The 72,089-nt window shown below is 36.9% G+C and overlaps 2 protein-coding genes and 1 pseudogene across 3 annotated transcripts; 1 reads left to right on the top strand and 2 right to left on the bottom strand.

Annotated features, from left to right (window-relative positions):
• Positions 1-25,279: 25,279 nt before the first annotated feature.
• LOC107832381 (zinc finger protein GIS-like) lies at positions 25,280-25,894 on the bottom strand. The gene has a single exon (XM_016660222.1). The coding sequence runs from the start codon at positions 25,892-25,894 to the stop codon at positions 25,280-25,282; it is 615 nt and encodes a 204-aa protein (XP_016515708.1).
• A 2,449-nt stretch (positions 25,895-28,343) lies between these two features.
• On the bottom strand, positions 28,344-39,581 carry LOC107832382 (sterol 3-beta-glucosyltransferase UGT80A2). 2 transcript variants are annotated; one of them, XM_075242959.1, is made up of 14 exons: positions 39,021-39,581; positions 38,330-38,547; positions 36,891-37,088; positions 35,830-35,941; positions 34,736-34,906; positions 33,499-33,562; positions 33,300-33,357; positions 32,963-33,140; positions 32,677-32,807; positions 30,681-30,783; positions 30,448-30,524; positions 29,349-29,396; positions 29,117-29,266; positions 28,344-28,782 (listed from the first exon to the last, which is right to left on the bottom strand). In XM_075242959.1, the coding sequence occupies exons 2-14, from the start codon at positions 38,348-38,350 to the stop codon at positions 28,615-28,617; spliced, it is 1,479 nt and encodes a 492-aa protein (XP_075099060.1). In that variant the 5' UTR covers positions 38,351-38,547; positions 39,021-39,581; the 3' UTR covers positions 28,344-28,614. The 2 variants fall into 2 exon arrangements, with proteins under 2 accessions (XP_075099060.1, XP_075099059.1); XM_075242958.1 differs by having other exon boundaries at positions 38,360-38,547; positions 39,021-39,559.
• Positions 39,582-44,256: 4,675 nt separating this feature from the next.
• LOC107832383 (aquaporin PIP1-1-like) lies at positions 44,257-45,122 on the top strand (annotated as a pseudogene).
• Positions 45,123-72,089: the final 26,967 nt, after the last annotated feature.

The following is a 72,089-nucleotide window of genomic DNA, read 5'->3' on the forward strand; positions in this document are numbered from 1 at the left end:
AATATATCAAAATACATTATTCAATATAAATTAAAAATTTACTCTTAGTAATAGGAGATAGAGAATAAAAATATGATTAAAACAAAAAAGAGAAGAAAGGTATAGTAGAAATAAAAAGGAAAAGGAAAATATTAAATTAATGAGGAATAATTTAAAAAATATAAATTTATTGTAAGATTACTTTTGTCTCGAACAAACAAATTTTCTGCTTCTACTTTTTGGAAGAAACTAGAATTTATAGTTTCTCCCCAAAAACAGAAAAATTGCTTCTGCTACTATTCAAAAGAACTTTTTCATCTTGGCCAAACACTTCAAATTTTTCAAAAAGTAATTATACTTTGGTCTCCCAAAAGCTTGGCCAAACAGGCTCCAAGTCTAACGTAAAAGTGGTATAAAGGTCCATTTGTTATATTACTTTCATATTCATATAAACTAGAAAGAGAACCCTCACTACTTCCATGAACCGTCCGCGGCTTTAAACGATTTCTCTAATATTATCGTTTTTTAAGACGAATAGGACCTTATTAGTTAACCTTCTACTAATGAAGAAATCTATGTTAAAGTTTAATAATTTAATCTGAACAATGAATGCATTCATTCAAAGCTAATATGCAACATTAAGGACACCAGCGAACACATTATTTATTTTTTAACGAAAGTTAATAATTTGCTATCATCACTTTTCTTAAATATGGGAAAACCAATTGGAGAAAAATGTGAACGAATAATACTACCAGTATTTTTGCTATTATTATTTATTCTTCCGTGTTAATTTAGAGTCATCTGCACAAATATGCTAATTTCAGTAAAAATAGCACGGTATAACCAGTTTTTGGACTGGTCATTCAAAAATAGCCACCGTTTACGAAGTCAATGAAAAATAACCACTATTTTGCTGCAACAAAGACCGGTCCAGCATAATATACTGGAGTTCAGTGCACCTGTGTATGAACTCCAGCATATTATGCTGGACCGGTATACTTTGCTGATTCCAGTATAATATACTGGAGACTGGGAGCACCGACGCTCCAAACTCCAGTATATTATACTGGACAATTATACTTGATGGAACTCCAGTATAATATACTGGCGTATTTTTCGGATTTTCAAGAACAATACTTCCTTAATGGGTGTGTCCAAAACAAATTGGTCGCTTATTGTGGACGTACAAATTATGATGTAACTTTAGAACAAATTGTTCACAAGTTCTAATGAATCATCACAAGTTTTGATGGATGAGCAAGATTTGTCTTGCCACAAGTCCTCATGGATTGTCAGGACTTCAACAAAAGTTGCTATTATAACTTTAATATAAATTGTTCAAACTTTCGACGGATCATTAGAACTTACCTTTGTAGAAATTTCACCAACATATTTTATTTTAAGATTGATTCCTATTGGTCCAAATCAACTATAAATGACTCTAAATTTGATATACAGTGTTTTAATAATAATCTCAACCATTTTCAATGTTTAGCTAGGCTCAACCAAACCTTCAAAAATTAGTAGACTTACTTTGTCCCAACAAATGGCGTTTTCAATTTTTTCAACCAAACTAATCCAAATATTCGGAATATTCAACGTAAGCTCCATTTAATATTACCTGCTCAGTTCAAATCACAAATTAAGTAAGACTTCAATTTTCACATCACATATGAAGAAGATGGAGAAGTTCTGACGGTATATTAATATTTGAGTATTTTAAAAAACAGGAACAAAGTTAAATGAGTAGAAGTGGAAAGACTCCCTATGAAATTTCATAGTTAATCTATTGGATGGTAATCAAAACTTCAAATTTATTGCATCAAAGTGAAAAAAATAAATATATTTTGTAATAGAAAAGATAAGTCGACTGTGTCTATATATCACAAGAAAATAAAATGTACAAATACTAAATTCATGTGGCACCACTTGTCGATGCGCTGCATACTTGTGTTTTTTGATGCCGAATTTAGCGTGTTTGATGTAAATAACTGAAATTCAATGATCATCCATGAAATTCTCCATACTTCCTCATTTGAATATCTCAAACTATGGGTCGAGAAGATAATTGCAGTCCGTTTTCGTTGCAGAAGGGTTGGGTTCGAAATGGGCTTTGGGCAACTTTAAAACTAGACCTTAATTTGTTAAAATAGCACGGGCTAGCCAGTTTTCGGACTGGTCATTAAAACATAGCCACTATTTTGCTGCAACATGGAAAGTTCCAGCATAATATACTGGTGATCGATGCACCTGTGTATGAATTTCAAGCATATTATGCTGGAACTCCAACACGCGAAAAGTTTCAGCATAATATACTGGAGATTGAAGCACTTGTGTATGAACTTATGCTGGAACTCTAGTATATTATACTGGAGTATTTTCCGAATTTTTAACAGTGTTTTCGTTCACATTTATTTTTACATGAAAAATTGGTAAATTTTGATTACTTTTAAAACTGTGGCTATTTTTGAACGACCACTTATAAATCTGACTATTTTTGAATTTCTCCCTAGTTTAATAGCTTAAATAGCCCAAAGAAACTTTTGTTTTGATCAAGATCTCACATGAAAGTTTAAACAAAGAAACTTGCGTCCAGCATTTAACATGATTTTTAATTTAAATTAATTTTTTTAGAAGAATATATATTTTTAGCTGCTCTAAAAAATAACTGTCAAAAATATATATATTTATGTATATATTTGTATTTTATATAAAAATATATAGATTTTGTATGTTTTTTAACTAACGAATGCATTAGTTTCGACTGACCGATCAGTTTGTATTTTTCCCAAAAATTTAACAAGAAATTGTCAAGGATGAGTTTATATGAGTAACTTAACAATTAGTAATAACTTATGCAAACTACTAAAAGTTCATAACTTGGATGAACAAAAATTCTGTCGCATTTTGTTATTAACTGCTCTCATATTAGTACTCACTTTTTTCCTTCACCCCAACTTAACTGCTTTAAGTTGTTCTTGAATGCCAAAATTATGAAGTTCCACCCTCAATTATTAATAGTAAACTTACTTTTCTAATTTATTTTCTTGAAAATTATTTACTAATAACCTACCATTGTTTTCAAAACTTAAAAATGACTTACACTCTGTTTGAATTATTGTTCCCTATCGTTTCATAATGTATTGTATTATATCGTATTGTATTGTATCGTTTTATGAAAACAATGTTTGGATAGATTGTATTATTGCTAAATAATATTTTGTTGTTTGGTTTGACTGTATCGTACTGTACTGTAATTGATAAGTTTATTAAAATACCCTCAATTATTTAAATATTAAATTTATCAAAAATTATGTATAAAAATAATTTAAAACACAAGAAGTCAAAACACCTTAAGAAAGTAGAACAAAGGAGCGAGACAGAAGAAGGCAAAACAAAGGAGCACATCTAGTTAGAATTGAGTTAAAAGCAAATTAGGAGAAAAAATAAAACAGAAGGCGGCAAAACACCTTTCACTTTGGCGGCAGAAGTTCTGGAAAAAAATAAAGTAGGTTATAGGTTGGAGATTTGGAGTTAAAATAGAAAAAAAGGTAAAGGATAAAATAGAATTTTGGAGTAATAAGTTAGGACATAATTGGAAAGAAAAATAGGAAACAATCTCACCACACCAAATCGGTTGTTCCAAAAAAGGGGACTTTTCATTGTTTCGGAACAACAGATTTAACAATACAATACAATCAATTTTAATGAAATAATCAAAACAAACATTGTTTTGGAATAACAATACAATACGATATAACGAGGAACAACCATCCAAACAAGTTGTTAAGTATAAAAAAGATTTAAGTGAACTATCATGCGAAGATAGGAAGATGTGAAATATATGGCGTTGCTCCAGTTGACTGAGAACTTGACCATAGATAAGAATGTGTGGAGGTTGAGAATAAAGGTAGATGGTTAGGTAGCCGAGTGTTGTCCTTGTTTGTCACAATAGCTTTAATACATAACAAATGGTCAAAAATTAGGTGCTCACAAGAGCAAATAAAGTAAGTATATGAATATGAATTTATAATAAAGCTCGACATGGCGAAATATCCCTTCATGCCAAAATAACAAGTCATAACCCTAGCAATGCTCCTAAATCACGAATATAAATTATCACATAGTCATAGAATCAAATTGAACATGAATAGCAACTTCACATAATCCAATAAAGCACAATTCAATTCAATAAATACCGAATATGGTTAAAAGTTAGCTACGCATATACGCTCGTCACCTTGCATATACATGACTCATAATTCATGAATCAAATTGCAAATATATCGCATATGGGGAGAATTCTCTCTTATAAGGATAGAAAAAAAATCAAGCAACAATTGCTGTCCAAATACAACTTCAAATTACCCAAATCTAATAAAAAAAATAACTTAATAACATCAAATAAATCCATAAGAAACAACCCCAAACAATAAAATTTCGGTCTTTAATCAAATCTCCAAAAGTCAATAAACGTCAATCCGGGCTTACACGGTTAAAATTCGAGTCAAGGGGTAGAGCCCGACTACTCATAACCCCAAGAGTCATATATATGATTCGATTCCAAAACTGAGTCCAAATCGACCTTTAAATCTCCAAAGTACACCCTCTTAAGTTGTAGATAAAAATTCCAAATTTTTCTTTAAAACTCTATATTTTAGGTGTAGAAATCAATATAGAATTAAGATATTAAGTCAAATACAAGTAGAAAATAGTTACCCTCAAAGTGGTGATGAAAATCTTCTCAAAATCGCCTATAGCCGAGCTCCAAAACTCAAAATAATAAAAAAGACCAAACCCTCGAAATATAGGAGTTCTGCCAGTGATTTTGCATCTACGGATAAAATTCTCACATATGCAAGCTCGTAGGTACGGTCTAGATGCACGCATCTGCAACCTCTTCTCGATTGGCTAAACCTCATAGGTGTGGAACCCCTTCGCAAATACGGTGTCCCCATCTGCGGACCTCCCTTAAAGAAGCATGCCCCGCAGAAGCGACCCAGCTACGCAAAATAGGCCACTGCCCAACCAGCCTCCTCTTCGCATCTACGAACTCCCATCTCACATATGTGATTTCGCACCTATGAACACCATCTTCACAAGTGCGATGCATCAGCATTAGATTTGTCAACCAATACTAAAATGGTCTAGAATCCATCTGAAATATACCTGAACCCCTCGGGACCCCGTCCAATCATACCAACAAGTCTTAATACTTTCTCCAAACCTATCCAAAGACTCACAACACGGTAAATAACATTAAAATTGAGAATCAATGATCAAAACTCAAGTTAAGCTTCTCTTAAGTTCGTCAAATTCCACTTCCAACCATGTGTCCGATTCAAACCTAACCAATTTAGATTTCATCCAAGCTTTGCACACAAGTCTCAAATTAGAAAATGAACCTATTCCAACTTCCGAAATAACTATCTAAATTCGATAATATGAAAGTAAACCCCTGGTCAAACTAAGAACTCTCCAAATCTCCAAATTGTCAACCTTCGGTAAATAGAGTCAAAATATCCTAGGAACCTCCGAATTCAAATTCGAACATACGTGCAAGTCCAAAATTACCAACTGAGCCTATTGGAACCCTCAAATCATCAAACCTTGGTCAATCCTTACAACTTAAGCTTTCAAAATGAGATCTAAGTGTCTCAATTCCCTCTCTAACCTTCCCGAAATTAAACCAAACATCCCCGAAAGACACAAGACAACAAACAAACATATGAGAAGCATAAAATAGAGGAATGTGGCTCAAATATACAAAATGACTCATCGGGTCGTTACACGTACTTGCATAGAACTTTGCAGAACTCTCGAAGTATTTTTATTATTTAAAACATGATGAATCAAGAAAACGTGAAAGATGGCCTGGATAGAAATCTATTCCACTATTCTATAGTATCGTAAAATAGATTAAGCAAAGACAAGGAGATATAAATCACTAGAGTAAAAAGATATTAATCAAGCAGGGACTCAAGAATAAAGTCTTTTAGTAGATTAATTATCCAACAAGAGAAATTTAAATTATACAAGAGGAAAAATATCCAATATCTTATTGTTTGCTACTCAAAATTGTTGGAATACCTCGTGGCTTGCTACTCAAGATGCTATAACTAATTTAATCTCAATAGGAATAGCAAAATAAATTTGGAAGTTGGGACTTGGATGTAAATTATCTCGTAGCCGTTTTTATAATCCCACGGCCTTAGGGAAAAAATTAATGCTTTATTATTTTTAAACTTAATATATAAAATATTTTTTTATATATACATATTGGTACAATTCGGTACTTTTTTGGTTCATTTTTATCTAAAAACCTATGCTATTATTTGGTACAGTTACAAATTTGTATAAAACCTATACGATTTTATTAACAGAAACCTAATAATCAGTTTGGTATGATTTGGTTTGATTTAGTCAATTGAGTTAGTTTTTAAAGATCCATTGACACCCATAGCTATGAGTGCTGATAGTTTTTATGGGTGTTAGACTAAAAAGAGGTGGAAGAATATAGTTTCATAGAGTGGAGTAATGGTAGGAAGGTAATTTCATGATGGTGCTGTGGTGGAGATAGATGGTTATAGCGCTGGCTTTACATGGTAAAAAGAGGTGGTGGTGACAGATTAATTTTTTGTGAGTTCAAAATTACCCTTGAATTATACGAAATAGAACACTTTTGCTCCTTTTCGTAAGAATTATTGAATTTTTTTATTTTTTTTTAAAGATTTTGTCTGCTGGATTGAAAATAAGGGTAAATGTGTGCCGCTTTTATAATGGCGATAGAGGTGTCAATGGTTCGGTTCAGCTAGTTATTTTATAAAATTTGTACAATACCAATTTTTGGTTATTCTATTATGTATAACCAAAATTTGACTTTTCGAAACCGTCCCAATCATATCGGTATCTCTTCGGTATCGGTACGGTTCGGTTAATTTTTGGTATTGTTTTATATATCATGTAAAATTCACTAGTAGAATTAGAATGCAATAACATATGTTCTTTTATAGGACGTAGCAAAACTCTCAAGACATTTTTACTATTTAAAAGGTGATGAATTAAAAAACAATAAAAGATGGCTAAAGTATAGATCCATCAACTATTCTACAACAGCATAAAAGAGACCAAGCAAAGGTAAAGAAAATATAAATCATACGAGTGGAAAGATATTAACCAAGTTAGGACTCAAGAATAAATTCACTACTAAAAATCCGGTAATTAGCGACCGAAAAAAGCGACCAACTTTGGTCGGTTTAGGCAAATTACCGACCAAAACTCGTCCAAACACGCTTGGTCGCTATTTTGGTGGTCGTTTTAGTATACCGACCAAGGTTGGTCGTTAATTACCGACCAAAGTTGGTCGCAAAGGTAAAAGGACCAACCGTGCAATTTAAAGCACAACCGACCAACTTTGATCGGTAATAATATTTTAATAATTTAAATTTACCAACCAAAGTTGGTCGGTATATTTAAATTACATTATGTTATTAATTATTAAAATTTAAAATTACCGACCAAAGTTGGTCGATAAAGTAAAATATATATATTTTTTAGAAATTTAAAATTTAACCATATCGACCAAAGTTGATCGGTAAAGTTAAAATCTGGGTAATCCTTGTTCAATAACCGACCAACTTTGTTCGGTAATTTTTAATTTATTATTTTTTAAAACTTAATCAGTAGAATTGTTTTTTTAAATTAGGAACCGACCAACCTTGGTCGGTTTTCTAGGTTTTAATTTTGGCATAAAATGCCTGTTTTGGCAGCTACACCACCTGCCAGCGTACCAAAATCCCTAAACAACAATAACAATAACAACAACAACACAACAACAACAACAACAACAACACTACCAACAACACAATTCAATAAATACATTAAAACTAACAAATTAAAGTCCAATAGAACTAAAAGAATCCAAACCAAGTTAAAACTTATTACAGCTAGTTCAAAACCGGTTCTATTTGTCTAGTTCAAAGTATATAAAAGTCAAGGAGTATTTTGTACAACATCATCATCACCGTCTGATGAACTTTCATCTAAAAGACGGTGTCGAGAAGGGTCTTGTGGAGGACGGAAAGAACGACCACGGGGAGGACGGGATAAACGATCACGGGGAGGACGGGAGAACGATCACGGGGAGGATGGAAGGAACGCTCACGTTCAAGTCGAGCCTCTGGAGATGACTCATGAGACTGGGGCAACGGAAAAGCTCCAGTAGATAGGAGAGTTCTGATCTAAGCTTGCATGCCAAGGAATTGAGCATCTATAACCCTTTCTCTTTCCTTGGACGCTTCTAGCTCGGATGCGAGCTTTGTCACAGTTTCCCTCATAGCGGAGAGGCTCTCCCCATCAAGTTGCTCGCTTTACGAGTCCTATTCCTTGCATTCCACACTTATAGTGATGAAATTTCTTAGTAGGAAGCCTGTATACCTTCCCTCATTTTGAACTGCCAGCAGACTCTATCCATATTCTTTCAGCATCCTCATCCGAAGGTTGGGTTGGCTTGCCCAATTCACCAGCTGGCTGAGTGCGGATGAATTCTTCCACGTTAGTTTAGTATCGACCCTATACGAAATTTAAATTGAATTAGTATTTCAAAATTTATATAAAAGTAAATTAAAATACTTAAAGAAAAGTGAAAGCTTACATATACTGTCGAGGCTCGGTCCTCGACCCACCTTTCTTGATCCGTCTCTTTCTTCTTCTTTACAATGTGTGTGTCCTTGAATAGCGCATCATGGTTTATTGGACGCCCCAACTTCTTTTCCTGAAAATAAATTAATTTAGTTAATAAACAGAATAGATATAGTTTGAAAATTAAAATAATTTAAGCAATTACGTACTAATCTTCTTTTATTGTCCCTAGGCTGATCGCACCTCCAGTGTGCAAGGAGCCTCCCTTCTCAGATGCACGAGCTTTCTTTCCTTTTTCGCTCTTCTCTAAGAACTTTGCGGTAAGTCATTGTCTTTTCAAATCATCCCATTAATTTTGAAGTAACCAGTCAGGCTTCTTGTTCTTCTTTCTAGCTTCGAAGAAAGTATACGACAATCGCTTGCGAGCTTTGTGATGGAAATTTGCATCCACTTCCGCGCTATAGCGGTGTTTCCATATACACTTGCACTGTATTTCAAAAGTTAAATACTATATGAAAATATCATATATATAAATTATTAAACTACTTAAAAGAACATTTATACCTTAAATTGATTGGAAATTTGCTCCTTCAGCGAGAATGAAAAATCAGTCAAAGTCGCATAAGGGTCATCATAAAACTTTCTGATGGCTTTGGTGATTATTCTCGTAGTCTTATTACTCAGGATGAACCTGCAATTTAACAATAAAAATACATTAATATCTTAGTAAAAACTTTACAAAACAATAAACACAAAAATAACAAATAACTCTTACTCATCACCCTCAGGGACTATGATGATCCTGCCATATCGATCATAATACACCTCCTCGTCATCATCAGCATCATCGTCTAAAGCATGTATATCAGTGGCATATGTGGACGGTGTAGGGGGTCAGAGCTACTACCTCGCAGGCGAAGACCTGAAATAGATGGAGTCGATGATGAAGATGGCTACGATACCTGTGGCATAGCTGGATGGACCCCAAGTGGCTATGATACTGATGGCTGTGACCCGAGTGGTTGTGATCTATGTGGTTGTGATATGGATGGATGCGATCCATGCGATGTAGATGGCTGTGATCCACGTGGTTGTGAGGTAGCTGGACTGTATGTCGGACGTATAGGACTATGGCCCTGTGATGAAAGACCTGGTGTCTGCATGAAGGTGTAGGGCTCGTGATGCTGTGGCAGCTCAGTATAGCCGTCGGGTGGAGGATAAGACATAGGCATAGGCATAGGTATCTCTGAAGAGGGTGGAGCAGATGGAGTATTATTTTCTACCCTCCTCTTTCCCTTCCTAGCCTTTTCTCGACCCCGAGAACCAGTAGGGTCATTGTTACCTTGTCTCTTGCCAGCCATCTGCATAATATAATATATATTTAGATTGAAACATATAAGAAACTAGCTACAAAATAAGAGTTATTTAAAAAACCAACTTTTTAAAGCTCATCGCCGTATTGTTCGTCGTCCGAGAATTCTTTGTCCTCACTTGTTTGAGATTTATCAGTTGATTCTTCGTCATCATTTTCTATAATTCTTACTTCATTTATATCAAATTCTTCCAATATGTGTTCAGGATGTTCCAAATCATTTTCTAGTTGATCGTCCACTATTTAGTGAACACTGGAGATATCGTTTTGATATGCAACATCTAACACATTCTCGACTTCCACCCTACCTACAAGCTTAGTTTTTATTACAACCCACCAATCAGACTTATTCCGCTGCAATGGAATTAAGGAGCATAATACACTTGCCTAACATTATGTGCAATTATGAAATGATCATAGCGATCATACTTCCTCGTATGATTAACCTCAATTATGTTATATTGGTTGTGTACTCTTGTACCTCTTGTTGGATTTGGGTCAAACCACTTGCATCTAAAGAGTATCAATTTCTTATATGGCCAACCTGTATATTCTAGTTCTATTATTTCTTTGAGCACACCATAATAATCAATATCTCCAACTTGGTTGCCATCACCACCTTGAACCCACACCCCGTTGTTGTTGCTATTTTTATTTTTAGAGCAATCCTCTGTATGGAATATATAACCATTCACTACGTACTTAGACATTGTTGTGACCTGAAGCCCATGTCCCCAAGATATATCTATCAAAAGTTGATTTACACCATTATTTGAATCATTTACCTACATAGTGTAAAAAAATTCATAAGTTAACAGAACTTACAAAAATTATTTACGTACATAGTGTTAGAACATTATCAGGATAAACTTACAAATTGTTTGAACCACGTATCAAATCTCATATATACAACATCATGGCCAAATTGACCCACAAAGCGACTGTGCCACAATAAATCCACTCTCCTGCCCCGAAAAGTCTGCGTAAGCAACTCTCCCCCCCAACTCGACTTGGGTTCTTTTAGGGATTGATAGACTTGTGAAGATCCTAATTAGTATATATAATTTATCATCAAATATATCTATTTGGAAATTGATTCATCGACTTATAACTTACTCAGATGCATCGTTGAATATTAAAAACAAAACGTCTGACCTATATCTATATCTATATAGATAAAGGTGGATTTTAGGTCCACACTTCATTGTACTACTTTAACTACATATATAGCATGTTATAGTATATGTTAGTGTATTCATCCCTTGTATTACAAAAGTGTTAACGGATTACATTTATATTATTTAGATAGTAAATATAAAAGTGATTTTTAATTTTGATCAATGTTGACCTAATATCCGACCAACTTTGGTCGGTTATTTTCCAGAAATTAAAGTATAGCGACCAAAGTTGGTCGGTAAATGCTTCCCTTATATTAACCGACCAACTTTGACCTGTAATTTTAAATAGGATTTCTTTATATATTTTATAAAATATTTTAAATAATAATATAATTATTAAAAAAATTTAACTGGGTCCCACATTACCGACCAAAATAAAATTTTCTTTGACTAAACAAGTCTGACCAGCTCGGTCAACTTGTTGACCACTTTACCGACCAACTTTAGTCCGTAATTTATTTAAAATAAATATAAAATATTTTTCTCTCCTTTACCGATCAACTTTGGTCGCTTTTTTGGACCGTCCAATTTTGGTCGCTAATTCCGAATTTCTAGTAGTAAAATTCTACAGAAGATTAAATATTCAAAAAGATAAATCTAAATTATATGAAAGGAAACATATTTAATACATTGTAATTTGCTACTCATCATCGCTAGAATACTTTGTGTCTTGCTAAGATACTTGAAATAACTTAGTTTAAGTAGAAGTATCATAATAGATTTTAGAAATTAGTATTTTGTGTTTAATTACTTGTTGGCATGTAAAAGTTTTCATAATTCCAAGGCTCAAAGAAAAATTTAATGCATTATTAATTTTAAACTTACTATATAAATATATTTGCACATGTAAAATTTATTCGCTACGGTTCGGTATTTTTCAGTTTATTTTTATAAAATAAAAAATCTATCATAATTATCGGTGTGGTTATAGATTTATATAAAACCTATAATTTCTTTAAAAGAAACCTAAAAATCGGTTTGGTGCGGTACGGTTCAATCGGTTTAGTCGGTTTTCGAATATCCATTGACACCCCCTAATGGCAAGGACATAGATGATCTTAACTATTAACGGAGAGCAAAAATACCCCATAATGTATAGTGCAAAGGTAATTCTGATTGTTTTCCACTAAATAGTAAACTGTTATCAATTACAAATTGTTAAAAATATTTAAATAAATTGTGCGAGTAGTATATTTTGCACTTCGCTCTGAAAATATTCTTATCTACCATTTGAGGATATAACAAAAAAATCTGGAATTTCTCATGGAATCCTTGGCAAAGTCAAATGTAACAATCCCACTGGCCGTTTTGCTTTTTAGAATCCTGTCCCCCTAAATAAATTTCCCGCACTTACTTTAACTAATTTATGACCTGCGAGGATGGTTGGTTCGGAATTTGGAAGAGTTTGAGTTGAAATAGGATTATTTCATTCCTTAAGATTTTCTTAAAAGGCCAAGTTTGACTTTGGTCAACATTTTTAGCAAATGGACCCGGATTTGTATTTTAACGGTCTCGGAGGGTCCGTAAGAAAATACGGGACCTGGGCGTGTACCCGAAATCGAATTCCGAGGTCCCTAGCCCGAGTAATAAATTTTTATTAGAAATTATCAAACTGAATTTCTAAGGATTTAAAGAAATTAACTAATGATTGATCATGTTGGTATCGGGCCCGTATGTTGGTTTCGGAGCCCAGTACAGGTCCAATATAGCATTTAAGACTTGCCCGCAAACTTTGGTGTCAATCCGAGTAGTATTAGTACGTTTCGACACGTTAGAAGTGAATTGAAGAACTTGAAGTTCATAAGTTTGATTCAATTGGTTTTAGGGGGCGATTCTTTGATTTAGCGTTGTTTCAAGCATTTCGAAGATTTAGCGGATCTGTTTCATGATTTCAAACTTATCAGTATGTTCGGGCGGGGCCCGGGAGCCCCAAGCGTCAATCGGACGAGGCTCGAGTGAAGTTGGAAAATTTGGGATGATCTAAAGCTTCAGATTGTTGTCATGACCGCACCTGCGGTTGGTCAGCCGCAGGTGCGAGACCGCAAAAGCGGTCGTCCTCTCATAGATGCGGCCAAGGAAGGCCAAGCCAAAGCCGCAGAAGCGGCAGTGCAGAAGCAGCTTCAAGACTGCAGAAGCGATCCCAGCTCGCTTGGCCAATTCCGTAGATGCGACATTCCTCTCGCAAAAGCGGGACCGTAAATGCGGAAATCACTGAAGCAGTAAGCTTCATTTAATACGGGCTCTAAGTCATTTTGGCCATTTTTCACTCACCTATTGGATGATTTTAGAGCTCTTGAGAGAGGACTTTCATCTAGCATCTTGAGTTAAGTTTATCCTACCTATATCTAGTTTAATACTTGAGTCTTGGGTAGATTAGCACACAAAGATTAAGGTAAAATCATGAGGTTAGAGCAAAACCTAGGGTTTTGATAAAAGTTAGATTTAATCACAAATTTTGTTATGAAATGAATTAGAAATCATATATTATTGATCCTTAGGTCATAAAGAACAACTTTCTTTGAAAAATTTCAGAATCCGAAACGTGGGCCCGGGGTCGGATTTTAGGAAAATTGTGTTTAAGGTTGGAAAATTGCTTTAATAGTTAGAATGCGATCTTGTGAGCTTGTATTGACTAGTTCCTACCTCGTTTAATTAGTTTTGGATCGTTCGACTCCAAATTGAGAGTTTGAGCACGTTCTTGGTATTGGAAGTACACTTTGGAGCGAGGTAAGCCTCCTTTCTAACCTTGTAAGAGGAAATTATCCCCATTGGTGTAATAGTTGAATAATTTGCCACTAAATGCGGGGGCTACGTACGTACTAGGTGACGAGAGTTCGTGCATAGCTACTATAATGTTAATTCTCCGATTAGTTTAGGACCCGTATCATGCCATATTTGCAAATGTTTATATATTTTCTTGCTAAGGTGATCACTTAGGATATGCTAGAGACTTGGAAATGAACATAAGTGAACGTATGTACTTGTTGAACACTTGTATGAATTTATTTGAATATAAATGCGCCTTCACGTGTTTTCCTGATGATAATTGATATTTGTGGATCGGGCCGATCTCCTCGGTAGAAATAGATGCATCTATGGTTCGTGCCATTCGACCCTCTGGTAGTGCACAATGTCTTTTCTATTGGATCGGGCTGCCGACCTCTGCATAATGTGTGCATAATATCTATGTGAAATTTTATTCATGACTTGCTGTGTTAAATATTTAGAAAAGTAAATGGCTAACTGTGATATTATTAAGGACATGACTTATTACTCCTGGCTACAAACTATTAATTACTTGTGACTTCCATGCTTAGCATAACACATTATTATATTATTTGACCCTAGTAAGTATCAAATCGACCTCTCGTCTCTACTTCTTCGAGATTAGACAGGATACTTACTGGGTACATATTATTTATGTACTCATACTACGCTTCTGTACTTAATATTACAGTATCTAAGGCAGGTACATATGGCTATCAATCTGGTGCGCATCCCTGGTCATATTATGAGACTTCCACGGTTAGTTGTTCCCTTCCCGCACCGTTCTGCAGCTTGATGGAGTCTCTCTTTATTTTTGGGCTGTCTATTCTATTTCAGACAGTAGGATAGATTTATTCTTTTGTATATTCTACTAGTTGCCCATAAGTTGTGACACCAGGTCTTGGCACTCACATTAGTAGACTATTCTTTTGGGAACTGTATAATTATTTTGGGTACATTAGTGATTATCGCTTATTTTAGCTTCCTGTTTTAGAAATTGTAGTACCTGTTTTTGGTAAAGTAAAGTGAACACTTATTTATATTTCCGCGCTGGCTTGCCTGACAATACTGTCACGACCCATTTCCATTATAGGCAATGGTGTTGGGCACCATCATGACCTATAATGGAAATGGGTCGTGACAGTATGGTATCAGAGCACTAGGTTCACGTAGGTTTCACAAGTCATGGGCAAATCTAATAGTGTCTTGCGGATCAGTACGAAGACATCTGTATTTATCTTCGAGAGGCTATAGGGTGTTAGGAAAATTACTCTTTATTCATTTCCTATCATGCAGTGGTTGGTATACTAAATTTCCCTCTTCTCTTCTCTCACTGATGGTGAGGACACGCACGACTGAAGTTCCAGACCCAGGAGGAGCTGCTCCCCTAAACGCTAGAGGCCGAGGCAAAGGCCGGGGGAGGGAACTAGGCTGAGATAGGGGATGAGGGCATCCTAGAGCTGTCCTAGTAGCGCCACCAGCAGATCCTGCAGGAGATCCTATCATTGAGGAGCAGGGCGAGGTGCCCGCAACTGAGCTTACCCCGGTGGACTTTATGACATCACCGGGTTTCAAGGAGGTCATGGGCCGTATGCTGCGGTTCATGGACATCATAACTCAGGCTGGTTTATTTCCAGCAGATCCAGCTACATCACAAGCAGGAGGGGGAGCACAGACCCCTACTGCTCAAGCTCCTGGTTATACAGCTACAGTGTACCAAAATCTGGGTACACTACCCGCAGATGGGGCTCAGCCAGTTACTGTAGTGGTGCCCGAGCCCAGACCAGCTACGGATGATGACCCGCAAAAGTTATTGGATAGATGGACTAGACTTCACCCTCCTGTCTTCGGGGGTGAGCATCATGAGGATGCCCAGGATTTAACTGATAGGTGTAGGGATAGACTGCACAACATGAGGATATTGGAGTCGCATGGGGTTGACTTCACTACTTTTCAGCTAGAGGGCAGGGCCCGTAGATGGTGGAAGTCCTATGTTCTTGGCATGCCAGCAGGTTCTCTTCCCATCACTTGGGTTCAGTTCACATATTTATTCTTGGACAGGTATATTCCACCCTCTGAGAGGGAAGAGCTGCTGTATCAGTTTGAGCAGCTAGAGCAGGGTCAGATGTTCGTGACCGACTATGAGGCGAGGTTTTCTAAGTTATCCCGCTATACATTGATGATACTTCCTACTGACGCAGAGAGGGTGCGGAGGTTCGTTGCAGGGTTGCATTCTGGAATTAGGGCCAACATGGCCCGAGAGGTGGAAATTAGGACTCCTTATCAGCTAGTAGTGGAGATTGCTCGGAGGATTGAGGGATATTGTCTGAGGGGTAGAGAGCAGATGCAATAGGATAAGAGGACTAGATTCTCCAGAGAGTTCAGAGGTGCCGCAGCTAGGTGTAGAGGCCAGTTTGGGAGGGGTCAGCCCAACAGACCCCCATATTCAGCACCACCACCTGCTCGGGGTGCTCCAGCGCGCCCCTATTTCAGTACCATTCCAGAGAGTTCCTATCGCCCGCCAACTATTCAGGGTTCCTCCAGTGGGTATTTAGGTCCCCAGGGTTCTTCTGGTTCCTATTTCAGTGCTATACCGGAGAGTTCATACAGTCCACCGGCTATCCAAGCTTCTTCTAGTGGATCTACAAGCCATTAGGGTCAGCCATCAAGGGCAGCAGGTCGCCGCACCGCGGGGTTGTTTTGAGTGCCGAGAACTTGGTCATATGAAGAGATACTGCCCCAGGCTTTGGGGTAAGGCAGTACAACAGGGTCAGCAGCCCATGATTTTAGCATCGGTTGCCCAACCGTCTAGAGGTGGGGGGCAGGGTGGTAGAGGCCGTCTTAGAGGTGAAGGCCAGACAGGGAGAGGTCAGCCAGCTACTGCGCAGTCAAGTGGAGGCCTACCAGCCGGCGCTCCAGCCAGATTCTATGCCTTTTCGGCTAGGCTACATGCATTGGCCTCAGATGCCGTCATCATAGGTATTATTTCCATCTGCGGTAGAGATGCTTTGGTATTATTTGATCCAGGGTCTACCTATTCATATGTATCATCTCTGTTTGCTCGTTTCCTGGTTACTTCTCTTGAGCCTTTGGGCACTCTTGTTCATGTGTCCACTCCTGTGGGCGATTCTGTGGTTATGGATTAGATCTACCGGTCCTGTATGGTCACATTATGTGATTTTGAGACTAGAGAGGATCTCCTGTTGCTTGATATGATCGACTTTGAGATCATCTTGGGTATGGATTGGTTATCTCCATATTACGCCGTCCTAGATTGTCATGCCAAGACTGCTACGTTAGCAATTCCAGGGTTGCCAAGGTTGGAGTGGAAGGGTTCCACAGTTGATACATCTAGTCGGGTTATCTTTTTCCTGAAGGCTCGGTATATGGTCGAGAAGGGGTGTTTGGCTTATCTAGCTTATGTTCGGGATACCACCGCAGAGTCTCCGACAATCAATTCAGTTCCAGTAGTTCGGGAGTTCGCCGATGTGTTTCCTTCTGATCTTCCTGGCATGCCACTAGATCGTGATATTGAATTTCTGTATTGATTTGGCTCTAGGCACCCAGCCTATATATATCCCACCGTACCATATGGCTCCAAAATAATTGAATGAGTTGAAGGAGCAGCTAGAGGAGTTGTTAGAAAAGGGGTTTGTTAGACTAGTGTATCACTTTGGGATGCACCGGTGCTATTTGTGAAGAAGAAGGATGGGACTATGCGGATGTGCATTGATTACCGCCAGTTGAACAAAGTCACCATCAAGAACAAGTATCGGTTGCCTCATATCGATGATTTGTTTGACCAATTGCAGGGTGCTAGGGTGTTCTCTAAGATCGACTTGAGGTCGAGGTATTATCAACTGAAGATTCGGGCCTCGGATATTCCGAAGACTACATTCCGGACTAGATATGGCCATTATGAGTTTTTGGTGATGTCCTTTGGCTTGACTAATGTCTCATCAGCATTTATGTACTTGATGAACAGGGTGTTCAGACCTTATATTGATTCCTTTGTCATCGTCTTCATTGACGACATTTTGATATACTCGCGTATCTTGGGGGAGCACAAGCAACATTTGAGATTAGTGCTTCAGACCATTGCGAGAGTAGAAGCTATATGCTAAGTTCTCCAAGTGTGAGTTTTGGCTAGAGTCAGTGGCATTCTTGGGGCATGTTGTGTCAGGAGAGGGTATTAAGGTGGATCCCAAGAAGATTGAGGCAGTTCAGAGTTGGCCACGTCCTACTTCAGTGACCGTGATCAGGAGTTTCCTAGGGTTAGCAAGCTATTACAGACGATTCGTGCAGGGCTTTTCATCTATTGCATCACCTATGACTAGATTGACCCAGAAGGGTGCTCCTTTCCATTGGTTCGATGATTGTGAGGCGAGCTTTCAGAAGCTCAAGACAGCTTTAACTATAGCACCAGTTCTTGTGTTGCCTTCTGGTTCAGGGATGTATACGGTATATTGTCACGCGTTGGATTGGGATGTGTATTGATGTAGGAGGGGCGAGTTATTGCATATGCATTGCGTCAGGTGAAGATTCATGAGAAGAATTATCCTGTGCATGATTTGGAGTTGGCCGAGATTGTTCATGCTCTTAAGATATGAAGGCATTATCTGTATGGGGTGTCATGTGAGGTTTATACTGATCATCGCAGCTTACAACATTTGTTCAAGCAGAGGGATCTCAATTTGAGGCAGCGTAGATGGCTTGAGTTACTGAAGGATTATGATATCACCATTCTTTATCATTCGGGTAAGGCAAATGTGGTCGTAGATGCCTTAAGCAGGAAAGCAGAGAGTATGGGTAGCTTGGAATTCATTCCAGCAGAGAAGAGGCCGTTAGCTTTGGACATTCAGTCCTTGGCTAACAGACTTGTGAGGTTGATATTTCAGAGCCCAGCTGAGTTCTTGCGTGTGTTGTTGCTCAGTCTTCATTATTGGGGCAGATCAAGGTTCGGTAGTTCGATGATCCACGTTTGGTGGATCTCAGAAAGACAGTGCTTCAAGGTAGTGCCAAGGAGGTTTCTATTAGCGAGGATGGTGTTTTGCGACTCTAGGGTCGCTTATGTGTTTCTAATGTTGATGGTCTGAGGGAGAGAATATTAGAGGAGGTGCACAGTTTGCGGTATTCCATTCATCTGGATGCAACGAAGATGTATCGTGATTTGAGGCAGCATTATTGGTGGCGGAGGATGAAGAAAGACATAGTAGAGTATGTGGCTAGGTGCTTGAATTGCCAGCAGGTTAAATATGAGCACCAGAGGCCGGGTGGACTACTTTAGCAGATGCCTATACTAGAGTGGAAGTGGGAGCGCATTATTATGGACTTCGTAGTTGGGTTGCCCAGGACTTTGCGAATGTTTGATGCAATGTGGGTCATTGTTGACAGGTTGACCAAGTCGGCACACTTTATTCCAGTTGTGACTACTTACCCTTCAGAGAGATTGGTTCAGACTTACATTCGAGAGATAGTTTGGTTGCGCGGTGTGCCTGTGTCCATCTTATCAGATAGAGGCCCTCAGTTCACTTCCCATTTCTGAAGAGCCGTTCAGAGTGAGTTAGGGACCGGGTAGAGCTTAGCACAACATTCCATCCTTACACTGACGGGCAATCAGAGCGAACAGTTCAGATTTTGGAGGACATGCCTGGAGCATGTGTGATTGACTTTGGAGGAAAATGGGATCAGTTCTTGCCTTTGGCAGAGTTTGCTTACAACAACAGCTACCAGTCCAGTATCGAGATGGCTCCATTTGAGGCTTTATATGGGCGGTGATGTCATTCTCCTATCAGCTGGTTTGAGCCTGGTGAGGCTAAGTTGTACGACACAGACTTGGCGAAAGATGTCTTGGTTAAGGTGAAGTTGATTCAAGAAAGGCTTCGCACAACTCAGTCCAGATAGAAGAGTTACGCGGATTAGAAAGCGCGTGATGTAGCATTCATGGTTGGCAAGAAGGTCCTCTTGAAAGTCTCAATAATTAAAGGTATTATGAGGTTCAGGAAGAAGGGAAAGTTGAGCCCAAGATTCATTGGCCCATTTGAGGTGTTGAGGCGGGATGAGAGGTCGCTTACGAGCTTGCTTTACCCCCAGCTTATCGGGAGTTCATCCAGTATTTCATGTGTCTATGCTTCGGAGGTATCATGCCGACTTGTCCTATATGTTATACTTCAGTACTATTCAGCTGGATGAGAATTTGGGTTATAAGGAGGAGCCAGTTGCCATTGTTGATAGACAAGATCGCCAACTAAGATCCAAGAGGATTTCAATGGTGAAGGCCCAGTGGAGGGTCCAACCAGTCGAGAAGGCAACCTGGGAGTCCAAGGAGGACATGCGGAGCAGATATCTACATTTATTCGGCACCTCAGGTACTTTTCTATGTCCGTTCGAGGACGAACGTTTATTTAAGAAGTGGAGAATGTAACGGCCTAACTGGTCATTTTGCTTTTTAGAACCCCGTCCTCCTAAATAAAACTTCCCACGCTTGCTTTAACTAATTTACGACCTATGGGGATGGTTGGTTCGGGATTTGAAAGAGTTTGGGTTGAAATAGGCTCATTTGATTCCTTAAGATTTTCTTAAAAGGCTAAGTTTGACTTTGGTCAACGTTTTTAGCAAACGGACCCGAATTTGTGCTTTGACGGTCCCGAAGGATTCATAGAAAAATACGGGACCTGGGCGTGTGCCCGAAATCGAATTCCGAGGTCCCTAGACCGAGTAATGAATTTTTATTAGAAATTATTAAACTGAAATTCTAAGGATTTAAAGAAATTAACTAATGATTGATCATGTTGGTATCAGGCCCGTATGTTGGTTTGGAGCCCGGTACAGGTCCAATATAGCATTTAAGGCTTGCCCGCAAAATTTAGTGTCAATCCGAGTAGTATTAGTACGTTTCTGCACGTTAGAAATGAATTGAAGAGCTTGAAGTTCATAAGTTTCAATCAATTGGTTTTAGGGGGTGATTCTTAGATTTAGCATTGTTTCAGGCATTCCGAAGGTTTGAGCGGGTTTGTTTCATAATTTCAAACTTGTCGGTATGTTCGGGCGGGATCCGGGAACCCCGAGCATCAATCTGACGAGGCTCGAGTGAAGTTGGATTATTTGGGATGAGCTGAAGCTTTAGGTTCCTGTCATAACCGCACCTGTGGTGGGTCAGCTGCATGTGCGAGACCGTAGAAGCGATCATCCTGCAGATGCGGTTTAGGCTAGGGGTAGACGTTCGGTATTTCGGTACGGTATTTATAAATTACAGTTCGATATTTCGGTATTCGGTATATCAATTGTGCATACCAAATTCGATATGGTTCGGTATTTTCTTATTTGGTTCGGTACGATTCAGTACAGTTTCGGTATCGCACCATCCCTGGTAATGGTGCAGTTATAAATTATAACAATTAACACTCCCACAGTCCTATTAGATGTAGAGAACACTTAATTTGTACATAACAATGAAGAACTTCCACTGAAATAAGCATGAAATTTAACAGATAGTTAAACAATAAGGATATTTCTCACTTCTTTGTTTCTGAAGCAATGCAGAAACTACAGAACTACTATATTCATCAGTCAATCTACTATCATTAAATTCAAGGATGCAATTGATCAATCCTTGTCGCCAACCTCCAATAAAAGTACTTCAATGCACACCATTCTTGAAACTACTATATTCATCAGTCAATCTACATACCTTCTAACATGCTAAAAATAGCACAAGACCAACTAAAATAAAAAATAGTACTATTGGATATCAATCTACAGCCCCTCCAGCGGCAAACCTGCTAAAAATAGAACAAGACTAATTAAAAACAAAACTTAGTACTACTAAGTAACAAAGTTGGTTGAAAGTACTATTGAGAAGAACAAAAAGACAGAACACTTAACCCAATTAGTTTTACCATATCATCGTTATAGAGTAACTTTTACCCCATTGAGTAACCAAACTGTCAAAATAATAAGTCTATTGAGTACAAAAGAGAAGGAATTTTCAGTTCACTTATGAATATGTTCTAGAAAATAGGATTTCGTTTAGGCAGTGAACGAGCTTCCGAATAAATATATAGTGAATTCGTACATATTTTCATAAAAGGAAAAGTGATAAAAACAAGTATCTTTACCCACCCAACCAGTCGGTGAAGGCGTGAGGTGAAAAATGGCAAAAGAATTAGTTGAATACTAACATAAAACCACAAGATTGAAGAATGGAGAATGAAGAAGTTATGAACCTGTTGAAGACTTGAAGATTGTAGAATGAAGGTCAACAATGAGCAAGCAAGTAGTCACCGAGGAGAGGAGTTGTCGTCGCCGCTCGCCGAGGTTGTGAAGTCGTAGTTGCCCTCTACTATTGGGTTAGAAAATAGAGAAAGGAAATGGGTAAGTGGAAGAAGCTAACGTAAGTCTGCTGTGCTATCTCAAAGCCTAAGGGAATAGGGAATTAGGAGCTTAAGGTGTTGGGCTTAGGCTTATTTGGCTGGAAATTGGGAGAAATTCAAAAATAGCCAGATTTACAACTGGTCGTTCAAAAATAACCCAGTTTCAAAAGTAATCGAAATTTAGCCACTTTTCATGTAAAGATAAATCTGAGCGAAAACACTGTTCAAAACCCGGAAAATACGCCAGTATATTATACTGGAGTTCCAGCATAAGTATGCTTGAACTCTAGCATATTATACTGGAGTTCCAGGATAAGTATGCTGGAACTCCAGCATAATATGATGGAGTTCCAGCATAAGTACATTAGAACTCCAGCATAATATACTGGAGTTCCAGCAAGTATAATTGTCCAGTATAATATACTGGAGTTTGGAGCACCAGTGCTCCAGTCTCCAGTATATTATACTGGAGTTAGCAAGTATACTGGTCCAGCATAATATGCTGGAGTTCATATACAGTGCACCGAACTCCAGTATATTATGCTGGACCGGTCTCTGTTGCAGCAAAATAGTGGCTATTTTTCATTGACTTCATAAACACTGACTATTTTTGAATGACTAGTCCGAAAACTGGCTATACCGTGCTATTTTTACCTAGAAATTAGAAATAGAGTTGGGCTTGGACTTAAATATTTCGGTATTTTGGTATACCGAAATATCAAAAACTCAACACCGAATACCGTACCGAAATACCATAATTTCTATACCGAAATATACTAAAATACCAAAAAAACTGAAACCAAAATACCAAATTAATTCGGTTCGGTTCAGAATTCGATTTTTCGGATTTTATGCCCATCCCTAGCCAAGGCAGGCCAAGCCAAAGACGTAGAAGTGGCAGTGCAGAAGCGGCTTCAAGACCGTCGAAGCGGTCCCAACTCTCTTGGCCAATTCCGCAGATGCGACCTTCCTCTCGCAGATGCGGTCTCTTGACTGCAGATGCGGTCTCCTGACCGCAGATGCGGAAATCACTGAAGCAGTGAGCTTCATTTAATACGGGCTCTAAGTCATTTTGGCCATATTTCACTCACCCATTGAGCGATTTTGGAGCTTTTGAGAGAGGACTTTCACCTAGCATCTTGAGGTAAGTTTATCCTACCTATTTCTAGTTTAATACTTGAGTCTTGGGTAGATTAACACACAAAGATTAAGGTAAAATCATGGGGTTAGAGCAAAACCTAGGGTTTTGATAAAAGTTAGATTTAACCACGAAATTTGTTATGAAATGAATTAGAAATCATATATTATTGATCCTTAGATTATAAAGAACAACTTTCTTTGAAAAATTTCGGAATCCAGGCACGTGGGCCTGGGGTTGGATTTTAGGAAACTTATGTTTAAGGTTGGGAAATTGCTTCAAGCTTGTGAGCTTGTATTGACTAATTCCTACCTTGTTTAATAGTTTTGGATCATTCGGCTCCAAATTGAGAGTTTGAGCACGTTCTTGGTATTGGAAGTACACTTTGGAGCGAGGTAAGTCTCCTTTCTAACATTGTAAGAGGGAATTGTCCCCAATGGTGTAATAATTGAATAATTTGCCACTAAATGCGGGGGCTACGTACGCACTAGGTGACGAGAGTCCATGCGTAGCTACTATTATGTTAATTGTCCGGATAGTTTATGACCCGTATCATGCCATATTTGCAAATATTTATATATTTTCTTGCTAAGGTGATCACTTAGGATATGCTAGAGACTTGAAAATGAATATAAGTGAACGTATGTACTTGTCGAACACTTGTATGAATTTATTTGAATATAAATGCGCCTTCACGTGTTTCCCTGATGATAATCGATACTTGTGGATCAGGCCGATCACCTCGGTAGAAATAGATGCATCTATGGTTCGTGTCATTCGATCTTCTAGCAGTGCACAGTTTCTTTTCTGTTGGATCGGGTCATCGACCTCGGCATAACGTGCGCATGATATCTATGTGAAATCTTATTCATGACTTGCTGTGTTAGATGTTTAAAAATGTAAATGGCTAACTGTGATATTATTAAGGACATGACTTATTACTCCTCGCTACAAACTGTTAATTACTTGTGACTTTCATGCTTAGCATAATACATTATTATATTATTTGACCCTAGTAAGTATCAAGTGGACCTCTCGTCTCTACTTCTTCGAGATTAGACGGGATACTTACTAGGTACATGCTATTTATGTACTTATACTACGCTTCTGTACTTAATTGTACAGGATTTGAGGCAGGTACATCAGGCTATCAGTCTGGTGCGCATCCCTGATCATAGTTCGAGACTTCCATGGTGAGCTGCTCCTTTCCCGCGTCGTTCTGCAGCTTGATTGAGTCTCTCTTTATTTTTGGGCTGTCTATTCTATTTCGGACAGTAGGATGGATTTATTCTTTTGTATATTCTACTAGTGCCCACAACTTGTGATACCAGGTCTTGACACACACATTAGTAGACTATTCTTTTGGGAAATATATAATTATTTTGGGTACATTACTGATTATCGCTTGTTTTAACTTCCAGTTTTAGAAATTGCAGTACTTGTTTTTGGTAAAGTAAAGTGAACACTTATTTATATTTCCGCGTTGGCTTGCCTGACAATGGTGTTGGGCGCCATCATGACCTATAATGGAAATGAGTCGTGACACCAAATTTACTATAAAACCCCAACAAGTTTATCCCTCTTAAAGGGGAGATTCATAATAGGCATAAGTAGGAATTGTTGTACGTTACATAAATCAAATGCATTGGTTTTAAAAGATAGAATGTTGCGAGTAGACCAATGCGGTGCGCTTTAGAAGAAGCGTCAATTTGATTAGGCATCAGAATGCACTATGATATCATTAAGACTACAAAAAGTAGAGAAGTGATGGGCATTCTAAATAAAAACCCAAAAATCCCAAAATTTTAAAAAAAAATAAAGCGAAAGAAAACTATAAATGGAGTGACAAATCAAGCTTCTGATCTCTATCCCTTTCATGGTCCTTAACAAAAGTTGGTACGTTCAGATCATCTTCACATTCTTGAAAGAAATCATTATTGTTGCATCTTTGACTAATAATACTACTCTTTTGCCATTTTGGGAAACCTTGTTCATCCCCTTCATGAACATACGGATTACTATTACTCAAATAATTCCCATTTCGATACACCATTGCATTATTCTCAAATCTTGGTGCACCATTTGATCCAAATCTACTAGTAGAAAATTGCTGCTGCTGCCCAGCTGGAAATTGACAAAAGTTGGCTGCATGAGCAGTTATGTAAAGAGAAGGATGATTTATAAGGCCAATTGGATGGTTAGGTGCAAAAACAAGTGGTCCTTGTGGAAGTACTGAAGAAAAGTTAGCAGCATAATGATCATGATGAGATGACATAATTCTCTTGTTTTTTCTTGCTGCTGTCCTTTCTTTCTTGTGAGCATTTTGATGGCCTCCTAAAGCTTGTGAACTATGAAACTTTCTTGAACAATATAAGCATGGAAATGACCTTGTGTTGTTGTCTTCTGAATTATTTGGTTGGACATGGCTTACTTTCTCACTCTCCATATCTGTAAAGTAAATGTCACAATAAAACCTAGTTAGGGATATAAATGAAGAACTTTGAATAACTAGGTTATGGAATAATGAAAGAAACAACAACTACTTCTGCACTACAATCCCTAATCATGAGTTGAACTCAACATATTTAAAAAAAAAAATTAGTAGAATTTTTTGTTATCTTCAAACTGGGATATAAATCTTGAATAGGACTAAAAGGTTCCTATAAAACATAGGATTAGTAATCTCGGAGGGAGAAATTTAAGATATGAATCTATGTCAAGAAGAATTCAACAATTTTTATATACACAAAAAGATTATTTTATCCTATATTGACAGTATAATTTTCCGGCAAGGGATTTAATTAAACTCCTTCACTTCAGGTAGCTTTGCCGTTGCATATGATTTTTGAAGTAAACATACTAGCTTGACTAAAAATATACTTCCAAATAAAAGTGGAATAATGAAATACGGTTATGGTGAACTACATACAAACCTTGAGAAAAATGAAGAAGACTTAGCTTTGAGTTGGAGGAGAAGAGCAGAGAGGAACAAGTTAAGGGGGAACAGAAAGAAACAAGAATAGAGACTTTTGAACTTGAGGGTTATGAGTTGTGACTACCTTATGAAGTGATCAAAGAAAGAGGTGGGAAGAGATACAGTTTAAGTTCAGAAAGTGAGGTTGGGAAATGTGAAGACAGAAATAATGAAGCGGAGTATTAAAAAGTGTGCAAATGGACAGGCACAAGAGGGGTGTATGGGCTTGGGGAAGTGAATACTGAGAAGAGATATAAGAGAGAGAATTTGAGGAGTAGTAGTAGTAAAAGAAGAGGATAAGTGGGGAGAAAGCTAAGTGTCGTCCAATATGATGATTCTGCATGCTGAGGCAATGGAAGAGATTGGTTAGATCAGAACTCAGCAGACTTGTGTTGTATGGATTGGGTAATTGAATCTTGCCTCCCACCCCTTCTGACAACTTCTTAGGCACTTGCTGTTTCCTACAATTAGCTTCACTTCTTTGTCTTTTATCTCAATTAAAAAAAAACTCTCCCCTAAATTTTGCAAGTATCTATGCTTTCTATTCAATGAAATTAGTACAAAGCTTAGTTTTAAAGAAAAACCAATCTTATGTCATAGAATTGCTCAAGTGATGCTCAATATGGCAAAATAAGCGCATAAAGCTTGCTTGTGTAAAGTAGTTTCTTGATAAAGAATTGACGTTTTTGGTTGCAAGTACAACTTGCGTTAGCCTGGTACATTACAGATTCTTTTCGTATCCAAAAGCAGTGGCAAATCTGAGTTCTGCTCTTTATATATGTGCTAATTTTGTACATGTATATACAAAATTACAAAGTTTGAATAAGACGCTATGAGTTCAGTCAGAATCTATTGTGTTTAGTATAGATCCGCTTCGGTCCGAGAGTAATTAAAATCTACTATTGCGCGCAAAACCTAGTGCTGCTTGTTCTCTCCAATGGTTTCCTAGCTGACAAAAGGCTAAACACACTAGAGGATTGGGTCAGTATTCTAGTTTCCTTACTTATTTTTTATTTATCACCTCTCTTGTTTTAGCAAATGGCCTACACTGCTCTATAACTGCTTTTTTCAATAAATAGTTATGGGGGGAAAAGAGCAACTAGTTCTTCTCCCCTCCCCTTTTCCTTCCCTGCATCACTGTCTGACATCCACCGCCAATGGCTATATATGCAACTTGTCTTCCTTCCATCCATTGGCTGCATGTCTTGGGATTTCACGTATATGTCATCACCCACACAAACAATAACAGCAGCGTGGTCCATGTGTTCACGGACGTGGCGACTCTCAAAGGTTTTTTCGGCCAACAAATTAAAGTCATATAGTTATTGCAAGAGCGTTGACAGTTCTCCACCTTCGCACCGGTGCCGAAATGATAAAATTATACTACTATATAGTAAATAAGAAGGGGGGAAAATGCAAAGATACTTTTAAAATTTGTTAAAATTATTCCAGTATATGACATTCATGCAATCTTTTTAAAATCCTTTTGTTAGATTTTCTAATTTTATAACACGCAATCCGAATGCTGTCCCCTGAATTTATCTATCTACTCCAGCATGTATTACTAGCAGTGTTTTCTTTCTTTAAGCATCAAAACAGTCCACCAGTGAAGGTCAAGTTGTAGAAAGCCAATGAACAAGTGCAACTCTCTCTATTAAATGCTGCAACAAGCCAACAACTGAAAGCTATTTCGCAGAGCTTTGGGAATAACAAATACAGGATAGTTACGGAACCCCTCCTTGTTCTCATCGTTACTTTTCTGGAAATTGTACTTTCTCGAATGGCATGCTGCTAAAATAATTTTACAACAAACTATGACCACCTGAGCAAATTCAGAAAATTAACGAACCCACCACTGTTTTCCAGATTCAGATCAGGAGGGAAAAAACAATAACATACTCTAATTGTGGTAAACACATTCTTTTTAAATGCAAGGAGATAAGAAGTCTTAAAACATAACAAGGACAATTTAAAACTGTCACTTACAACATTGATTCATCTTATGATGAATATGAAATTGGCTTGTTATTTTGCAGCGGTATCCAACTATATATAGAACAAAGTAATAATCAAGGTTACAGGTTCTGGCTGGGAGAGACCAATTGGGTGTATATAAATATATTCTATAATTACAGGAACAAGGTATAGTAAATAGTGACAGAGAGATTTCATATCTTTATCCATTTTCAAATCTAGGAACAACCGAAGCATCTTCTTATAGAAAACAAACTTGGTGCTGCAGGTATTTGATCAGGCTCAGGCTTTTTGCGTGGAAGATGCTTAAAGAAGGCTTTTACTGCTCCAGTGACCCCATCTTCATTCTCCATCGCCTTAGCCAGCTCAACTGCACGCTCCTTTACCTGGCATTATCTCACTAGTTCATTTCGAGAGACAATTCCACCTTCTCAAGTTTTCAAAACATCCAAAATTCTTCAAAATTAAAAAATAAATGAACAAATTTTCAATTTGGCAAACGACAAGGAATATCCATTTGAATTGATAACCTCACCATCACTCTCAAGTTTCTAGTAATCTAGAGGATGTTGCAGTAAGAAACTAAGACCCAAAAGGCCCTCTGAACATAACTTTGGCAAATTAAACTCCAGGATATGGACTAACTTCATAGTAAAATACTTTTGCTCTTCAATAACTTCAGCAAGCAATTCAGTACATGGGAAATAAATAGCAAAGTACCTTAGGATCGAGCATGAAATTAATTGCATCAACCAGCTTAGGAAGTGAAAATTCATCAATAGGTATAGGTGGAGGGCCTACACCTCTAGCATGCACCCTTCCCCCCCAAAATGGCTGGTCACCAAAGAAGGGGACAACAGTTGTTGGACACTGTAATCCGAAAATAATGCTAACATACGGTTAGCCAAATAAACACAAGGAAACAAGAGTAAACAAGTAGCAGTAACATCACCGCAGCTTTAAGACCAGCAGCCGTTGTTCCAGCACCCCCATGGTGCACCTGGAAAGAAAGAGAAAACCGGCCATGTCATTTATCATACACATGCTAAGCTTGGATAATTCAAATACAAAGCACATAAAAGGAAGTTTGTTAAAGCTTTCAATTAAGTGAGGACTAGTGAGAGTGGCCCTTATGAAGCAATAGAGTGTATTTGGCAGTGGCAAAAAAGTACCAAGCGACCAATTTCCCACCCAACTGCAACTCCAAGCAGCATAAAATCAGTCACTTGACCTGACCTTACATAGAAGTAACCCATCTTTTTAAAATAGACAGGACACTGGAAAAGAGGCAGCACTTCAATCACGGATCTTGACAAGAGTAAAATAGTTGTTATGAGAGAAACAGTTAATCAAATAGTTTAGCACAAACATCATAAACAAAATTACTTAGTCTAACACAGCCACTAGGCTTACTAAACATTCTAATGACTAATCCAAACAATTGTTGTTACATTAACGTTGCATGTTGGCACCACTTGGTCCTGGATCTAACCAATATTTTCCAGCTGATGGCTGGAACAACCCAGTGTGGGATTATGTTAGGTCAATAAACCCACGAAACCGTCACATATTCACACATCTATAAGTATACAAAAACTGAGGGCAAGAGTAAAACATATGAAACATAATCAGAGAACTACACGTGGTCAAAAGCTCTAGACACTATGAAAAAGTGGCCAAGGACATGCACACAAGCCCAAAGTCATGTCACAGCATCTTACGTCTCAAGCCCAGGCCATGCCACTCTAGTAGTCAAGAATTCATGACCCATACAGTATTAACTAATTAATAACATCATACTATGGGTAATCGATGAATAAAACGAAGGTCCATATTGATAATCCCACATAAAAACTATGGATAACCAATGAATAAAACTAAGTCAATATTGAAAATCACAAGTCATTCCTCCGTTTTGCAGTCCACCTCAACCCTTACCCTCTGCCCCAAGTTTTGTCCTTTGGCCTTATTCTATATTCCTTGAGCTTCGTATCCTTATTGGTGCAGAGCTAAAAGTAACAGGAAAGATGTAAACGTAGCAAAAGGCTCACCACTGCAGAACATTGTAAGAAAAGCCAATCATGGGGACAATTATCGAGCAAGTACACAGAATCCTTTGGTTCAGCCACTGGTTACAGAACGAAAATAAAGTATTAGCTGAGTTCCACCCACAAAATTACATGAGTTACATACACAAAAATAAATAAAAAGATAAATAAATAAACTGCCTATTCTTGCACTAGAATAATAAGCAGAATTCCCAACTCCAGAAAAGAGAACTTACAATTGCCAAGGCCACCCCAGCCTTTGTTGATGATCCCCCTTTGTCCAGTGAGTTCTAATGCTTCAACAATTACTTGGGTCATTTTCTCTGGCCCTTGAACAGGCTGAGATTGTACAAATAAGTTAAAGTTGAAGATGGATACTAAAGAAATCTAAAGCTTGGATTCTGGGATATCAAAACATTAAGGGTATGTTTGGTAGGAAGGAAAAAATGTTTTCCAATTTTTCCATGTTTGGTTGGCTTAAATGTTTTGGAAAAAATTTTCCTCGTCAAGTCATTTCCTCCAAATTGGAGGAAAATGTTTTCCCTATCAAAAGTAGGGAAAATTTCAAAACTCTTTTTCAACCTTCTCCACCTTATTCCGCATGTCCACCAACCCACCGTCACCTACCCCACCCCCAAACCACCCCAACGCCCAACCCCCTATCCCCACCAACACACCCCTACCCACCCACCCCAACCTCGCCCACCACCCACCCTAAATAGAACTATTATTAAGAGTACTTTCTTTTCATGTTGTAGATAGAGTACTTTTTTTATTTTAACAAAATGAGTATATTCTTTTCATGATGTAGTAAAAGTATTTTCTTTCATTTCAACAAAATAAGTACTTTCTTTTCATAATGTAGAGAAAAGTATTTTTTTTTCATTTTTAACAAACTAAGTACTTACTTTTCTTGGAATAGAAAAAGTATTTTTATTTTTAAAATGAGTACTTTCTTTTCATGATGTAGAAAAAATAGTTTCTTCCATTTCAACAAAACGAATACTTTCTTTTTATGATGTAGAAAAAGTAGTTTCTTTCATTTCAACAAACTAAGTATTTTCTTTTTCTGAAATAGAAAAAGTATTTTTTTTTCCAACAAAGTGAGTACTTTTTTTTCATGACGTAAAAAAAGTATTTTCTTTTATTTCAACAAAAAAAGTACTTTCTTTTCATGCCGTTAAAAAAGTATTTTCTTTCATTTCAACAAACTAAATATTTTCTTCCTGATGTAGAAAAAATATTTTCTTTCATTTTAACAAAATGAATACTTTCTTTTCATGATGTAGAAAAAATATTTCTTTTCATTCAATAAAATGAGTAATTTTCTTTCATGTTGTAGAAAAGATACTTTCTTTTTCAACAGAATAAAGTATATTCTTTTTAGTTATCAAGCTCAAATTTTAATATTGTTCTTGTGTGAAAAAGTTAAATTTTCACATTAGTTCCTTTGGGTTTGTGTGAATTTTAAAAAGAATAATTAAATTCTTGAAGAAAATAGAGTCCGGGGCCATACACTAGAAAGAATTATTTTTCTAAAAATATTTTATACTCTCTAACCAAACACTAGAAAATATTTTCCGGAAAAAGTTTTCCACTCAACAACCAAACAAGGGAAAATAAGTGATAAAACCACCCATTTTCTGGAAATTTTCTAGGAAAATATTTTCCATGGAAAACATTTTTCTTCATACCAAACGCACCCTAAGTATATGAAATGTAGCATTACTATAGTTTGACCAATATTTAGCATTTTCTAAATTATATCTGAAGACAATGAATGTAGTTTGTATGTACATATTAACACAGATCCCTTCCTAGAGAATTTGCAATTGTTTTAAATAGCTTTTGATATAACACTTGTTAGGATAACATCTGACAGGAATTTGATGTTTCCGACAAAAAATGAGTTCAAAGAGTAGAGCATAGAATAGGACATTCTACATATAACTATTTTAGCAGTCACAAGTACTAAATTTGCTTCACAGTTCAAATTTGACAATGATAACTAATCACAAGGTGCAAAATGCAAGGGTACAAGAAACAAGGAGACACCATTCCGCTTTTTCTCAAAATTCTCAGGGACAAGCAAAGAAGGAATCTATGGTTACATGGAGAGAAACTATTAGTTTCTTTATTTTACTTCTCTTCTGAAGCGAAGGTGGGGGAAAAGAGAAGAAGATGAATGAGTAGAAAGCAAATATGTTAAACAATGAGGATCCGGTAACTCACAAGACTCCCAAACCCAATGTAAATAGGTTTCTGACCAGCTTTCAGCCAATTTACTAGTGATTCTGGAGGTTCATAACCCGATGCAAGATCGAGGAAGCAAAATCCCACCACATCAACCTTAGATCCCCAATCTGCAAAAGTGGAACTATATAAAGAAAAGGTTGCGACTTTTTAAAACAAGAATGCATCTGATAAGACTTATGGAATACAAATTTTCTTCTAAGTTAGTGCCGGGAAGCTAAAGGACTTCCTCTATCAGATTAACAGACATCAGAAGAATAATTACCTTTTGGTTTAGGTACAAGGTGAGGACTCCAAATATATCCATGCGGGATATCCAACTCAGAGCCTTGGGAACCGCTTAAATATGTGACTGGTCTTAGTTTCAGCTTTCTTTTCCTGGTATCATTTATCATATCACGTATTCCTAGCCAAATCAAGGAGTCAACAATCTGATACGACAGCTGCACAATTCAAAAAAGAGCAAATGTAAACAAAAACCAGCCCCCATTTTTTTTTTTATCTTTTTAGTCGGGTGGGGTGGGAAAGGGGAGGGAGCAAGGCAATGTCAAAGGAAAAGGCAACAGTAGCTGCAAAAGTGCAGATGTTAGAATCCAACTCACCCTATATCCAGCAGGTTGTTTAACGCGGGACAATGGATGAGGAAATTCGCTAGTTGGCCTGGTACAAAAAGATAACAGTGTTTACTTACTAAATAACCTATAGTCCAGATCTAACATTTCAATAGGACCTGTAAATTGAAATGAATAGAATGAATAACGAAATAGCTTCGTAATTCTCCATTACCCAAGCAAGACTTACGTCCATGGCATTGTAAAGAAAATATGAATTGGGATTTTCAGTGCTTCTGCAACATGTGTATGCCCTGAAATTGAGATTTCCAGGTTAGCAAGAGAAACTATTGTTCCACCATTCCCACAAGCACGTACATCCAACGTATTTGATTAGCATAAAAGCTTTGAGAAGAACCTCCATCAAAGTCCGAAATGAGCTTGACAAGCCATTACTAACAGAAATTTGACCGGAGTTGAGTCCTCCAGGACAAGTTGAAATGGTATTTTATGAGGCAAGAAAACTAAGCCAAGCATACAGAAAACATTTAGCACACCCTAGTAAAATTGGAAACTGTTTCCTTTTCACTTGTAAGATCATGCCCGACAAGCATGAACATCGAATATCAAACTAGAATCAACTCTATTCGCCAAAAACCAACACAACCACCCTCAAGATCCATTCCAAAACCTTTAGTGAGCAGGCTAAAATTCATGCAGGTCAATTGTGAAAGTGGTCATTCAACAACTACGCTTCAAACAAAATGACACAGAGTCGACAGCTTTTCTCATCCTTAAATAGAATTGCTATATTTATGGATCTGAAAGTAAAATATATTATATATGCTTAAATAAAGAAAAATTTCCAAGTATAAATGAATTTGCACATATCTAACTACACTTCATGGTCATCAAAGTTACTAATCGATTTTCAGTATATATGATATAGTGCAAGAAATAACTCAATTCATTGAGATAGTAAGTTACAGTAAAAGATTTCCCAACAAAGTAGGAGGCAGTCTCTTCTCCACTGACTACAGTATACAAATAAGAAATACTCTCTGAAACTTTTTCCCACACATGGCAAAGTAAAAGGCAGACCACAAGCTTGACTAACAGGAGCAGAGCTCACTAATACGTGAGGTAATATAATTAGGATTCTCTCTGAGAATTATCTTATTTCTCCTTACCAAAGTTGAGAGGAGCACAGTGTTTTCTGAGACTATGTAGCTGAAAATATTAGTCTAACCTGTGATGTGCTGGAGAAAAATCTTCCATTTCATTCTGGGTTTCGTTTCATTTATGGGTTATAAAGACTCGGATTTTCTAAAGACATCATCACGCAAATCACTTAACAAAACAATCAGCAAAAAGGTAAAATTAGCTATAATGAGGATAGGAATGATTAATGAAAAGCATCTAATATGCATATTAACAAGGAAATGACTAAGTAAAATGGTACAGAATGAACAAATTACTAATCTTACCATATGCTGGAGGATTAGCAATAATAGCATCTGCTTTGAAGGGTACCCCAGTATCCTTATCAGATTCTATGCAAGGTGAGAGTAAAGAATTTATAATATCCTTCAACTGGTTTCTCTGAACAGGAATTTCTGAGGGTCCAGAAGGTAAGAACCCCTTGTTTTTAACCATATCTACAACCAAGAGAAAGAAAATTGAGCCAAATCTGCAAAGAACTTTTGAACTTAAAGACTATTACGAATAAATGCTCCCATTGTTATTGATGAAATTTGAAGCGTTCAGTAATTAGTGAAATTCAAGTATCTAAAAACATTCTTTGCAACAGCTTAGAGAGAAACCAAATATTCTCATGTATCTACAAACCCCGAGAACAAAGCACTTCAGCTGATGTGCAAGATGCATGGAAACAAGTCTTATATTCCTCTATAATACTAATTCTCAATGTATGCCCCTATAGAATCCACAAACAAGATTCTTACAGGCAAAGTAATCTAAGTGCAAGTATGAAGTCTTTCAATCTCCAGTTGTACAAGGAAAAAGTGATTATCCAATAGAGCAAATGACTTTTTAGCAAGTATAAGAAAGAATTAACGATGGACTTCTTCTTTCAGATTGTTTCTTCTTCTTCTTTTTTTCTTTCTTTTTCCTGTTTTGGTTTCAGATTGGAGATTTAAAACCCTTTGCAGCAGGTAGCCAAGTTTAACATATGATCCTTAAAAATGCAAAAGGAATCACACTAGTTAACCCCATCATTATTAATTGTCAACAAGATTTGAAGCGCTTCCAAGCAATTCAGATGCAGTCTCTCGACACTAACTAATGAATGCATATATGTAATGAATTTTCCCTTATGACAATTAAACGTCAAAGTTTTCCACAACTATGTGAACCAATCACAAGTTGGTTATCCCGCACTTATTTCAGGTTGAACTGAGTTACAAAGATAATGATGACTGTATAACACACAATGTTTTGCGAACATTTAAAAGAGTAAACATCCATCTAGAAATGGAGAGCACCAGATAAAGTACAATCAAGACATTGAACCCACATGAGATTGTTCAGTTTCAGAACAAACAGGAACTTAGGAACATACATCCAGCCAAAACTTTTGGATCACCCCCAAGAGGATAGAACTCCAACCCAGCGGTTAGGACAAACTCTTTGAAATTTGCATGGGTTGCCAGCCTCACTCGATGACCAAAATCCTGCATCAGCAGTTCTGTCAAATAACTAGCATAGACCAAAAGATACTTTTTTTAGCTATGACAATGAACAATCACAGACAAGTACAAAGCAAGAGATAAATCATCATAAGATACGGCTTCTTAGACAAGATTAGCATCTTATAACAAGCATAGGGTTTGCAACTGCAAAGGAAACAACTGTTTTTCTAATCCATTGACCACCAAAAGATGGAACACCATTAATTCAAGACCTATCAAGGAGAAAGGGTTCTCAAGAGAAAATCAAAATAACCACCCTAATACACGTCAGAGGGAACACTGGCATTACAGGTATCAAGGGTATCCATTGACATCGTAACAAAGTGTAGCTTCGTAACTCCATTGCTTTAAGATTTAGAGTTATAAACTACAGCTACAAGAGCAAATGTTCCATCAGCGAAAAGACAAAGCCATCTCAATTTCAGCTCCTAATTTAAGCAGAGCATCTCATGGAAAGAAGAGCATAATTTGACACATAATCCATACAACAAGAAAGAAAAATGGCCTGGTCTTATAAATCATCTGTCATAATTTACTAGTATGAAACAAGAAAAATGAGGAAGAGGGAAGGTAACACCACAAACTGAGTCATTAAGTTCTTGATCGCTGGTTTTCTCCAGCTTTGAGAAAATTCTAGTTTTAATCACTAAATGATTGGAGGCATTACAAATTTAAACTGTATAAGTGAAATGACTAGGACTGTAACACACAACAAAAAGAGGATACTGGAAAGTTAAAGAAAAAAGTGGCCTTATAGATTTCCGATGTAGAAGTCAACTCAAAGAGAAAAAAGACACCCTGCTGAAAGAGTTGCAAGTCTGTTTCACCAATTTAACATGACAAAGTACATATGTAACTATTGTATATGCATGTAAAATGTGGAAACAGATTGCAGATATAGAATCTGAGATGGCAAAATGATATCAGGTACCTGCAAACGTTTGCCAATTGCAATAAAAGGTTGCACATCGCCACGTGTTCCAACAATAAGCATTACAATCTGTATTGGGGGAATATATTGTAGTTCTGTTGCATCAAGAGGCTCATCCTCAACTTCATTAGAGACACTTTGAGATTTAACTCCAAGGTGGGAGTGGCCTCTATGGAGGACAAGTTGCGGGAATCGAGGCTGAAATGGTTCGGCATATGAAGAGGAGAGACATAGATGTCCTGGTCAAGAGGTGTGAGAGATTGACCATGGCGGGTCTAAAAAAGGGTAGGGGTAGGCCAAAGAAGTACTGAGGAGAGATAATTAGGAAGGATATGTCATTGCTTCAGCTTACCGAGGACATACCCTCGATGGAAGGTGTGGAGGTCGAGAAAAAGGGTTGAAGGTACACAAGTAGTTGTGAGTTTCTCCTAGGCTTAGCAGCAGAACTAGTACTATTCTTGTATTTTCTTATTCCTGGTTTTTTATTATTACATATGTGTCATTCGCTTCCATTATCCTATTACATTCTTGTTGCTATTGTCTGTTTCTTTATTTTCACACTTGTCTCTCTACCTTTACGAGGTAGAACTAAGGTCTGCATACACATTATCCTCCCCATACCCCATTTATGGGATTACACTAGATTTTTTGTTGTCGTTGTTGTGGGTGACATAAAATTCAACAATATGAAACATCAAGAATGACTAAACCAAATGATATGATTTTTCTAAAGGTGCCAAATCTGGCCTAAAGAGGTAATCCCTCAACTCGCCCAAGTTTGGACAGGTCGCATTAAGAATATATTCATTGGTGGGTCAAATAGAGCACCGTGCGAATTGACCTACCTAATAGCTTGTGTCAATTTGGGCAACCAAGTCCCCTAAGAAAACTTTACCAAAAATCTACCTTCTTTTCATTGTTTATATATATATATATTCTCTATGGTCCACTTTCACACGCTTTATCTTTCTATAAGAAAAGAACAGATCTTTTTGAGTTTTTAATTAAAATAAGTATAGAAAATGACATAATGGTTTTGAGTTGCGCGGTATTGGGTTATGACCCATTGTTTTGCCCAAATTGACTCGATGCATCTTAATGCAAATAATCTGGACGGGGTTAGGTCACGACCATTTACTGACTAAACCCATTTTTACCTATCCAAATTCAGACTAACATGCCCATTTGACACCCCATATATGTTACTTGGAGAGATAACAGAACATGCTTTTCACTGAAAATAAAAATTTATCAAGATGAGTAAATTCTATCAGGTGATTTAGATAGAAAGTGAAACAAATTTCCACGAAGAGATAATGGAAAAAGTAAAAAATGGAGAATTAACAAGTTTTAGTAAATGTAATGGAGAGCAGAGAGAATGGATAACAAGAAGCCAAAACCAAAAAAAAAAAAAAGAAGTTTATAATTCGAAACATGACGTGATAGGATGATTTCGTCATGAATTATACCTTCTGATGTTCACTAATTTTGTCATCAAAAACGTTTGCTGTGTCTTGAGCAAATTGACTATTATGTCTAGATGTCTCGGTTTTTGATCTTCCCAACATAAGATGACCTGAATGTGATTCTGAATTATCAGAACTAAAAATTCCGCGAGGCTTTGTATCTACTCTTGCAACTTCCATCCCAGCAGTTCCTAGCATATAAAATCACACACTTACAGTTAGCATACAATACGGCCCGTTTCAAAAGCATCAGAATTCACTGTAAATCAATCGTATTTTATGTATATTACATGCATAGAGTCATTCTAGTGTGTTTATACATAACACAGAAGTAAAACGTTGGTACTACGAATTTTTGTTGTTTCGGCTGACTTGAATTGATGACAACACTTAATTTCAATTATTCAAACTGTTCCAACTTGTTCACATTGTTTGCTTATCACTGATAAATTTGACAATTCCAGAACTAAGTTAATATTTTTTGTATTAAAATGTAATTTCAGAAACTGTACAAAAATAATAATAAAAAAATATTACATTTAAATTCTGATCAAAATTAAAAAAACTGAAACATTTTGGAGATGCCGAAGTTATTTACTTCGAATCCTGTTCAGACAGCATCTCGGTAAACTACACAATTTCCGTCAGAAAGAAAAAATTAAACCTGAAGAGTCACTGACGCCATTGGAAACTGAACCTCCAGCTACCTCATCTACAGTATCCAGCTCAGCAACAGCACCACAATCATTACCATCGCCATTTTCATCTACAGTATCCTTCTCTAGGGACACGGACACTTCGTCAGAACTAGAAGATGAGCTCGCCGGACCTAAATTCAGCGAAGACTCCGCCATCGGTGGCTTCACCACCTCTGGCGAACTCTGTTTCTTCTGATCCAGTCTCGCAACTTTTCCAAACTCTAAAATATGCTAGCAAACAGAGAGAATCTAGCACAAAGAGATAAATTGCTGAATTGAAGGGTTGGAGAGAAGAAGAGAGAGAAGCCAAGTTCGAAGGAACTGGAATCGAGCACAGAGGATTTAATCACACCAATAGCAATGGGCGAATAGGAAATGAAAGATATTTTTGTAATTGGGATTATGGTCTCTTCTTCTGCAAAACGCAAGAGCTGACCCGTAAACCGTAATGTATGTTCCTCGTGAGTGGTGGGACGCCTGGAATCCCGTTACTGTCAGAAAATCGTTGTCTAAAGTTCCAAGTGTCCGGCGCGTTTTCTAGATTTATGGTCAATTATACCCCTCTATTATTCTGTCCACCAAGTTTCTTGTCAACTCTTCTCCCTTGCATAGAAACTGTCGGCTCGTTTGGTACAAAAGATAAGGAATAATTAATTTTATAATTAAATTTAAGAATAATTTATTTTATATTTGGTTAGAAAAAAATTAAAGTATAATTAATTTCGAGATTGTAGTATTTTTTATCCTAATGAAAAGGTGAAATAATTAATTCTGAAATAAATAATCTTAGGATAACTTCTTTTTGATCAAACGACCCCTAAAGGTGTTTACTAGACAAGCTAGACTGGGCTGGACATGCGAAAAAATAGCTCGTTCGGTACGGGTTGGTTAGTAGGCTGGGGTTCCGGGCTAGTAGTGGATTAGGATATTTTGGGTTTTGCTGGGTTCGTCCGAGTTTGGGCTTATCGGGTTCGGATCAGGCCGGGTTTATTTTTTTAGTGTATTTTGTTTCAGTGTTCAATGTAAATTGATTCTTAAGTGTTTGACAAATTTTTAAATAATAATATAAGTATTTTAAGGCATAAAATTAAATTTTTAAACTTTTAACTTTAAAGTTTTAAATTGAAATTTGAATTATAAAATTTGAAAATTTAAATTAAGTGGCTACATAAATTATATAATAAGATCAATATGTAAGGATCAAACTTCAAAAGCTTTCATTTCATATTTTTATTGCATAATAATACTTTAAATTAACTTGTCTAATAAACTAACACATTAAGCTTAAATAAGTCTAACAAATTTAAAATAACACAAACTATCTTAAGTCAACTTAAATACGAATTCCTGGAGGACGCTTAAGACAACCCTTGATATGCCTCCTTAAACCATGTTTCCTCCCACTTCCGACGAACATTAAAGATTCGACCACTATTCTTGCACTCTACTTTGCGAACTTCTTCATTTTCTTCTACCACCTCAAAATGTTCCCAAACAAGTGAACGCACTCTAGAAGCACATGGTCATGATTTAACTTGAACCTAACAAAAATGGTAATCACACTTCACTTTATAACTGTAATTTTATAGTGGCTACCGTAAATAATTGATAAAACTTGAAATATTAATTGATTGAGAAATTGAGAGCAATAAACAATTCAATAATCAAGAGAGAATTAGAATAGAAGAAGAGATCAAGTTGTGAGAAAAAATAAAGAAGATGGGGGCTATTTGTCTATATCTATCTATATCTATATCTATATTATATTAGAAGTAGGAAAACTTTAACTGAAAAGTTGAATTACATAATTGCCCTTCTACTTAAAAATTAAATTACTAAAATAACCTTCTTAAAAAATAATTGTCCTAATTATTTAAAATAAAATAAAAATTGCCGCACAAACAATCCAAATCGACGCTTAGATGCGAACAAGTGCTACTTCACAGTATTTTATTATTCATCTACGTAAAGAGATATGGTTCTTTCAGAAAAATTCCCTAACACAATCTGCCAATTCGAAATGGATTTATACTTCCTAATTCAAAGGACTTGACTTCTTTTGTTCGTTGTTTATCAGTTTTTACTACTTTTTGGAGTGGCAATATTTGGTTCATTTCTTCTTAAGAAGGTGCGTCTTTTGTGACGTTTCAAACAGGTAGATTTTCCATCTTCCCTTTCTTATTGCTTGTATATTTTCCCTCTCTGTTTGGAAAAAAGTTTAAGTAAATTGAGTAGAAGAAGGTTTAAATAAATTTCTATTTACAATCCACGTTTTCCATGGCTATATATCAACGATTGTCCTATTTGGTTTTTCTTACTGTGATCTTCCGAAGAATGGAATAAATAAGTTCTTATTAGAACTTAATTCCTCTCCTGCATTTTGTAACAAAAAGGAATAAGTGCGACTAAGAACTTAAAAAATATTTCCTATTGTTCAATGAGTTAGTTCATCTTGCTCTCCTACATGGCAAAATCAAAAATAGACTGATAGAAGCAGTCTTACCATCAGAAATGAATATCTAAAGTTATAAAGATAAATCATTATTCAACTACTAAGGTTAGTCAAGAAAACTAAAATAAATGTTAAGTACAATCATTATTTAACTTCACAATTACAAGATACCGTGATAACAAAGGCTAATTGTTAGTTTCATGAGAACTTGAACTCGAAGGGATCGTTTGGTACGAGAGATAAGGAATAATTAATCTCCAGATTAAATTTGAGATGAGTTTATACAATGTTTGGTTGGAATAAAATTGTGGTATAACTAATATCGGAATTAGTTATCCCAAAATTATAGTATTTTTTTATCTTCATGAAAGAGTAGGATAATATATCCCAGAATCATTAATCATGAAAAACCTTGTTTTCCATCCAAACTACTCCTAACTCTCTAATTATGCCAAAAAAGATGAAGAAAATAGGGCAATCAGTCCTTTTCTGACAAAAAGAAATTTGTCTCTAGATTAATGTTCTAGAAAGAAAGGTAATATCATACAGATTGCTAATACCTGAGATAAATTAATTAATCAGATTAATCTGAAGCAAGAGAAGAATTTTTTGTGCAAACTCTACTAACTTGAACTTCTTTACCTACATCTTTCTTCGGTGTCCACAATTTCGCTCAGTATGTGTTTCCAATTTTTTAATATATATATATTGATCTTTCAGAACTTTCTCCACTATTTGTCAAGAACTAATGCACTGGAAATATCACCTACCGTTACATATCTTAGATAGTTCAAGAATGAATTAATATTCAATTCTCATAAATAAGATTCTCACAGAACTTATGATTTAAATCTTTTCCTCTGATCAGTCCTTTACGCGATAACATTTCAACTCCTGTATATCTGCTATCCTATACCTTGTCCGGTTACTTCACATACCACCACAATCAACAGAAATCCAAGCCTCAAAATTTCTCTCTTATAGCTGCTTTTATGAGAAGTTCTTATTAATGCCCAAGGAGTTTATCTTTTGCCATATTGACTTTAATTTGTATATAAATCAAATATTTTTCAAATATGTACGCATTAACTATTTTTAGCATATTTTTTAGGAAACTCGTAGTCCCTATAGGTTTAGGAAAATCCATTGTCCTAATAAATTTGGGAAAGGAAAACCTATAGTCCTTGTCAAATTGGAAAACCTTTCTCTTATAGGTTTGGGACCTTTTGGGATCTATATATAGGGGTTGTAGTTGGGGATTCTATAGATTGTATTGTGCTTTTCTTCCCATTCATAGTGGAAAACTCTCTCTTCTTTTGCCCCGAGGATTAGTCTCAGCCGAACCTCGTTAAATCCTTGTGTTGATTTTTCTTCTCTATTTGCTTTGTGTGAGATTGTGTGCTAGTTAACCCATGATATTCCACAACAATTGGTATCAGAGCAAGGTTCGGGTTTCTACACATAATTTAGGGTTAAGATGTCTTCATCATCTTCAACAAAGTACGAAGTAGAGAAATTTGATGGAGGTTCTAGTTTCAGTCTATGGAAGATTAGGATGAAATCATCCCTGGTGTTACAAGGATTATAGAAAGCAATTGATGAGGATTTTCTTGAAGATATGAAAGATACAAAGAAGGAAGACCTGAAGGAGAGGGCTTTGAGTGCGATCTTCATGAGCGTTACAGATAATGTTCTTCGGGAAATTGCTGAAGAAACTTCTGCAACAACGGCATGGAAGAAGCTGGAAGATCTGTATTCTAAGAAATCGCTGACAAACCGCCTCTACCTAAAAAAGAGGTTATACAATCTCCGTATAAACGAAGGTACACCTGTTAAAACTCACCTTGATGAGTTTAATTCAATTATAATGGACATGAAGAATGTGGATAACAAAATTGAGAGTGAGGATCAGGCCTTGATTATGTTATGTTCTTTATCACAGTCTTATGATACTTTTGCCGATACACTGCTATATGGGAAAGATAACATTTCACTAGAAGATGTTAGTAATGCACTAAAATCTAAAGAGTTGAAAAAGATCTTTCCAGACAACAAAATTGAGGGCGAGGGTCTTGTGATTAGAGAAAGAACACAACAAAAGGACTTTAACAGGAAAAAGTTAACCGCAAGATCAAAGTCTAGAGCAAGGAAGCAAAACTATTATGAGTGTGGGGAGCAAGGTCACTAAAGAGATATTGTCCTAAGCTGAAGGAGAAAATAGGGAAGCAGAAAATAGATAATTCGGCAAATATTGTTGACATTGGCAATAATTCTGATGATAGTGATTATGTAGGGGAAGTTTGTGCTGTGAGTTCTAGTCATGGGCAATTCTTGTGTTCTTGATTCTGGTACTACTTTCCACATGTGTCCACACAAGAATTGGTTTGCAACTTACAAACAAATGAGTGGGACTGTCTATATGGGAGATAATAATCCATTACCAGTAGAGGGGGTTGGTAACATCAAATTGAGAATGTTCGCCGGAATTATCAGAAACATTGAGTGTTGGCATGTTCCTCGGATAAAGAGAAATTTGATTTCTCTTTTGACTTTAATACTTAAAATGTGTAAAGGCTCCATGGTACTCATGAAGGGTAAACTACATTCTAAATTGTATCATCTTCAGGCCAATGTAGTTGAAGGGGAAGCTGCTGTAACTTCTGGAAAAAGTGATCTGAATTAGTCTCAGTTGTGGCACTTGCAAATCACAAAGAAAAGCAAAAGCTGTATTCTGTTGCATTCTATTGAAGAAATCTAGAAGCTAAGAATGGAGGGGAAAGAAGAGGATGTGAAGGTAGGAGCAAACAAGTATTCAGAAAGGCAGCCATTAGGGACCTCATCACAGAGCAAAGACTATAAGGAACCACCACCAGCACCATTGTTTGAGCCTGGTGAGCTCCATTCTTGGTCCTTTTGGAGAGCTGGGATTGGTGAATTTATGCCTACTTTCTTGTTCCTTTACATCACTGTCTTGACTGTCATGGGTTACTCTAGGGCTAACAGCAAATGTAGTACTGTTGGTGTTCAAGGTATTGTTTGGGCTTTTGGTGGTATGATTTTTGCCCATTGAGAAATTCTTGGATTTGGTCAGGTGGACACATTAACCCTGCTGTGACATTTGGTTTGTTTCTGGCAAGAAAATTGTCCCTAACAAGGGCAGTGTTCTACATTGTGATGCAATGCCTTGGTGCAATCTGTGGTGCTGGTGTTGTCAAAGGGTTCCAGCCATCTTTGTATCAGGTTAAGGGTGGAGGTGCCAATGTTGTGAATAATGATTATACCAAAGGCGATGGCCTTGGTGCTGAGATTGTTGGCACTTTTGTTCTTGTCTATACAGTCTTCTCTGCTACTGATGCTAAGAGAAATGCTAGAGACTCCCATGTCCCTATTTTGGCACCTCTCCCAATTGGATTTGCAGTGTTCTTAGTTCACTTAGCCACTATCCCAATCATAGGCACATGCATTAATCCTGCTAGAAGCCTAGGTGCTGCCATTATCTACAACAGAGATCAAGCATGGGATGACCATTAGATTTTCTGGGTGGGACCATTCATTGGAGCTGCACTTGCTGCCTTGTACCACCAGGTTATCATAAGAGCCATTCCATTCAAGAGTGGAAACTGATGAACACCTTGGCTTAATTATGAGCTATGATGGCTATGCCTTGTTTCTGTAATTGGTTAGTTTGCTATGATTGGCAATGATGTTCAATGTTGATTATGTACAAAAGCTGTTGTATTGCTTTATTTATCGTATTTGGTTTTGAATTGATCTTGTTTATTATATATGTTTCAGTTTTAAAAAAAAAGTTGTGGCACTTGCGACTTGGCCATATGGGTGATAATGGATTGTCTTTGTTGAGTAAGCAGAATTTGCTGAATGGGTACAAAAATCAAGTTTTGAATTTTTGTGAGCATTGTGTGTTTGGTAAGCAGGAAAGTGTAAAGTTCATCAAGAAGGCCGAGCACAAGACCAGAGACAAGTTAGATTATATACACTCTGACTTGTGGGGTCCAAACAGAATTCCCTCCAAGAGTGGTGCCAGGTATTTTATGACTTTGATTGATGATTACTCAAGAATGGTGTGGGTGTATTTTCTGAAAACAAAAGATGAGGCATTTTCGACATTTGTTAAATGGAAGACGATGGTTGGGAGGCAGACGGAAAGAAAAGTTAAGCATCTTCGAACTGACAATGGGTTAGAATTTTGCAATTCTGAGTTTGATAATTTCTGCAACAGGGAGAGCATAGTGAGACACCGCACTTGTGTCGGAACACCACAACAAAATGGTGTTGCTGAATGTATGAATAGAACGCTTTGTGATAGGGCACGACGCATGCTTTCACACTCATGTGTTAGCAAAGATTTTTGGGCTGAAGCAATCAATACAACTTGTTATTTGGTCAATAAATCTCCATCCACAGCTATTGAATTCAAAACTCCTTTTGAGGTATGGTCCGGTTCGCCTGCTGATTATTCAAATTTAAGGATATTTGGTTGTCCTGCTTATGCTCATGTGAGGGATGGAAAACTTGAACCGAGGGCAAAGAAGTGCATATTTCTAGGGTATGCAACTGGAGTTAAAAGTTATAAGTTGTGGTGCACAGATCAAAAGACTTCAGGGCTAATTATCAGTATGGATGTAACATTCAATGAATCTGCCTCACTGGACAGCCAAAGAGAGAAGGCAATAGCAGAAACAGATCGAGGTGTCAGTGACCGCATAGAGCTAGAAATTGAATCTCCACTAGCTCAGCCCAGTATTTCTAAAGTAGAGGAAGTGGAGGAGGTGCAAAATATTGATCAAGAAGATAATGTTGATGCACCTGCGCAACAACAACCATATAGCATTGCAACATGCAAAGAGAAGAGAGTGATCAACTGACCGCAAAGGTTTCCAAACGTAGTTGATGTGAATCTTCTTGGATATACAAATCCAGTGGGATTTGCTTTGGCAGTTGCAGAGACCGTTGATGCATTTGAGTGTTATAGCTACTCAGAAGCTATTCAGAGTACAGAACCAAATCGACGGATTAGTGCTATGGATGAAGAGGTTGAGTCTCTTAACAAGTTTAGGCGTTGCCTAGACTTGGTTGATGTGTGCGGAAATGGATAGAGCCCTTGCGAGGGCCGAGGGCAAGGTAGAGAGACGTTGTTCCTGTTGATGAAGAGAATTCAAGCCAAGGGGAAGATTTATTATTTGTGGCTTGAATTATTTCCCTGTATTTTTTAGGAAACCCATAGTCCTTATAGGTTTAGGAAAACCCATTGTCCTAATAGATTTGGGAAAGGAAAACCTATAGTCCTTGTCAAATTGGAAAACCTTTCTCTTATAGGTTTGAGACCTTTTGGGATCTATATATAAGGGTTATAGTTGGGGATTCTATAGATTGTATTGTGCTTTTCTTCTCATTCATAGTGGAAAACTTTCTCTTCTTTTGCCTCGAGGATTAGGCTTAGCCGAACCTCGTTAAATCCTCGTGTTGATTTTTCTTCTCTATTTGTTTGTGTGAGATTGTGTGCTAGTTAACCCACAATATTCCGCAACATATTAAATAATTAATGTACACGTGCAACGTACGTGCAGAAAGACTAGGTATTTTTAAAAGGTTAAAAATATAATTTATTAATTATAAGGGGTGGAGGGGCTATTTTAGTAAGGGTATAGGGCGAAATGGTTAAAAGTGCAAAAAAATGACCGTTGCCCAACGGTCATTTTTTATTTTGATCATTGGCAACAGTCATAATTTAATGAAATTTTTTTTACAATTAAACCTGGCTGGACCAGGACAGTGTTAAAACCCTTGAACGGGTTACCGGGCTAGCCGAATTTTGATGCACTGATAACCAAAAAAGAGCCGACCCCGTCCGACACAATCTACTACCCTAGCCAATCCGTCCCACCCCTTATCGGACCGCTGACTCGGGCGAAACCAGATAAAATCGAATTGTTAGTGGGCCGGCTCGGCCCGATTAACATCTTTACTTAAAATCCAATTTTGCAATATTTTTATTCCTTTTGTAAAATACATTCTTTATTGCTAAAGTATTCAAAGTCCATTTTGAAAGACAATTAATAATCCCTCAAAATCTACATATGTATGTGATAAAAACTCGAACTTGTCAAGTGTACCAATAGGGATGTGACACGAGGGAGTTCGGACCTAAGAAAATTCTGGCACTCTTGGTATCGTAGCTGGTGGATTTGATATCGTGATAACCAATTATTCGAAGTGACGGTGCCATCTCGAAGTGATTAAGGCCTTCGTGGACCGGTGGCGCGTTGGCCATAGGTCCAACAAATCTTTTTCCTTTGACCCTGACCCCAACGCCAACTGGATCATATTCTCACTAACTCTTTGATATCAGCCATCATCGAGCTTCATGCTGAACCAGAAACTCCTTTTCAATAGTCGTTTTTGCACTATCGAAAGATCTTATCATAGAAAAAGCTCTTGCTTGTCTTCTATAGCTAGCTTTTCAAGGAGGCTAAGGACCATACCCATTACAACTCAAGCACCCTTATCTCTCTCTCTCTCCATCTCTCTATATTTTTCTTGATAGAAAAATACTTTTGATATCTCAAAAAGAAATATTCTAAAACTATGTCTAAATTCATTTTCTTACTATTATATTAATAAATCATTATTATAGTAATTATTTTAAATATATTTGTAAAACTAATTTGATAATTTTGAATTCATTCTTTGACAAACAAAATCTGACAATTAAATGATAATTCTTATACGTTACTTTTGTGTTGTTAACATATTGCAACTGAAAAGCCTTTATGGCTTACTTTTGTTTATTAATGTATTGTAACTGAAAAGCCTTTATGGCTTACCTTTGTTTGTTAACGTATTGTAACTGAAAAGTCTTATGGCTTGGAAGTTTTGTTCTATCAGATTGTGAAGTTTTTGGACTATATATACTTTGTTGTTTTTCATCTTTTGAAAGTAGTGAAAAACAAAGTTAAAACTTTTCTTCCCTTTTCTTTTCTGTTGGATTTTCTTCTCATTAATCTTTGTTATTTCTTCTCCTAGTTATACTAGAGAGCTTGTTGAATCCTGGGGGATACGCCTAATTTTATTTATTACGGTGTGGGTGAAATAAACTTAAGGACAATGTCTTTGACATGCCTCAAGCTAAATCTTATTCTCCATAATCTAATATTTTTTCAACAATCTTAAGGATATTTTCACGTTGTTACTATGGAGAATAATGCTGCTAATGTTGCTATTGATGCTACTACATCCGTCGCACCTAGTGTTTCTGTTGCTATTCCATCACCAATTACCTATGCCAAACTTTTCCTAATGTTTCAAAAGTTGAGGTTTTTGGTGGAGATAATTTTAAGCGCTGATAGGAACGCGTATATTCTATTTTGGATATGCATGGAGTTGTTTTTACACTTATTGATCCTAAGCCAACTGAAGCAACTTCCACTCAGATGGATCATTGGGTTCATGCTAATAATGTATGTAGACATACAATAATTTTTACTCTTTCTAACGAATTGTTCGATGTCTACGTTTCCTACAATGAGGCAAAAGAAATCTGGGAGTAAATGATAACAAAGTACACCGTTGAAGATGCTACTAAACAATAGTTTGTAATTGGAAACTAATACAAGTGGGAGATGACGGAGGACAAGGATATAACTGCACAAATCAACTAATATCACAAGCTAATTGAAGATCTAAAATCTAAAGATATCTCTCTGCCCGAACATTTTGTTGCTGGTATACTTATAGAAAAACTTCCCAAATTTTGGAGTGACTATAAACAACAATTGAAAACACAAGCAATTGCCACTGAAGGACGTGGTCAAGCATATTATAATTGAAAATACCAATCGCAAGCAAGCTGTTGCTGACAAAGGAAAGAAGATTGCTACAAGAGCCAACCTTGTGGAGGACAATAAGCGGTAGAACAAATCAAATAACAGGTTGTCACGACCCCGGTTTGTCTTCCGTGAACCATCGTGACGGCACATAGTCTCTACGATTAGGTAAGCCTAACAAATGCGAAACATAAACGAAACTTGCGGAATAAATAATCAAAAGCCAAAATAACTGAATGAAAACAATAGTTAAAATGTCGCTCGGCATATACAACACAACATTCTCAGAATCAAGTACACTATCCCAAAACCAAAAACTCACGGAACCACAAGCTTTTGGATATCTACAATGTCTAACTCCGGAATATCTAACAAGGAAAAGAAATACAGAAGGGAAAATGTTTACAACTAGAATAGAAAGGGACTCCTTGATCTGCGGATGCGGTAGATGTACCTCAAAGTCTCTAGAGCAATCGCCTCGCCTCACGGGTAATAGGGTTGAGTCGCAGTACCTAGATTTGCACATGAAAAACATGCACAGAAGGGTCATGAGTACACCACAACGGTACTTAGTAAGTGCCAAGCCTAACCTTAGTTGGGTAGTGACGAGGAAGGTCAGGGCCCTACTGAGATAAAATAAAGAGTATAAGACATGACAGTATAAAATAAGTAGTACAGTTGAAAACTAACGATAAGAATCTAATACAGGAAAAACAAGGAATTCAATGACTGAAACAGAGGCAAAACAATCCCAAGGAAATAACCGGGGATCTCTCAGTATCCCGAGGATCTCTTAGTACCCTCAATATATGCCAGAGATCTCTTGATATCCCGAGGATCTCTCGATATCCTCAATATATGCTAGGGATCTCTTGGTATCCCGAGGATCTCTCGGTATCCTCAATATGTGCTAGGGATCTCTTGGTATCCCGAGGATCTCTTGGTATCCTCAATATATGTGCCAGGGATCTCTCAGTATCCCGCACCTCAGTTCAAATCATAAATACGTACAGGGGATCTCCCGGGATGCCGTCCCATAGTCCCAAAGTAAAACACACAGCAGCAACACAAGAATACTCAATTATACTCAATTTTATACCAAGTAAACAGGAAATTCTAACCTAACATGCTTCACATAATTCAATTAAGGCAGTTTAAGCAACTAAACAGTTAAGTTAATTAGACATGCTTTTTCTAAGCTAACAACAGGTTTAAATTACTAGTAAAATGAAACAGGGAAAGGAACACAATTGAAATTACTTAAAGAAAATCAGATTTTCAATAATTAGCCCAAGTACGCACTCGTCACTTCACGTACAAGGCATTTCAAATATCAAATATACCAAATCCTAAGGGGAAGGTCCCCCACACAAGGTTAGACAAGCCACTTACCTTGAACCGGCTCAATAATCAATCTGAAACCACGCCCTTGCCACGATTACTCGACTCCAAATGGCCCAAATCTATTCAATTCAATTTCATAACGTAAATAACACTTCAAATAATTGATTCTACAAAGATATTCTAAGCTAATACGCGAAATTAGGTAAAATGACCAAAATGCCCCTCAGGACCACGTCTCGGAATCGGGTAAATCTAGAATCCTCACATTTCCACGAGTCTAATCATACCAAAATTATCCAAATCCAATGTCAAATCCCCAATCAAAACTCGAATTTTCGGTCTAAGAACTTTCCCCAAATTTTCATACAAATTTCGAAATTAAATGATGAATTCATGTTTGGATTAATGGATTACAAGCAAAAAGGGGTTAAGAATCGTTACCCAATCGATATCTCTGAAAATCCCTCAAAATCTCGCTTAAATCCGAGCTCCAAAGCTTAAGTTTTGATAAAAATGGCTAAACCCTCGATTTTGAAATTTTATATTCTTCCCAGGTATTTCCTTCTTCGCGAACGCGGAAGGCCCCTCGCGTTCGTGAAGCACAAATTCACTTGGGCCAAGATTTCTTCATCGTGAACACGATGCCCAGGTCGCGAATGCGATGCCACACTTCCTCCTCCTACGCGAACGCAGGAACACCATCGCGAACCCGTAGGTATAAAAATCCCAGCTTCGCGAACGCGGGAGACACTTCACGAACGCGTAGGTATAAGACACTTCGCGAACGCGAAGCATAAATTCCTCAACAGCCCCAGCTCCTCTTTGCGAATGCAAGACCCCACTCCCGAACACGAAGAAGGAAACCAGAACTGACTGTTGCAACATTTTTCTGAAATTCCTAAGTTTCAAAAATGACCCGTTGAGCTTCCGAAACACACCCGAGGTCCACGGGACCTCAACTAACCCTGACAACCAATCCTAAAACATCATTCAAACTTGTTCCAACCTTCCTAACGCTCAAAAAAACATCAAAACACCTATTTTTCATTGGATTTAAGCCTAAGAATTCCAAAAAGTCTAAAAATACGCTTTCGATCAAAAAGTCTATCAAACCCGTCCGAATGACCTGAAATTTTGTACACACATCACATTAAACACTATAGAGCTACTCCAACTTCCGGAATTCCATTCTGACACTCGGATCAATATCTCACTATCGAACCGGAAACTTCAAAAATTCAACTTTTGGCATTTCAAGCCTAAATTAGCTATGGACCTCCAAAATACAATCCGAACACGCCCCTAAGCCCAAAATCACCCAATGGAGCTAACAAAACCATCGTATTTCCATTCCGAGGTGGTCTTTACACTATTCCGACTATGGTCAACTTTCCAACACTTAAGCTCTCATTTAGGGACTAAGTGTCCCAAAACTCTCCGAAACTCAAAACCGAACATCCCGGCAAGTCAAAATAGCAGAAATAAACTTGGGGAAAGCAATTAATGGAGGATTGGGGCGTAAATTCTTAAGACGACTAGCCGGGTCGTCAAACAGGTATGAAAAAATGGTTATAAGCCCAAAACCAACAATCAAACGTTCAAGAAAAAAGGCAACTGCTTTGTGTAAGGTAAACCTGTCCATCATGCTGCTCAATGCTGGAAGGGGGCTGGGAATTAAAGTAAATTTAACTGAAGCCAAAGCGGATGACATAATTGTCGCAGTTGTTTCCCAAGTAAACCTTGTGGCCAATGTCAAAGATTGGGTATTAGATTCGGGTGTCACTAGGCACATATGTGCTAACAAAAAAGACTTTGTGTCTGACTCCCAAGTTGAGGAAGGAGAAGAGGTTATATATCTTGATGACTCAAGAACTACTCAAGTTCTTGGAAAAGGTAAATCTTCTCAAACTCACATCTGGAAAAACTTTGGCATTGAATAACGTGTTACATGTTCCTAGTATCCGAGACAATTTGGTCTTTGTGGGATTATTAGGATAAGTAGGGCTGAAGGTTTCTTTTGAATCTGATAAGGTCGTATTGAACAAGAATAATAATTTTGTTGGTAAGGGTTATCGTAATCATGGATTGTTTGTACTCAACATTATGAATGAAAACGCTAGTTCATCTGCTTACTTGATTGATTCTTTTAATTTATGGCATGCTAGATTAGGACATACTAGTTTATCTTATATTAAGAAAATGCATTCCGAAGGTTAATATTTGAAATAAGTGTGAAGTTTGTGCCGAAGCTAAACAAACTAAGAAATCATGTGCTTCATTATTTAGAGAATCTGAATTATTAAGTTTAATCCATACTGATTTAGGAGACTTAAAACAAACTATGACTAGAGGAGGGAAAAAACATTATGTGACTTTTATAGACGATTTTTCTAAATATAAAAAAGTTTATTTGTTGAGAAATAAAGATGAAGCTTTTGATAAGTTTTTAATTTATATCTGAAGTAGAAAATCAATTGGATAAGAAAATCAAAAGAGCTAGATCCGATAGAGGTGATGAATTTATTTTGTTAAATAATTATTGTGAGAAAGAAGGCATAATTCACGAGATAACTCCACCATATTCTCCACAATCAAATGGTATAGAGGAAACAAAAAAATAGGACCTTAAAGGAAATGATGAATAGCATGCTTATTAGTTCTGGTGCTTCGGATAATCTTTGGGGTGAAGCCATATTATCTGCCTGTCATTTACAAAATAGGATTTCCTATAAGAAAACATGTAAAACTCCTTATGAGTTGTGGAAAGTCTATCCCCCTGATTTGAAATATTTGAAAGTGTGGGGGTGCCTTGCCAAAGTTATGTTACTGTAACGACCCGGCCGGTCGTTTTGAGAATTTAAGCTCCATTTGGCGGCATAAGGTCTTGAACAACTTTGGCTATGTGTATTGAATTACGTGCATGGTCGAATTCTATTACTGGATGATTCAGAGTCAAATTTCAAGAAAGATTTCTATTTTGGAAGTTTAAGCGGGAAGAATTGACCGGAATTTTGACTTTTGTGTAAATGGCTCCGAAATGGATTTTGGATGATCTCACAGCTTTATATGGTAATTTTGGACTTAGACGCGCATCCAATTTGGATTTGGAGGTCCGTAGGATAATTTGAAACATTTCGGTGAAAGTTGGAAAATTTAAAGTTTAGAAGATGGAGAAGTTTGACCAATAGTTGACTTTTGTGATATCGGGGTCGGAATGTAATTCCGAGAGTTGGAAAAGCTCCGTTATGTCATTTGGGAATTGTCTGTAAAATTTGGCTTCATTTCGGTTTGATTTGATAGGTTTTAGCACGAGTTTTAGAAGTTAGAAGATTTGGAAGTTCATAAGTTCGATTCATGGCGTGATTTGCATTTTCGGCATTGTTTGATATGATTTGAGACGCCGAGCGAGTCCATGTTATGTTATAGAACTTGTTTGTGTGGTTAGACAGGGTCCCAGGGGCTTCGAGTGTGTTTCGGGTGGGCTACGGGTCATTTTCCTCCTATTTTGAACTGCTGTTTCTTTCTTTTGGTGTTCTTCTTCGCGATCGCGAAGTGCCTTTCGCGTTCACGAAGTGTTTATGCTGACCACCTGATATTTCTTCTTCGCGTTCACATTCATCCTCCCCCGTTCCCGAAGGTTTGCATTTTTCCCTCTTCGCGTTTGCGTCCTCCCTTCCGCGTTCATGTAGTAGAAACCAGGCTCGGAGCACTGGTGGTCATTACTCTTCGCGTTCGCGTGTACCCCTATATGTTCGCGTAGGTTCTAGTTCTCCCTTCTTCGCATTCACGATGGGCTTTTCTTCGAAGCCTTATTTTTCTCCTTCGCGAATGCGATTCCTCCTCCGCGTCTGCATAAGGACCTGGGCAGAATATAAGATCTTCAAATCGAGGGTTAGGCCATTTTTATCATATCTTGACTTGTAGAGCTCGGTTTGAGCGATTCTTTGTGGATTTTTCAAGCAAATCGATTGAGTAAGTATTCTTCACCTAGAATTTATTATATTCTATGATTTTATCTTTATTTTTATCATTTAATTTGTGTTTTGAGTTGAGAAAAATGGAGGTTTTTGAAGAAAAATTTCAAAATGAAAAATCATGATTTGAAGGACGAAATGGTATCGGAATTTGATAATTTTTGTATGGTTGAACTCATATCGGAATGGGTGTTCGGATTTTGTAAAATTTGTCAGATTTCTGAGGTGCGAGCCGGGAGTCGACTTTTGGGTCGATTTTTAGATTTTGATAAAGATTAAAACTTTATGATCTGGAATAGTTTCTTATGAGTTTTATTTTTGCTTTGAAGTTACTTTGGTTAGATTTGAGCCGTACGGAGGTCATTTCACCCGAGAAGTTTATTTTTGAGTATCGGTTTGTCTTCTTTGAGGTAAGTATCTTGCCTAACCTTATGTGGGGGAACTACCCCTTAGGATTCGAGTCTCCTATGCTAATTGTAGTCTATGTACGCGAGGTGACGAGTGCGTGCTCGGATTTATTTATGGAAAGTTGGCCTTTTAGGGTTCTTAGGTCATTATATTCACTGAGTATAAAGTTGTTCTTGATATGATTGAGTTTCCTATTTACTAGTTTCATCTCTACATACTTTAATTGGAATTAATTGCTTTATGATTCACTCTTATTGCCTATTTGACTCTTATTTGACTTAACTGAAGATTTTTTACCTTATCTATTGTCATGCTATCTTTTCATAACTGCTTATCTTTATTTGGAATTATTATTATTATCTCATCTTGTAATTGTTTAGTCTTAATTAAGGTTATGATTATCTTTCTATTGCTTATCCTTAATTGAGTTTGTTGTATATTCTCCGTAATTGCCCAAACTTAAGAGAAGTTTAGATATCCTACATTTTAGTTGACATGTCCTCATTTGGAATTATTTGACTCGTGTTAGCTCCCTTGTTGTTGAACTATATATCATGGGATCGTTGCTACATATTATTTCTCTCTTGTTAAGCTATTCTAATTTCGCCTAGCATTCTCTACTGTGATTATTCCTTGTGAATTAGTTCTACCATTTCTTTGTGATTTAAAGTTCATGAGTTATTTTACTTGCCGCACTCTTGTATTTATTATCATTGTTGCTGTTGTACTTGTTATTGGGTTGCACGAGGTTTTTGCTATGCTATTGTTACTGTTGATATTTGCACATGCGGCGTGAAAAGGTGATATATATATATATATATATATATATATATATATATATATATATATATATATATGGATTTGCGCATGTGGCGAGACAAGGTTAGAACATTATATTGCACGTGTGGTGAGACAAGGTGGGCACTTGCTTTATTATTGAACACGTGGTGAGACAAGGTGGGTTATGTCAGGGATTAATTTATGATAGTTTGTGATGGCCTGAGGGGGGAATTCATGCGGTTGATATTTGTGTAGTGGTACACTTGCCTGTGTGAGCTTTGTCTTGTGAAAGTTGTGAGAAAACATTCTATGTGCTGCCCGTTCTTTTCCTTATGCTTACTAGCTGGTATGAACTATGTTAGGACATTGGACAAGCATACACATAATTAAGCACTCTTATCGGATAAGAGGTTTTCTTGATATTGTTGAGTATTTATGTACACCCTTGTTTACTTGCCTTCTATGTGAGAATGACTCTATTTGGCACGTGAGTCGTTAGTACGGTTATGAGGTGTAATGAGGGCATATGATGTCAAGTGTTAGGGTTTAGGTATTGAAACCCGTGAGTTGTATTTTGTCTGAGTTTCGGTATCTCGTGGAGTTTGCTGACTAAAACCTGATGTGAACGTGGTCGTAATTACTGAGTTATTACTTGTCCTTGCTGTATTTGTGATTTCGGATTTATGTTGTGTTCCTGTTCACTCTTCTGTGTCATTATTATGGTATTCCGCTGATACTTGTTATTTTCCTTTCTTATTGCAATTACTGTATTGTTAGCCTCATCGCGTAGTCTTTATGTAGATATCATACTATGTTGTTCCTATACTTACACTTGTTCAGGTTATTTAGTCCAGTAGGTATCTTGACTGTTTCTCGTCACTACTCCATTGAGGTTAGTCTTGATACTTACTAGGTACCACTATGGTGTACTCATACTACACTTCTGCACATATTTCTACAGATCCAGGTATTTGATCGTTAGTAGCTGTGCGGGTCGTTGCTATAGAGACTCAAGGTAAACCTGCTGCTGCGTTCACAGGCTTCGGAGTCACCTTCCTACTTTGTATTCACACTATTTTTTTTTACTTATTTCCAAACAGTTATATTTAGAAATTGTAGCAAACTTTGTAGATCTTATGACTTTTACCACCAGTTTTGGGAATTGCAAATTTTATAGAGATTGTGCCATCACGATACCCAATAGAGGGAAAATTGGGTCGTGACAGTTACCCGATCCTAAGAAAAAAAATAGGATCTAATATATCTGATTGTATGTATTTTGTGTATGCTTAAAGTAGTGCAACATATAGATTTTTAGTAGTCAAAAGTGATGTGCTTGAATACAATACTATTGTAGAAACAAAAAATACTGATTTTTATAGAAAGTATTTCTCCTTTAAAATTTGAGAATATTTCTGATGCTCCAATTATTCCAAGTGATAATATGTCACATGTTCCAATTATTCAAAATGATTTTGAAAGTGAGGACTTAAGAAGAAGCAAAAGACCAAGGAAAGAAAAATCTTTTGGTAATGATTTTTATACTTATCTTGTGGATAATGATCCTTTAACATATTCTGAAGCTATTCCTTCGCCTAATGCTTCATTTTGGAAAGAAGCTATTGATGTAGAATTAAATTCAATTTTACAAAATAAAACTTGTATTTTAGTTGATTTACCTCTGGGAGCTAAACTCATTAGTTGATAATGGACTTTTAAGAAGAAACTCAATCCGGATGGTTCCATTGATAAATACAAAGCTAGACTTGTTGCAAAAGGTTTTACTCAAAAGTAAAATATTGATTATTTTGATACTTATGCTCATGTAACTAGAATTTTCTCAATTTGTGTTTTACTTGCCTTGGCTTCTATTTATAAACTTTTTATTCACCAAACGAATGTTAAAACTGCATTTTTAAATGGTGATTTAGAAAAGAAAATTTACATGGAGCAACCTAAGGGTTGTATAGTGTCTGGCCAAGAAAATAAAGTATGTAAATTGCTAAAATCATTGTATGGTCTAAAGCAAACATCTAAACAGTGGCATGAAAAATTAGATCAAGTATTGATTAATGATAGTTTTTCATCAATTGACGTAGATAAATGTGTTTATATAAAATATGTAGATAATACATGTGTTATTATTTGCCATTATGTGGATGCCATGCTTATTTTTAGTTATAGTCTTGATTTGGTGCATAAAACCAAAATTTTTGTTGTCTTCTAATTTTGAGATGAAAGACATGGGAGAAGCTAGTATTATTTTAGACATGAAAATTATAAGAGATGGAAATAGTTTGGTGTTGGTTCAAGAACATTATGTTGAAATAATGCTTAAGAAATTTGATAATTTTGATGTGGTACCTATAAGCACTCATTATGATGTTGTAGTCAATTAAAAAGGAATAAGGGAGATGTTATAAATCAAAATAAATATGCTAATGTTATTGGTAGTCCAATGCATTTGATGAATTTTACTAGACCTGATATTACATATGTTGCATGTAGATTGAGTAGATATACTCAAAGCTTGAGTCATGATCATTGGAATACATTAGTAAGAGTAATGAAATATTTGAGAGGTACCATGAACTATGGTATTACGTATAGTGATTTCCCACTGTATTAGGATACAGTGATGCTAACTGGATCTCTGATTCAGATGAGACAAAATCCACTAGGGGTTATGTGTTCACCCTAGGTGGGTGTGCTGTGGCATGGAAATCAGCTAAACAAATAATAATAGCTAGATCTACCATGACATATGAGTTTGTGGCATTGGAATTGGCTGGCAATGAGGCCGAGTGGTTAAATAACCTTTTGGCATGTATTCCACAAGGAATAAAACCAATACCTTCCATGTCGATGCATTGTGATTGCCAAGCTGCAATAGTGTAACGACCCGACCGGTCATTTTGAATATTTGAACTTCGCTCGGCAGTTTGGGGGCATAAGTAGCTCCGTATGATGTATTAGGACTTGTAAGCAAAATTTATGTTCATTCCGAGTTGATTTGATATGTTTCGGTGCGAGTTTTGGAAGTCAAAAGTTCGAAAATTCATTAAGTTTGATTTGAGGTGCGTTTCATCATTTCGATGTTGTTATACGTGATTTGATGAGGCCTCGAGTAGGTCCATATTATATTATGGGACTTATTGGTATGTTCGTACGGGGTACAGAGGGGCTCGGGTGAGTTTCGGATAGGTTTGGGCTGTGTTGCGCTCATTTTTCTTATGTTTCAACGTCGTTTCATCAAGCATAAATGGTACCACATTAAGCAAATGAGCTTCAATTTCTGTTTTGATTGAATAATTAGATCCGTATTGTAATTACGGAGGCATAGCAAATTTTATGGGCATTTTACTAAGAATTGGGTTGCTAAATTTTTTCAGATTAATTACGAAATTGCCACTGCTTCGTATTTAAAATCTGCAGTATTTTTAAATATTGAAACCAACTTGTCTCCTTCATTATAAGGTCAAATGGAGTGATTCAAAAGTCTATCTTGACTGAAATGTCATAAGGAATCCATTGGAGGTATCAAAAGTAAGTTTTGAGATCATTTGGCACGTAAAACGAGGTAGAACAACTGGACAAAATTACTTAATATGGAAGATTTGTTCATTTGGTCATATTTTGAGTTGGAAAGCTTGGATTTGGACAATATTTGGAGGTGATTTTTACCATATGGATTGGGGTAAGAGTTCTATACTCGATTTAGGTTATATTTCATAAATCCATCTTCGTTTTTTGGAATTTAATTGATGATTTCAAAGTGAAATTTGGGGGTTTTATTTAAAATTTTATAAAGTGAATTTTTGAGTTTTGAACACCGATTTGGAGTCGGATTTGAGTAAAACTAGTATGGTTGGACTCATAATTAAATGAGTTATCGGATTTTATACTTTTTATTGGATTCTGAGATGTGGGCTCGGGTTGGGCTTTTTGACCGATTTTGGGTTTTTGATTAAAGATGCGATCTTTTGCGATTGGGATTTGTTCCTTTAGCATTGTTTGATGTATTTGATTTGTCTTTTGGTTAGTTTAGAGCCATTTGGAGGTTGGAATATGTGTGATGGCATTTTTGGAGCATCGCTTGGTTTGCTCGGTAGTGGAATCGGCTTGTTCAAGTAAGTAACTCTTCTAAACTTAGTGCCGAGGGTATGAAACCCCAAACTATGTGTTGTGTGATTGGTGTTGAGGTGATGCATATGCTAGGTGATGGGCGTGTGGGCGTGCACCCTGTGAGTTGTGACTCCGTTGTTTTCCCTAGTACTGTTTAGTGGCCCTAGTTTGTTGATATCTGTGTTTTCACCATGTGATTAATTAATTGAGCTGTCAATCATGCTAGATATCATGTTTAGGCTTTATGCTAATAATGTTAGGACCCATAGTGGTCGTTTCTTGCTGTCACTTCACTGATTTCATTGATATTTCATACTCAGTCATATTGAAGAATTCATACCATATCTCAGTCTCAGTTGTTATTTATTGATACATCATATCATTATTGTCGGGCTAGTTTCATGACATTGAGAACCCGAGAGACTGGAGAGATTGATGACTGAGTGAAGGCCGAGGGCTTGATTGTGAGGATATTTATGTGATCGGGCCATACGTCGCAACATATTTTATTAATTTATGCCTGAGTGGGGTTGATGGCCTGACTGTGAAGGATATTTATGGGATCAGACTGCACGCCACAACATGTTTTATTGATTTATGCCATGATGGCTTGATATAGCACTTGGACTGAAGGAGCCCCTCCGGAGTCTGCACACCCTTAGTGGGCGCAGGTACCTACTAAGTGCGAGTGCTGAGTGCCGAGTGACCGTGAGGATTGAGTGACTGGAAGGACTGGGTGAATTGATACTCTGAGAGTATGCACGTGGTTTTATTACTGAGTCGCATCATATTTGACATGCACATGACATACAGGCATAGAGATGCATTTTCCACATGTTGTACGGTATCACATCACTCATGACTTATTTTACACACATTGATATGTGGGCATAGAGAGATATTTCACACATGCTATCTGGAAAGAAAATGAAACATCATATTTAGTGTTGAAAGGATTTTTAGGAAAACTCTCAGTTTTCAAACTTACTCGTATTTTCGGACGATTTCGGTAAAAGAGTTGGGTTTCACTAATATACTTGAAAGGCGGAAATATTTTTAGAAAAACTATGAAAACGCTGAGCATTTTATCTCTGAGTTACTTCTTTATTTAATTGTCTTATATTGTTAGGAACTAATGTTGGCTATTGATGTTGGACCCGACCTTTGTTCAAGGTCGTCACTACTTTCAACCTAAGATTAAATTTGTTACTTATTGATTACATTGAATCGGTTGTACTCATACTACACTTCCTACACATTGCGTGCAGATTCCGGATGTCGATGTTGCTATTTTCGATGGTTGCTGGATTAGAAGATGTACATGCGTTCCGGTTGTAGCTGCCTTTTGTTCATGGTAGCCGTAGATTATAAAACTCTGTTTATGTACTTTTCAAACAGAAGATGTATTTACTTCATATAAGCGTAAACTCTATTCTTAGAAGCTTATGATTTGTACTATCAGTCCTTGGGGAAAAGTACTAGATCCACATAATTTATTTGGTTTAATTGACTTGTCAACATTATTGGAATTGAATAGTTATTAGTTTGCTTGCCTAGCAGGTTGGGTTAGGCGTCATCACGACTAGTGGATATTGGGTCATGAAAGATTCATATCAGAGCCCTAGGTTCTTAGGTTCTACAAGTCATAAGCAAGTGTCTAGTAGAGTCTTGCGGATCAGTATGATGACGTCCATACCTATCTTCGAGAGGCTACATGATATTTAAGATATACTTCCCATCTTTCTTTCCTTATTGTGCGACACTGATTCAGCTTGAAGTGTAATCCTTTGAATTCCTTCCATGCATTTGTGCGTGCACATGAGCGCTCGGTATCATCTATACATTGACGGCTTGTGATTCCATAGATGTGGTGTGAGATGTGATTTTAGTGCGCTGATGATGGGCCAGTTTGGAGGACTTGAGGCCACATTTTGACTGTAGCTTGAGCACAAATTTGTTGATTATATGAGTATGTGCATTAGATTTATATGTCTAGTAGTGTCCCTATTAGTGGAATTTATGACTGAATGACTACATGATGAGTATGATGTGACTGCGAGACGTGTTCATATGATTTGAATGTGACGAGAAAGGGTTTGCTTGATGTGTAGAAAGAATTATTGGGTGCTTGATTTCCACCTTGATTTGACTTATAGTCTTGAGTTATATGTTTGTTGAAGGATCCTTTTCATGACGTTTGGTTGAGGAGGGGAGTAGATTTTCATGGTGTGATATGAGTTCAGACTCAAGAAGATTAAGTGGATGCGTAATAGTTATGATTGTGGAAGGGTATAGAAAGATGTCAGTTTGAGGCTAAGCAGGTGGGTTATCTCCTGCGGGATGTCCTGAGTTTGTGTGATCCCTAGATTGTGTTGTTGAGAGTCCTCCTTTGCCGGTGAATTATATTTGTTGCAATTCGAGTTTGGATCGTATATGAAAGTTGGCTTGACTGTTACAAGGGTGAATGCGAGACTTGCAAATGATTTGAGATATTAGATGGGTTGTGTTACATGAGCTTATGAAGGATTTAGTTGAATTTCAGTATGGATTTTGGTAGCAACGGAGTATGGGTATTGTACATTATCATATGCTTTATTCCTTGGCTTTGCGCCAAGTGGGGGAGTCTGTTATCGACAGGTTGATTGCACGGTTATGTGTTGTATTGGGTTCAGTTTGAGGTATACTGGCAAATCAGTTATGTTATATCCCGTACTTTAATACTAGGTTAAGTCGTAGTAATCCATATGAGCTTGAAGGGATTAAGACCATTCATGAGATGATAAAGGATTTGTGACTATGTTATTATAAGACCCCGTAAGTTTAATAATATTGATACCGTTATATACATTTGATATGGTATTTGGAATGGAACATTTTTGTAAAACATTTTTGAAAAATATTATTTTATATAGTTATTAATATTACTACTTTCGAATATGCTTTAAATTATACAAGAAAGTTTGTGAGATTTTATTTATTATACGGATAGAAATTATTTTCTCACAAGAAAAAAAAGGTTATCTTTTTTTACCAATTTAAGAATTAAGCGTATGAAAATTTGTACTCTTTATATAAGATTAGGAAAATTAGAAGTTGAGAAAATATATGTATTTTTTATATGGATGTTTTAATGAAATAATAGTGTGTGTATTGATTTTATATGGTACCACATAACCATGATAGTAGGGTGCATAAGTGTGTTAAAAGTAAGTAGTATTTTAAGTAATTTGAGATAATTCTTTATTATGTGGATAATGAGTTAATTATTAATTTTTTAATGAAAGATTAGCTAATTAATTACCACTGTTGGATAAGTTTAACCCTCCCTTGACGTGGCAGCCCCTCCAATTCCAAATTGTTGACTCTTAATGCTTTTGGTAAGGTGGCATTTAGAGAAATGTTTGGCTAATTAATCATCCCAAGTAGTGGCTTATGTGGATCAGAGTGGACCCATCTAGAATATTGAATTTGTGGTCGTTTCTATATTGTGAAGAATGGGATTGATGTGTTTAGAAGTAGTAGGAATCATAGCTTGCGTGATGGGCAATGCTCAGTATTTCATCCACAAAGCAGCCCATGATTCCTTTTTGTTGATAAAATGGATGGTTTGAAATTATGAAGCTACTTAGCTCAATTCAAATGCTATGAATGATAGGAGAGTGGGTGTGTAATTCCAAATCTCAACTATTTAAATAGTGGTTTGAGTTTTGAAGAACAGTGAAAAATAGATAGCTACACCACCTAGTGGTATCATTAACGGAGTAGCTGCAGACTGCATCGCTGGAAAGACAAGGGAGTACGGTACAATCTTTCTCAAGAATATAATATGGATTTTTCCCTGCTTCGATCCGCCGTTATGTGTTCTTTGCAAAAGATGTGTGTTAGAGGGATTGGCAAGAGAATCGGCTCAGGTATGTTAAGGCTATTCCTTCTTTATTTTGGCATGATCCAAGTAATGATATGTATACGTAATGCTATTCCATAAGTGGTTACTCTTAGCAGTTAAGGATGTTTATGTTATTCATTCCGGTAAAGTGATATTCAAGCATGTATAAGTATGTCTCTAAGTCCCTATTGAGGCATATGATAGAGATGTTAATGTTTATAATATAGAGATACATGCATCTTCATGAATTTACCACCATGCTACGGCCGGTCGGGCAGTTACCACCGGTTGGGCAATTATGTATCATTATTTACCAATGGTTGGGCAGTCATGCATATTCATTTATCACCGAGCAACGGCCGGTCAGTCAGTCATGTATTTACCATCGCGCTACGACCGGTGGGCAGTTACATATTTACCACCGAACTATGGCCGGTCGGGTAGTTACCACTGATTAGTTGGGTAGTCATGCATCATAAGATATGGATAATAGTCTCAAAGAGAAGCATTGTATATATATGAGTATAATAAGTATTCATATACGGTAGAACTTCATAGATTCAGGTTGATTCTTATATGTTTTTAATTAATGTTGACTTATTGTTATGTTTCAGTTCGGCCTTACATACTTGGTACATTATTCGTACTGACGTCCTTTTGTTGGGGATGCTGCATTCATGCCTGCAGGTATAGATAATCAGTTTGTCGAGCCCTTATAGTAGATGAGGTCAGCATTCAACAAAGGATCGGTAAGAATCCACCTTATTCGGAGTACAGCCGAGTCTATAAGTCATTGCGTTAGAGTTTTACTACAAACTTATGGGTAGGCCGGTACCCTGTCCCATTTGATGTCAAATAATTAGAGGCTTTGTAGATAGAGGTTCATTTTGTACAGTATGTCAGAGGCCTTGACAACCCATATGTCTTCATGTTTTAAGAAAAATGGTTCACTAGTATAGTGTTTGCCCACTTATAGTTATACATTACGAGTTATGGCCATATTGGCAAATGATAGTTACAAAGAAAATAAATGAGTTATAGAGTGGTTTGCTAGGGCCAGTATGAAACCGGGTACCAGCCACGCCTCCTTAGGTTTAGGGCGTAACAAGTTATGACTTGCAGAGATTGATATCGAGGATGACTCGAGTAAGGGAATTTACGAATATGGGTTGTATTACACTCTATGGGTATAGAGAAAATCATGGAATGATTGAGTGGTTACTCGTGAATGATGTAGTGTTCATGAAGTAGAAATTTGCTCAGTTGCTCAGAGGTGTGAATTACTTCTTAGGGTGTTGGGGTGCACTGGGGCACAGTTCGTTCGCTTCATTTGGGCGATGCTATTGAGGTTCGATTAGAGTGGACGACTCTCGAGAATGATTTAATGAATTCAAGATTTACACGTAGCAATTGAGAATGTTGAGGATTTGTATATGGCTAGAAGCTGAGAGTTACATTGGATAGTGTTGAGACTTGCAGTATTTCTATATCCCTATGGATTCTACATTCAGTATCAAGAAGGTAAAATGAACAGCTTTAAATTCACAGAAGGTTTCTTTAGAGTGGGTATCTTGGTTATGGTACTTTTGGGGTGCTTAAAAGAGAATTCAGCGGCTTATAAGCCTTAGGGCAGTGCAGTTCTATGCCAAAGTTTGTGGGGCAAGTTTTGGTTAAAGATAATAGTGTACTAGAAAGGAAAAGTATCAATTGAAGGTAATCCAAAGGAACTCGGAGAATTATGATAGTTTGGTAATGGGTTGGATCAGCATGGTAATAGATGTGATTGGCTCTTTCGGTTCTTATGATGTAATGAGTTCTATAGTTTTTTATGGCGGTGCTCTTGGGTTTTGACGACCTGCGTGGCTTGGTTGAGTTAGAGAGGTTCATTTCTGTTGGCTTGGTTATGTGCAAATGAGCTTCGAAGAGTTCTCAAGGGTTTCTACCACGGGTCGAGGTGTATATTTTGTATTGATGTGCGGGGCATGATGCGTATTGTGATTTTCTCCTACATGGGATCAAATGGAAGGTTCTTGGCTAATTAAGCATGTGGTTGTTTGTGACTTGGAGTGGATTATGAAATGAGTTCTCGTATTTTTCATATGATGGCATTGTATGTACGGTGTGTTGTGTGGGATTAAGATTTGCATGAGCGAGGTAAATTTAGTTTTGAAGAGAAGGTCATAAAATTCTTAGGCAGTAGGGACAGTTTCAGATGACTAGATAAATGATATTGCTATTAGACATGGCTTGATGAGAGTGTAAGTTTCAGAAGGGGCACTGTGTTTTGATCTATGGATACTTCATTGGTATTGTGGTACTCGTCTAATTGATCGAATATTGATAATCAAATTTCTCTTTGTGGCGCAGAAGAATTATAGAAGTATTCCTTGTGGGATGATCATGTATGAGAGATATGTCGACATTCGGGCGGTGGAGTTGGGATCAGATATGGCGATTCGTGTGTTCTATGGATTTGGAGACTGGGAGTTCTTAGGAGTAGATTATTTCATGGTTGTGGACTGTGAAGATGTGGCCAAAGCTAGACAAATGATAGTATGCTTTATGGTTCAGTCATTGTGGACTTTTAAAGTGTTATGTATCTATTTTTTGTGATCAGAGTTAGTTTAGGGTCCATTGGTAGGCCTAATGAGGATATGTGTTCTACACCGAGTCAGATTGGTTGGCTCCATACTGCTATTATTGAGGGATGTGCCATTCAGTTGTTGTTAAGATTATTTTTGTTCTAAAATAATTTGTGAGTTACTCTTCTATTCTACGAGGAGTTGTGATTCGTTGGTTATATACACACACGGTGCAGTTTTATTCGAGATTTATAGCAGAATTTGAGCGAGATGGGTATTCTGGTGTTGAATGATTGATTGCACATTGATTATGTTCATTCCAGACTATGGATTGAGTTATTTGCTTCAGTGGTTATGGTCGTGCACTTTTGGTACTAGACGTCAAATTGTGCGTGATTGTTGATTTTAAGCATTGTGACTTGAGGTATTTCATGTGGACCAGTGTTTGGATGGGGTCGCGCATTGCAACAAAGTTATGTTGGGATATGATCCTTTGTGTTAGATTTGTGTGTTTTGGTTCTAGGGTGTGTGATGTGTTCTTAGCATTGTGTTGTGGTGGTACTTGTTAAGCTTGCAGGACGGTTCTCTTATTGGAGTCATTTCCTATGTTTGAGTACATTTGAAATGTTGCGTATTGGTGCAAAGATTGAACAGTTTATGGCCTTGGGTAGTATTGGTGAGACATGTCAGTAGAGTAGCTTGTATTTGATAAGATGAGGTCGTCAGACCTAAAATGGGTGCTATCAGATTTGATTGCGGTATATTTGTAAGGATTATGTCGCTGATCGGCCTAGAAATTGGCTATAGTTCTTGTCGAAGGAGGGGGAGCTCCATGACTTGTTGATCTGATGAATGGTTATGAGTTTCTATGTGTTTCTTTCATCATATGCAGTACACAAAGGCTTTAGAATGAGGTTTTGTTTGACGTAAGGTTTATTACCGGTATTGGTTTATTTTGAGAAAATACTGTGATCCGAAATTTTGCTACGAGTATGCGAGTCGTGTGGTATGTCGGGTGATTACATCTTGGGTTGTGGTTATGTCTTGATACAGCTTGTTCAGACTTATACAATGTGTAGATGAGAAGTTTGGGTCTTATAGTAAATTCCGGATGTTGGAAATTGGATTTTGTGGTTTACGAACTAAGGTTGAAGTAATGATCTTCAGTTATGTTGTGTTTTCAATCCTATATGGTATAGGGTGATATGGGATCACCCCCTAGTATGTGCATGGTAAGGTTACACAGTAGTTTGATGGCATAAGAACAACTCTTGTCACATTCAAGGACGAACGTATGTTTAAGTGGGGGAGAATGTAATGACCCGACCGGTCATTTTGAGTATTTGCACTTTGCTCGGCAGTTTGGGGGCACGAGTAGCTCCGTATGATGTAGTAGGACTTGTGTGCAAAATTTGAGCTCATTCCGAGTTGATTTGATATGTTTTGGCGCGAGTTTTGGAAGTCGAAAGTTCAAAAGTTCATTAAGTTTGATTTGAGGTGCGTTTCATCGTTTCGATGTTGTTATACATGATTTGAGGACTCGAGTAGTCCGTATTATATTATGGGACTTGTTCGTATATTTGTACAGGGTGCTGAGGGGCTCAGGTGAGTTTTGAATAAGTTTAGACTGTGTTGCGCTCGTTTTCTTATGTTTCGATGTCGTTTCTTCGAGCATAAATGTTACCACATTAAGCAAATGAGCTCCAATTTTTGTTTTGATTGAAGCATTAGATCCGTATTGTAATTACGGAGGCATAGCAAAACAAATCGTCAAAATTGCCACTACTTCGTATTTAAAAATTTGCACTATTTCCAAATATTGAAACCAACATATCTCCTTTATTATAAGGTCAAATGGAGTGATTCAAAAGCCTATCTTAACTAAAATTTCATAAGGAATCCATTGGAGGCATTAAAAGTAAGTTTTAAGATCGTTTGGCAAAAAAGCGAGGCAAAATAACCGAGCAATATTATTTAATATTTGTTCATTTGGTCATATTTTGAGTTGGGGAGCTCGGATTTGGACAATATTTGGAGGTGATTTTCACCATATAGATTGGGGTAAGTGTTCTATACTCGATTTTGGTTATATTCATGAATCAATCTTCATTTCTGGCATTTGATTGATGATTTCAAAGTGAAATTTAGGGATTTTGTCTAAAATTTCATAAAGTGAATTTTGGATTTTTGAACACCGATTTGGAGTCAAATTTGAGTGAAGCTAGTATTGTTAGACTCGTAATTAAATGGGTTATCGGATTTTGTAAATTTTGTCGAGTTCCGAGGTGCAAGCCCTAGTTGAGCTTTTTGGCCAATTTTGGAATTTTGATTAAAGATTCGACTTTTTTCAATTGGGATTGGTTCCTTTATCATTGTTTGATGTATTTGATTTGTCTTTTGGTTAGTTTAAAGCCGTTCAAAGGTCAGAACGCGCGTGATTGGCATTATTGGAGCATCGCTTGGTTTGCTCGGTAGTGCAATCAGCTTGTTCAAGATAAGTAACTCTTCCAAGCTCAGTGTTGAGGGTATGAGACCCCAAATTATGTGTTGTGTGATTGGTATTGAGGTGACGCACATGCTAGGTGAGGGGCGTATGGGCGTGCACCCTGTGAGTTGTGACTCCGTTGTTTTCCTGGCACTGTTTAATGGCCCTAGTTTGTTGATATCTGTGTTTCCACCATGTGATTAATTAATTGAGCTATTAATCATGATAGATATCATGTTTAGGCTTTATACTGATATTGTTAGGACACTTAGTGGTCGTTTCTTGACAGTTTCTTGTTGTCACCTCACTGATTTCATTGATATTTCGTACTCAGTCATATTCATGCATTCATATCATATCTCAGTCTCAGTTGTTATTTATTGATACATCATATCATTGTTCTCCGACTAATTTCATGACATTGAGATTCCGAGAGACTGGAGAGATTGATGACTGAGCGATGTCGAGGGCCTGATTGTGAGGCTATTTATGGGATCGCGCTGCACGCCACATCATGTTTTATTGATTTATGCCATGATTGGCTTGATATAGGACATGGGCCGAAGGAGCCCTTCTGGAGTATGCACACCCCTAGTGGGCACAAGTACCTAGTGAGTATGAGTGCCGAGTGATTGGGAGGATTGAGTGACTGTAAGGACTGAGTGACTGTGAGGACTAAGTGAATTGATACTCTGAGAGTATGCACATGATTTTATTACCGAGTCACATCGTATTTGACATGCACATGACATACATGCATATAGATGCATTTTCCTCATGCTGTACGGTATCACATCATACATGACTTATTTTACACACATTGATATGTGGTCATAGAGAGGTATTTCACACATGCTATATGGAAAGAAAATGAAACATCATATTTACTGTTGAAAGGATTTTTAGGAAAGCTCACAGTTTTCAAACTTACTTGTATTTTTGACGATTTCGGTAAAAGAGTTGGGTTTCACTGATATACTTGAAAGGAAGAAATATTTTAGGAAAAACTATGAAAACGCTGAGCATTTTATCTTTGAGTTACTTCTTCATTTAATTGTCTTATGTTGTTATGAACTCACGTTGGCTATTGATGTTGGACTTGACCTTTGTTCAAGCTCGTCACTACTTTCAACCTAAGGTTAAGTTTGTTACTTATTGAGTACATGTGGTCAGTTGTATTCATACAACACTTCCTGCATATTGCGTGCAGATTTTGGATGTCGATGTTGCTGTGTTCGATGGTTGCTGGATTAGAATATGTACCTGTGTTCTGGTTGTAGCTGCCTCTTGTTCATGGTAGCCGTAGATTATAAAACTCTGTTTATGTACTTTTTAATCAGAAGATGTATTTACTTCATATCAGCTTTGTAAACTCTATTCTTACAAGCTTATGATTTGTACTACCATCCTTGGGGAAAAGTAATAGATCTTGATAATATTTTTTGTTTAATTGACTTGTCAACATTATTAGAATTGGATAGTTATTAGTTGGCTTACCCAGCGGGTTGGGTTAGGTGTCATCACGACTAGTGGATTTTGAGTCGTGACAAATAGCCATTGCTAAAAATAAATCTTTTAATGAGAAGAGTAGACATATCCGATTGAGACATAATGTGATAAAGCAAATACCGAAAGATGGAATTATTTCTATAGATTATGTGAAGTCAGAGTGAATTTGGCCGATCCTATGACTAAACCTTTGGGAGGAAAATTAATATCTGAAACATCGAGGGGAATGAGACTTTTGCCAATTTGATTTATATCAGCTATGATGGTAACCCAACCTATGTAATTGGTGATTCTATGAAGTAGGTTTATATGGGTAATACCGAGTCATTAGTTAATCAAATGTGCACTATTAAATTATATCCCTTCCTATGGTGTGTGTTTATAGTGCAATACTGCAAGGAATGGGCGGCTGAGTTATTAAACTCTTAATCCAATAATCCATAGCCTTTATAGGTGGTATATTGCACTGCAGAATACACTTGATAGATGGACCTATATGAGTGTGGAGTGGGGTCGCTCCTATGAAGATTATGGAAAAAGACAATTCTAGAGCAATCACGAAAACCAGGCGCGCGCATGGCCTATTAGCATAAAACCGCGATAATCAACAAAGTGTGTGCGGGTATAATGTGATAGATACGACACTAAACTTACAAAAGAATTCTTGGTTCATAGAAGTTTTGAACTTCACTAATTGTTTTGTAAGTTTAATCTTATTTTATCTAGTTCTGGTTCATAGTCCAAGAGACACCAGATTCGATGCATCATGCTCATTTGTGAAACCCAGCAAATTATTTTATTATTTCATTATTTTTTAATATTGTTTTGAGATATGTGGGGGATTGATAGAAAAATACTCTTGATATGTCAAAAAGAAATATTCTAAAACTATGTCTAGATTCATTTTCTTACTATTATATTAATGAGTCATTATTATAGTAATTATTTTAAATATATTTGTAACACTAATTTGATAAGTTTGAATTCAATCTTTGACAAATAAACTCTGACAATTAAATGATAATTCTTATACGTTACTAAAAAGCCTTTATGGCTTACTTTTGTTTGTTAACGTATTGTAACTGAAAAAGCTTTATGGCTTACTTTTGTTTGTTAACATATTGTAACTGAAAAGTCTTATGGTGTAACGATCGAGCTGGTCGTTTTATGAGTTACAACCCTGTTTCCACCATTTCTGCTTCTTTTTGTGTTGTTCAGCTGTATTTCATCGTATCGTGTTGGTTGGTTCGGGTTTGGAGTGGTCTTGGAGTGGAATGAGACACTTAGTCTCTTATTTAGAAGCTTAAGATGGAAAACCGGATGTTGACTTATATGTAGAAGATCTTGGATGTGAATTCTGATTGTTCGGATAGCTCCACTAGGTGATTTTGGACTTAGGAGCATGTTCAGAATGTAATTTGGAGGTCCATGGTAGAATTAGGCTTGAATTGGTGAAATTGGAAATTTGGCATTTTCTGGTCGGTAGTGAAAATCTTGATATCGGGGTCGGAATGGAATTTTGGGAAATTGGAGTAGGTCCGTAGTATCATTTGTGATGTGTGTGCAAAATTTCAGGTCATTCAGAGGTGATTTGATAGGTTTCAGCCTCGTTTGTGAAATTTGAAAGTTTATAAGTTCTTAGGCTT

Source organism: Nicotiana tabacum, chromosome 22, assembly GCF_000715075.1.
Source record: "Nicotiana tabacum cultivar K326 chromosome 22, ASM71507v2, whole genome shotgun sequence".
NCBI classification, from domain to species: domain Eukaryota; kingdom Viridiplantae; phylum Streptophyta; class Magnoliopsida; order Solanales; family Solanaceae; genus Nicotiana; species Nicotiana tabacum.

Coding starts and splice junctions, on each gene's coding strand:
- LOC107832381 (XM_016660222.1), bottom strand. CDS start 25,894: ATGGAGAGTGAGAAAGTAAGCCATGTCCAACCAAATAATTCAGAAGAC.
- LOC107832382 (XM_075242958.1), bottom strand. CDS start 39,210: ATGGCGGAGTCTTCGCTGAATTTAGGTCCGGCGAGCTCATCTTCTAGT. Junction 33,358..33,498: donor TTCTTTACAATGCCATGGAC/GTAAGTCTTGCT, acceptor TTTTTGTACCAG/GCCAACTAGCGAATTTCCTC. Junction 30,784..32,676: donor ACATTGGGTTTGGGAGTCTT/GTGAGTTACCGG, acceptor GTACAATCTCAG/CCTGTTCAAGGGCCAGAGAA.